A 70,419-nucleotide genomic window follows, 5' to 3' on the forward strand; every position below is an offset into this window, starting at 1 on the left:
TATATTCACGAATCAGTGTCGCTGATTTTCACAAGTTTTCTACAAAATTAAAGAAAACTGGACTAGTCTAACCAGAATATAATAGTGAGAGAGTTATATTTTTTACTAAACGTCTTCGAAAATGTAAATGTACCTTTTATAGTTTAAGAAAGCAAGAAAAATTGGTAAATATTGGTGTAAATAATCTTAATAGCAATGATGTAAATACGGTAGACTCTATAAATATTGAAAGTGAAAGTATATTTACAAGTGCATCAAAAAAAAAAGGGATGCAAATAATGGTACCAAGTGGAAACTCAAAATGTGTCAATGGCTACAGGGTTATTAATGTCGAATTTCTTGCTTCCGTTTTTGATAAACTTGGGAGTACAAAATGTTTGCGACCATCACAATTGTCGTTAAGTGAGAATAAAAAGTCTTAAAAAAGGATATGTATCAAATTTATTATTATCTCGTTTTTGTGGTTTTAAATTAGGCTTTGACACATCAAAAAATGTAGTAGAGGATGATATCAATAAAAGATTAGTGTATGCCATAATTACACTTAGTCAAGGCCAAGCTGGTCCACATCGGTTTACCACTCTTATGAACATCCCGAATGGATTATGCAATAAAAGTTACAATGTTATTGTTCAGAAATCGTAACACAAGCTGTTGTTAATGAAACTATGAATGAAGCTGTACAAGAACTCAAGGAAAGCAAATCTCCTAATGAGATAGTAGATACTGGAGTTTTGATGTTGATGGAACATGGCAAAAAAGGGGATATAGTTCACACAATGGGGTGACAGCAACATTGTTGATCGATTGCAAAATTATTTTGGTATTTGCATTAGTCAAAATTGTGGCAACCTTGAAGGTATGAGATCTGCAGCCTCACCAAGTTTATTTTATGTAGCATTTTCAAGCAAAAATAGTTAGCATTACTCGCATTGTCCCACAGGTAAAGACAGTTGGTGTAAATACAATCAAATAAAGCAAATCGAACCAATAAGTAAAACCAGAACTAGGTCTTCATATCGAAATTGTACTTAAATAAAAGCCCATTTCTGAAAAATTAACATCAGATGCTTACTTGAATCATTTACTTCATGGAAAAATATAGAACTAAAATTAAATGGTTTTAAAAATTCAATGTAATGATATGGTCCAGAACACCTATGTCAAAGTATGTTTTGCTTACGCAACTGAAATTTGGACTCTATGATGCTATTGGAGCCTTTAATATTGGATTAAAATCTAGTACCCTTATATTTGAAAGACTTAATATGATAAAAGAATAGCATACCATTTCTGGATGCAATTACTTGAACCAGAGTAGAGTTCGCATGTTGGAGTATAAAAATCAAGACATAAAGAAACAAAGGAAGCTTTTGAGAAGCCACAAACATAAAAAATTTGACAAATTTAAAAATCAAATCATAAAGAAACAAAGGAAGCTTTTGAGAAGCCACAAACATAAAATTTTGACAAATTTAAATAGAAAAAAGGAAATATGTATGGGGCTGGTGTTCATAATTAAAAAATACTATCTATATGCTCTTTTTATATAACATTTTTTGTATTTTTGTTATTTTTAAATGTTTTTCATCACAATTTCAACTTATTTGTAATTTTTCTCAAAACACATGTTTTTAATCTCCCGCCAAAAGTATCTTGAGAACCACTTGATCGATTTAAATGAAATTTTTTGGAAGTATTCCTCTCAAAATTAACTTTCACTCAAGTTGTATGCAATGAACAGACAACTTTTAAAAAGCGTTTTTTAAACTAAAGAAATTAAAGAAAACGTTTATCGTTTTTGTGCCTAAAAGGTTTGCCAAAATTAAACAGGCCTACCACCTGACAGAAAAGTTGTTTGCAAAAACTGTCTGCTTATTGCATAGATCTATCTTTCTACTATAAGTTGGAAAATAATCAGCTAAAAGCATCGTTTTTATTAACTGCAATTTTAGCCATGGTGAGGAAACTAATTTGACATTTTTCCCTAGTTACCATGTTGCTATGGCAAAATGGTAACTAGGGAAAAAATGGTAACTATTTTTTTAATGATAAATTTTCTTGACATTTTGTGTACTTTTATTTGGAACATGTAATAACTTTGTTATTGCTTTACTTTAAAAATTAATTTTTTGAGGGGTTTTCCGCCTTAAGGTGGCACACAATCAAAAAAAAGTAAGTTTTTTTTAAAAAAAATCAATTTTAGGATTTTTTGGTATTTGGATTCTATAATCATTCCTCCAACATATAATAAAAAAATTATTCTCAAAAATAATATAAAAGTTAATCTAATAGCATTTTAGTAGATAACAGTTTAAAAAAGTTTCCCTAACAACGCCTCAGCAACCACCAAACATTTGAGTTTTTATCAATTCAAATGGGAAAATACCATCACAAACTTGATTTTAATGTGTTATATGCAGACTCTTGTTAGTTTTCCGTTTTAAAAGTCATACTTCAAAACTAAATTTAAAAACAGGAAGTTACTAAAATAGTAAGCTAAGGATCAAAAGTTCATTCATTCAAAAGTTAAATTTGCGTGATAATTATTAAGACTGAAATTTTTTTACTTTTGTTCATTTATTATCAAAAGCAGTTTACTCTTAATTGCTAAAAAAATAACCTAACTTAACTCTGAATGGATATTTCAAAATCGTTATATATTTCGAAAAAGCAAATTTTTTTACGTTTTATCGTTATAAAATTTGCAACAAGTTTTTAAAAATAAGTTTCGTAACAACATTCGTTCTTTCAAAACTAATATTCAGTTAGTAACCGAAGGACAGTTGATTCATTACGTAAAAAAAATAATTTCTTTTTAATTCATTTTATTGACCTAAAGAATAAATGAGTTAGCTAAAATAAATTGGAAATTATTTATATACTACTGCATTTAAACCTGAAATTGTTTTTTTCTATTTTTAATAAAAAGGCAAAAGAAAAATTAAAAAATAAAATATTTTTTTTCCGCCCATACCGCTCCAGCGGTACTAAAACAGGTCTGGGTTCGTCCCTAATATGTGTGCGTGCGTGTGCGTGTGTGCGTGTGCGTGTGTGTGTGTGTGTGTGTGTGTGTGTGTGTGTGTGTGTGTGTGTGTGTGTGTGTGTGTGTGTGTGTGTGTGTGTGTGTGTGTGTGTGTGTGTGTGTGTGTGTGTGTGTGTGTGTGTGTGTGTGTGTCTGTGTGTGTGTATTTTGTTTATAATTATTTTTTTTTATGTATGTAAAAATCTTTTTTAAATATACTGAAAAAGTTAAAGTACCACTCTCAATTATAAGTAACAAAGATGCAAGTATAGTTACAATGAAATGATCATGACCTAAAACAAAGTAAGTTTAGGTTAAAAACATTAAACATATAAATCTTTTAAATGAATGTATAAAGCTATATCTAGATTATTTCTACTCCAGCTAGCAATTGCTCTGCATTATTTATACAACTTCTAGTAGAAATAACTTTGTATACATAAAATTGAGCAATGATTTTTAGCTTACCCGGAAGACCTTATTCAGTAGTAACAATCATCGATTATAAAAAAATTAGGAAAGATACAGTACGTTAGGTAAAAAATATAAAAATATTCACTTCACCTTGTAAAGAATTATAAATATTGACAAACCTAAATCTTGACTAAAGAACTAAAGAGATCTAAGATGCACGCACAAAGTGGTTCAGAGTCTTTAAGTTCTGAACTTCAATAATCAGGTTGTTTTTTTTAAATTTAGCTAATGTATGCAAACTTTTTGATAATTTTTCAAAATTGGTGTTTTCCAATATACTTAAATAAATACTTCAATGTAAGTCTATATAAAAGATTGAAGTGTGCAATCATTTGTATTTGTTTTTTACTATCAATTTTAGAACGGAAAATGCAACATATCACAATTGTTTGCCCAATAAAAAACCAAGTCCGTGCAAAAAGTTGCCAAATGTAAGTTCATTTGTTTTTATTTAATATTTTATGCTAAATAAAACTAGATAAAAATTTTCAAAAAGTTAAAAATGTGTACGTATATTTAACAAATTAATAAATAATAGATGAAACATCTCTTCAACAAGTTAAAAAGCCTTTCAGAGAAGCATAACTGCACTTTATTGCTATCATAAACTGCCATTAAGTTTTAAGCCTATTAGTGGAACACGTATGTTAATAAATGTTGTCTTTTCATTTTTCAAAAGATGTTATGGTATTTAATTAAATTTTCAGCTTTCAGTAAAAAACAGTTTTTCAATAATATTTTACTTTCCTAATTTTTTTTTTAATAACAGGTTTTCAATATACAATATTTATGTAACTACCATACCTTAAATCTATAATTAAAATAGTCTTTATTTGCAGTTGATATCATGGAGGAAAAGACTAAGTTTGAAGATTCATTATTTTTCTATGATAAGATAAATGATATAAAAAGGTTTGATTAAAGTGAAATAATTATAAATAATAAAGTAAAGTTTTATATGTTGTTACATTTTTGTTTACATTTATGCATAAGGTTTTCCTAAATAAAGTAAAATGTGATCAAACTAAATATATTCTGTAATTTTTTAAGATCTTTTTTTAGCTTCTGCTAATAATGTTTAGGATAATACTATGTAAAAATGTGTTATAGCATTGTTTAAGAATGCTGAAACTTATGGAAATAAATAATTAAAAAAATTATTCTGCTGAGTAACTATAGGTAATTTTAAAATAAATGTAGCATGTATGTCGTTTATTTTGTTCTTTTTATATACTGTGTAAAATTTTGCATTACTTATTTCTTATTGTTATTATTTACATTTTGATGCATTTTTTTACATACTAGTGAAATGCATGAAAGACTTCTATGGTATTTTTCTTTTTAGGAACATTAGTGTCATATACAGCAAAATTCGATTTGGTCGATAAGTTGATTGGCGATCGTTTGAAGAGAGCTCTTAATAGGATAGCATAAAAATTACTTTATTATGTTTTTGTATGCTTAAATTGTAAATAAACACAAAATGTTTAAACTTTTAGTTATTTATCCGGATCGAGGCTTTGTAGGGACAACGTTAAAAACGATAAAACTTTTTATTAAGACTTAATAAAAACCAATAAAAACGTTTTTATAAAAGCGTCTGTTCACCGCTTCATATGGACGTTCAAAAAACCAATAAAAAACGTTTTTGTAGAACCCTTAAAAACGTTCACAAAACGTTCTTAAAAAATCGTCCGGTAACCGTTTCATACGAACGTTTAAAAAACCAATAAAAAACGTTTTTACGGGACCATTAAAAAACGTTCGCAAAACGTTCTTGTGTCCGCTGGGCGGCTCTGAACAGATAAGGGACATTGATAAGGAAGGAGGTGTGAACTTCCTAATTAAATTGCTCTTCTACGGTGCACCTTAACAACTAAAAAAAAAGTCCTCGTAAGTGAATTGTTTTGAGGACTTTTTAATTAGAAATTATTAACTTAATCTTCTGTAGACATAAGACGGCGTTTTTTTGTGCTTTTATTAACAATTATGATTTTTTTTTTTTTTTTTTAATTTTTATTTTAGGTGCTCCAAGAAGTCCTAACGGTCTTGTCACAGAGCACCGCGGAAGTGCATTTAACCAGGAAGTTACGTCTCCTTCCTTACCGTGATTTGTCCAGAGCTCGTTTCGAACCTGGATCTCCTGCTTATAAAGCAAGCGCTCTAACCACTGCGCCAGGGCCGCAAATTTTAAATAAAGTGGATCTTTGCATCATTGCACAGTGGTGCCAAAATACCAAAAGATCAATGTCGGCATTGCACGGTGAAAATTTGTCATAATGGTGAAAGACATGTTCATTAGAGGAAATATCTAATTAAAAAACATTAATATTAATTTAGGCGTTATTTTAAGCGGTTATTTACACGTTATTTTGACTTGTGTTCACGGCAATCTATACTGAAGGCCTTGCCATTGCGCAAACAGCGTATTTGACTGGGGGCCTATTTTAAACTTTACTTAACTATAATCGCCATTTTCGTTATATTGAAGTATGGGTAAAAAGTATTGTATTTATGGCTGTACTACAAATTATTTATCTGCTAAAAAGGAATCGGATAATTTGAAGATCTCAGTATATCGATTTCCTAAAAATGAAGAAGAAAAACAAATGTGGATTAAGTAATTCCAAATGCAAATCTAAATGTAACTAATGAGACTGTAGTTTGTGAGTTGCATTGGCCGATAAATTTTGAAAAACAACGAGTCAGAGGAAAATATCGTCCTAAATTTCCACCATCTGTTTAACCAGGCTTACCTTCTTGTCAAATTCCCACTCAATCTCCTTCATTACGTTCAACAAATTATGCTTCTTCGTATTCTCGAAATTTCGTTCAAGATGAACTATCAACCTTTTTAGAAAAAGAGTAACTTTTGCTGAAATGAAAAAAATTATTTTAAGTAATGAAAGAGATTTAGGTATTCCATCGGTATGTTTTATGATTAATAACACTATTCATTTGCAATCACAAGCTTATTCAAATGGGGTTTGTAATAAAATATTACATCCGCCTAAAATATCACATCCCCCATAGAAAAACCGAAATCGAGAATGCGTTTTCAAGTTATTGCACTTAGAAGTGTATCTAGTACGTCCGAAATAATTATGTACAAAAACAATAAAATTAAAAACGCAACGATCAAGATTCATAAAACGGTTTGTAAATAATATACTATAAATGAAGTCAGCATTAAATGGTAAAATATTTTAAATTCATAATTATGAAATTTTGATCTTAATATATTGCTTGACAATGATTATATAGATTACACATGAGGGATATGATATTTTAGGTACCAAATACTAATACTTTTCATTATTATAAATGTTACATAGGGGGGATGTAATATTCTAGAAGCCTGGATAAGGGGGATGTGATATTTTACGTAGGAATTTCAGCTTCTTATTGTGATATATATATATATATATATATATATATATATATATATATATATATATATATATATATATATATATATATATATATATATATATATATATATAATACATGGGCTATGTGATATTTTAGATACTAAATATTAATACTTAGCAGTGTTTTAAATGTTACATAGGGGGATGTAATATTCTAAATACCTCTATAAAGGGGATGTGATATTTTACGTAGGAATTTCAGTTTCTTATTGTGATATATATACAGATTACACATGGGGGATGTGATATTTTAGATGGTATCTAAAACTTTGCAGTATTTTAAATATTACATAGGGGGATGAAATATTCTAGAAGCCTTGATAAGTGGAATGTGATATTTTACGAAGGAATTATAGCTTCTTATTGTGATATATATATATATATATATATATATATATAATTTAATTAATAACTATCATTAATTATTTGCATTATTTTTTAGCTAAAAGTTTGTGAATACCTCATGCCGTCATTGTATTAAATCAGTATTAATTGGCAACTCGTCCAGTGAGAGCAACCCAGCTGGTGACAATACTTCGATTCGATTCTTCACAGCATCAATAAATGGAATGACATTCAATTTATTGTTTTATATTTAAATTAAAACTTTTTTAATTTAAATAAAGACAAATTATTAATACTGTTTGTTTTGTACAAAAATTCAATTTTAAAGTACATTCATTAATCATACTTTTTTTTTACTTTTTACTAGTAGTTTTAGATAAATATAAACAACTTCGTCACTGAGACATTCGTTTAAAGTGTCTTGTAATGAATAATCATATATCTTGCAGCCACCTTAATCTGGATATATACCCATAATTGCTTTTACAGGGTTTACAATACGGAGATATTGTATTATTGACCTATTAATAAAATGTAATAATAATTAATTATTCAAGCATACATTCATCAAATAAAATAACGACAGTATTACATTTACAGAAGATAACATAATGTTATAAATTTTTAGACCTTCTTTTTTTTCACCGGGTAGGGATAATGTTTAAAATTGATTTTATTTAAGTAAGTTTACATAGAAATCTTCAGCTTACTAGTGCGCCACTAGTAAACTGAATATATACCTTTCACCTTCACCTTTTCATCTTCAACCATGCAGCTTTTTTTTGTATATAATATCTTAGAAAATTGCACATAAATTAAAATAAAAAGCCAACATGAAGGTATTTGAAGAAAATTTTAAATTCACTTCATGAGTTAGGCTACATATACAATATACGATAAATGTGCTGCACACTTTTGACTTTTGTTATACTAAATTATGTCTTTCGTACGGAAAAAAACACAACATTTAATATCATTTATTTTGTAGAGAAATTTATTGTTTTCTTTTAGTTTTGTCTTTTAAAATGAGCGTTCTGTCTCCTTTCTGTATGCCTATCTTTGTAACGCTTTTATTTCTATTTTCTAATACTTATGTTTTTTTCCTCTAAAAATGTCTATTTCCACATACAAGGGTTGCTGACGGCTTCGCCGAAAGATCGTGACTTATGTTGTGGTCTGGAGAGGCTTTTTGTTGACTAATCTGTAGGATTAGCCCTGAAAAACATTGAAAATATTTAAATATTATTTAAATATTTTCAATGTTTTTTCAAGATGTTTTGAGACCAGTATTATGCGTAATAAAATTTGAATAGCTCTGAGTTTCTGACACGTCAGACGAAGGTGCATTCGAAACAAAAATTTGTGCGCTCAACTTTTAACCTTAAATAATAATTTTTTACTAATAGAATTTCACTTCACTTTGCTTAAACTCATTCCTTTCCTGAACTGCTCAAGTCAAACTTTTTGACAAATATTATAAAACCGGCAATTTATGTTCGGAATTTTGTTACCACGGCTACGCGTTTGTACTCGACTCGTTGAATTAAAATTAAAAAGTCTTTTATATGCCAATCGATATAGTCAATTTTATTAACTAACTTAATCATTTTAATTAAACCACCACGCTTTCATCCTTATTTAAAACTTGTCAAATTCCTCGCTATCAAGCTGTCATTACAAGCACGATATTCAATTGTTGTTAAAAACCTCGTCGTACAATGTGGAACACGGTTTAAAGCATTTGTATCATTAAGTAAATAAAGAAACCAAATTTGGTTTCTTTATTTACTTAATGATACAAATGATGAAAAAGTGTGTACGAATATAAATTTTTCATTATTGCTCAATTGTTTCGTTGTCGAAATGATTAAAATATTTGCTAAAACATTTCGATATTGCAGTGGGCTTAAAACAACAATAATCAACATGCTGTTTTGATTTCAAATTAGTTAACAGTAAATAATCGCAATTCCCAAATTTTTTATGTTCGTCTTTTCCATAATATTTTACAGTACTATAAATATACTACAATGTACATACAGTATTGGTACAGCATTCTTTATCATTACATATTGGTATTTGATGTTTCTTAATAAAAAAATTCACAATGATTTTACATTTATCATTATAAATATATATAAATCGATTTCTAAACTGGACTTGAGAAGATTCAAAATTGATTCAAGAATCAGAGGCACCTTCTCTCATACCACCCACAAAAAAAAAGTTAATCGAATCATACTTTAAAATTGTTACTTTATTGGGATAATAAAGCTTCTTTTATTTAATAAAAGATTCCAAATATTTTTTAGCCCTCTCTCCTTAAATTTAAAAATATACGAAAAAAGAAACAACAATGACAATCAGTAACTATTTCTTTTCCTTAAATGTTTACGCACTAACACATAAAAATACAAGCATAAAAATGTGTTCGTTGTGTTCTTTTTGAATCTTTAGAACTCATTAACTCGTTCAAAGCCTTATGCATTTTAAAAAGGCTTTTCAAAGTCTTGGTTGAACAATTGTGCATTTTTTAATTGTTAGCCCAATCGCATCTAAATTAAATAGAAGATTAAATTAAACATTAAAAAGCTAAAAAAAATAATGAAAATAAAGAATACAAAAAATTGTAAATTTATTATAAGCTTTGTAAATAAACATAAATTGTATACATATATATCTCATATATTTTTATTTCCGAAAAAACTGAAAGAAATATAAAAAAGCTACCACTATTTCAGTATATTTTAGTTGACTAATTATCACAATAAGAAGCTTAAATTCCTACGTAAAATATCACATCCCCCTTATCCAGGCTTCAAAAATATTACATCCCACTATGTAACATTTATACAATGCAAAGTATTAGTATTTGATATCTAAAATATCACATCCATCATGTGTAATCTATATATATCTATCACAATAAGCAGCTATAATTCCTTCGTAAAATATCACATTCCTCTTATCCAGGCTTCTAGAATATTTCACCCCACTATGTAATATTTAAAATACTGCAAAGTATTAGTATTTGGTATCTAAAAATTCACATCCCTTATGTGTAATCTATATATTTTTATACAATAAGAAGCTGAAATTCCTACGTAAAATATCACATCCCCCTTATCCAAGCGTCTAATAAATTACACCCTCCTATGTAACATTTAAAATACTGCAAAGTATTAGTATTTGGTACCTAAAATATCACATCCCCTATGTGTAATCTGTATATATATCACAATAAGAAGCTGAAATTCCTACGTATAATATCACATCCCCCTTATCCAGGCTTCTAGAATATTACATCACCTCTATGTAACATTTATAATAATGAAAAGTATTAGTATTTGGTATCTAAAATATCACATCCCTCATGTATAATTTATATACATATCACTATAAGATGCTGAAATTCCAACGTAAAATATCAAATCCCCCTTATCAAGGCTTCTAAAATATTACATCCACCTATGTAACATTTAAAATACTGCAAAGTATCAGTATCTGGTATCTAAAATATCACATCCCCCATGTGTAATCTGTATATATATCACAATAAGAAGCTGAAATTCCTACATAAAATATCACATCCCTTTTATTCAGGCTTCTAAAATATTACATCCCCCTATGTAACATTTAAAATACTGCAAAGTATTAGTATCTGGTATCTAAAATATCACATCCCCCATGTGTAATCTGTATATATATCACAATAAGAAACTGAAATTCCTACGTAAAATATCACATCCCCCTTATAGAGGTATTTAGAATATTACATCCCCCTATGTAACATTTAAAACACTGCTAAGTATTAATATTTAGTATCTAAAATATCACATAGCCCATGTATTATCTATATATATATATATATATATATATATATATATATATATATATATATATATATATATATATATATATATATATATATATATATATATATATATATATATATATATATATATATATATATATATATATATATGTATATATATATATATATATATATATATATATATATATATATATATATATATATCACAATAAGAAGCTGAAATTCCTACGTAAAATATCACATCCCCCTTATCCAGGCTTCTAGAATATTACATCCCCCCTATGTAACATTTATAATAATGAAAAGTATTAGTATTTGGTATCTAAAATATCATATCCCTCATGTATAATTTATATAATCATTGTCAAGCAATATATTAAGATCAAAATTTCATAATTATGAATTTAAAATATTTTACCATTTAATGCTGACTTCATTTATAGTATATTATTTACAAACCGTTTTATGAATCTTGATCGTTGCGTTTTTAATTTTATTGTTTTTGTACATAATTATTTCGGACGTACTAGATACACTTCTAAGTGCAATAACTTGAAAACGCATTCTCGATTTCGGTTTTTCTATGGGGGATGTGATATATTAGGCGGATGTGATATTTTATCACAGTTCGCCCCCCCTCCCCTTTCTTTTTAATCGACGGTCTCCATTACTATCCTATTTTTTGAAATTTTTTTGTATTAAACGAAATATGTAGAAGTTCAGTCAAGCCACTATAAAAATTCGGACTACCCTAACCAGTTTACTTGCTAACACTTGACCAGTTTACTTGCTGCATCATTTTGAAAGATAGCATGCCGAAAAAATGATCCGCCTCGCCGTTTATACCAATTAGACAATCCTATCCTTCCCGCCCCGCCGGTCGGACCAATAAGCACATTTAAAAGAAGCTTGCAAGATCACAAGCAAATCATGATGAGTACAAAGCGAGCATAATAAACACAAGCATATCATGATATTGGGACAGAGTATCAAATCCCACAGTTTCCACATTTTATTTTCTTCATTTGATTTTTGAAACGAATTAAAAGCTTATTCTGATCAACTTAATTTGTGAAGTCAGTATATTTATATATAATAATTTATTTTGTGAAGTCAATATAAATTTATAATTTGTTTATAAATTTATATTTCTTAAATGCAAACAATCGACAAACAGCGTCTAACTAAAACTTTATATTTTTTAAATATAGCCCAAATATGCTAACACTATTAATAACAGTATGATGAAAAAATGGATTCTAATATGAATAGAAGTTTGGTATGCAAAATATTTGTTATAATATTTATATATATTTAGTTGAAATATAAAAGGTAATAGTTTTTAATAGTGAAACATAAAAGTTATAGTCTTTAAAACAATTAGTTTTTAATTAGGAAAATACTTCGGTCAAATGTTTGACAAAAGATTGTGATTTTTATGGACTTTCAGAAAACAATTGTTATTGCTCAATTTGCTTCAAAAGTTTATCAAAAGGTATAATTTAAGTTATGCAATTACTTTTATTGTAATGCTTAATAATAACTCATAATAGATATTGTGGAGTAAATGTGGAATAAACACTAATTTAGTTATGAAATATTCATTTTTTAAAGTTCAAAACTTTTGCACAGTAGTTAAAAGTTAACTTTAATCCTTCTTTACATAACTTGTTTCTCTGCTCACAATCTTGCTTGTCAAGGTTTGTATTTTAGAGTCAGAGGTAGCCACTCCACTGGATTATTTTTTGTCTATATTTTTATATACAAGTAACATGATTGTATAGAGCTAAAAAAGCTTGATTTAGAAGTTAAGTGAATCAGAAGTTATTGCATTTTTGTGCTGGAAAAACTGTTGATTTTTTGACAAAATGAAAAATTTGCTGTAAAATGTCACCAAAATTTAAAAAAAAAACATTAGAAATCTAGCACAAAAATCAAAACAAGTAATATGCAAAAGGAAAAAAGCATTATATCATAATTTTTATATATAAATTCTAAGATCCAAATCTTTAAGGAAACATGAATAAATAGTTGTTTTAAATTAAGGAAATGCTATAATTGCCAATTCCACATGGACTGTTTTAAAAAAACTCTGTTTTTTCCATATAATATATTCTATATAAATTAACCTTGAAGTTTTAAAATGCTGAGAACTAAAGAACATATAGGTTTTTGCTTCAATTTTTGACCACCCATAGTATTAATGAAAAAAATACAAACCTCAAAATTTCAGCTTGATTGACTTAACTGTTTAAAAGTTAGATTGATTTAATATTGACAAAAATCAGAAAAATTTAAGTGCCTAGAGTTTATAGTAGATTTTTTTGATTTTTGGCAGAGCATAACTTTGTAAATAAAAAAGGTGATCACTTGAAATTTTTTATGTTGGCAGTTTTTAACCCAAATAATCCAAATTTGTAGGTGTTTTTGATTGACGATGAGGAATTGATGAGTTATTGTACCTTAAAGTTGATATAAAACGCAATAGTAGGAAAAATTTAGGAAACTTTTATGTGCTGTAGTTTAATATCTATAGGCAGGCAGTAGGGTGTCCCAAAAAACATTTTTGAAAAATATATGCAGAGACCCCCTTAATGTGTTCTATCTAATACAAAAACATTAGATTTAAAATTTTTTTGAATAAAAAATATTTCTAGGGGTCCCTCAAGACCCTCGAATACTTATTGGGTCCCTAATATTTTCAAAAAAAAAAATTTTTTTAAAATATGTCAACCTGGTACTCAAGTGAAGCGAAATTATATAATAATTTCAAAAATAATATAGGTTTCAAATATAGAATTGTTATTTTTGGTTTTTTTACATGAAAAGTTATGTTCTTCAACAAAAAACAAAAAAATGCATTTTTTATGTATTTTTATGACAATTTTGATAAATAAGTAAAAATTTCTCTAAATTAAATATTATTTTTGAAATTTTTATATAATTTTGCTTCATTTGAGTACCAGGTTGACATATTTTTAAAAAACTTTTTTTTTGAAAATATTAGGCACCCAATAATTATTCGAGGGTCTTGAGGGACCCCTTAAAATATTTTTTATTCAAAAAAATTTTAAATCTAGTGTTTTTGTATTAGATAGAACACATTAAGGGGGTCTCAGCATATATTTTTCAAAAATGTTGTTTTTTGGGACACCCTAGCAGGCAGTACCAATTTTTTTCTACTTTTGTGTACTTAGAGCAACCACTTGTGGAAAAAATTAAGACTGTGTTAAAAGTAAGTTTAACACTTGCAGCAGCCCATTAGAATATCACTTTTTTTGAAAAATATAATAAATTACATACACTTTGCAGGCATAGAAAATAGTGTAGGCAGTTGAAATAAGTTATGAAACTTTTTACTAGCGAGGTTCTATATATGGACAATCACTAAAGAAGATTTAAAAACCTATATTCATATATACCTATCTTATGACATAATTTTAGGATTTTGAGTGCAATGCTTTTTAAGTTTAAAAGGGTACCTAATAGCGCAAGTTATATTATATTTCACAAAAATAAAAATGCTAAAAGAAAAAGTGTATATACACCTGAAATACAAGTACACTAATTTCTTTATCTCTGATTTACATAACTCAATACTGTCATAATCATTATTAGCAAGTTTGTAGTCTCGAGCATTTCTACCCTTAATGGATGGAGCACTTATTTGACCTATTACTTTGTCAAATGGAATCCAACACTGACTTGATCATGCATCATCAGTCCATTTTAAATTTAATTTGTTTCTGTGCATGGATTTTACATTACCATCTGTTTTCATTACAGATCTCAAGTACAAGCCCTATGTACCATTCATCATCATAAAAGCATGCAATATATTTACCAGTTTAAAAGTTTGAAGAATCTTTTTTTGCCAAGTTAATATTATTCATCAAATGGATATCATAGACAGTATTGCTAGAGATTCTCTGTTAAAATAATTTCTCTCCACCTTGTACAAAACTGTAATCTTGTGCAAAACTGCTTTTTGTGCCTGTGACTGTGCTCATCTCTTCATATTTCTTTAGGTTAAAATAAGTTTCATGGTTATTGATATCACTTGAGATATCAATAACCATGAGAATATTTTAACACCTTTAATGTTTTTTCAGCCCATCTAAACAGTTCATTTGGGGTCATTCCATATGAAATCATTCAGACCATGAAACCCTTATGTCTCAGAACTTGTTCATTTTTACCTCACTTGCAATCCATATTAAAAAAGTAATAACTGCAAACATTTTAGTTAAAAATATACATGAGTTCCAGAGATATCGTCAGTTAAAATAATGCTGACTCAGTATTTTAGTGATTATCTGAAGCGACTACAAAGCAACTTTGGCATATAGAATCTTCATAATGGCTTGGGGAAATTTCCTTAAATTTGGTACCCCAATAGATTTTTACTTAAGGAATCCAAAAATAGCACCCTCAAAACATGGTTGTCTCACGAAATGCCTTGAAATGGGGCTTTTTGTTTCTGTTGTTAAAGAAATTTCTTTAATGTTATATGCTAATGAGAATATTTTTGCAACTCTGTCAATAGTGTTCTCAAACTTTTATTTTGCTGCAGGCAATTTGCTGTGTTTTGAAGGCTAGTTTTACTGGTGAAATTCCAAGTAATTCTATAGTATTATCTAACTTAATTTTTTTTTTCACTTTTTAATTCCTATTTCTCTTGTGAATTTAAATCTTCATCAGTTTCTACTGTGTTTTTGTAACATTTACTGCAGAATTTCCAACCTGGGGTTACATAAACATTATTTTCTTGCAAAAATTTAGCTAAGTCTTGGGAAATCTTTATATTACCTAAGAAACAATTTAGTTTTAAGTTTCTAAAATTGTGAAAAAAAGTGAAAATATAAATTTTTATAAATTTTATGAATTCTTTTTTTTTTTAACTTCCATATCAATTCTGTTGTAATTAATGTTAGATTTTATACCTTTTATAGCAATTTTTTAACTTTCCTTGTGTGTTCCAAAAGAATTGCAACATTTGTAATTTTTCTCTTAAAATACTTTCCATAGACTTGCTCATGATAATAACATAATTCTTATTGAATAATATTTTTTCTTTAAATTTGTGGGTGGAAATTGGTCAGAGGCCCCCTGGTCCTCCCTTAGCCCATGACTATAAATGTCCTAAACTAGTCAATAAATAACACTAGTTGATGTTTTATTCAAATAAATGTTTTAAAAAACATTTTAATTGCTTTTGTTACAAAAATTTTCTAAACGAGATATTTCCTGTTATGAGGGTGCTATTTTTAGATTCCTCAAGTAAAAATCTATTGGGGTACCAAATTTAAGGAAATTTCCCTAAGCCATTATGAATATTCTATATGTCAAAGTTGCTTTGTAGTGGCTTCAGATAATCACTAAAATGCTGAGTCAGCATTATATCAACTGATAATAACTCATGTATATTTTTAACTAAAATGTTTGCAGTTATTATTTTTTTAATATGGACTGCAAGTGAGGTAAAAAAGAACAAATTCTGAGACATAAGGCCTCAAAATTTGTTCTGAGAATGTTTTTTTTTGGACGATTTTATATGGAATTACCCTTTGGTGTGAGAATCTGGTTTTCATTTGTTGCTCGTAGACTCGCTTTTGCTGCTTCTTTTTTTATAGTTCCTTCTCTTTTTATAGTTCCTTCTATTCCATCACATGGAGTTTTGCCATGAGAGTAGCAAAAAGGTGATGTTCAGCATTTACATTGTGATCTTCTAGGTGGTACATTAAGTTTAACACTTATAATTTTTGTTCTCTGACCCAGCACCATCACTGTATTACTTTATTGATTGATTTGGTAGTTTGATTTTGATATTGATTGGTAGTTTGATTTTGATCATAGGGAGTAACTGTGAGAAAACAATAAATTGTTGTTTGGTCATGGGGAAGATGGTCAGAAATTGTACAATAGCATTCACATTTGAGTTGATTTTTTTCATCTTTGTAATATACAGCAAATGGATGTAAAGTAGCTTCTTCTTTGATAAAGTGGTGGTGAAAAAGTTTATACAAAGTTTTACTTAGAGTTTCAATAAACTCAATAATGCTTGTTTGGACTGTGACAAGTGCAGTTCGGTCAGTTGACAAACATTGTTTGTATGTGATCTGATCGTCAAAATCAAAATCATTATTTTCAAATAATGATTTTGAGTTTGACGTTCTTTTGATTTTGACAAAAAATTTACTTTTTCCAAGTAAGTCTTCAAATTTCCCTTTTTGGGAGCTTAAACTATCTATATTACCAACACATACTTTCATCAAATCTTTGTAATATATTAAATGGCCCTTAGGTAACGCAGTGCACATCAACTTAGCATTTTAATGATAAAAACATACGTAAACTGAGTGACTTCCACTACTGTCAACTGTGATGCACCACTTTGACCTTAGTTTACAGAACTTGCTAAATCCAACTTTGTGTTGAGGGTATAACTTCTTAAACTCAAGATAAAGTTCCTTTAATCGAACTAATATTAAATGTTTTTGTCTATGAATTTTTACATTATTTATATGCACAGAAACAAAGTTTTTTTTTTCCTGAACATTGTCTTGTGAACTCTTCAGATTCATAAATTTCAATGACTTTTTGTTTAACAATATCTTCTAGAGGCTGTCCTATTTAAGCTTCAGGTTTAGCAAGCATTCCTTTTTCATTTTTCAACTATCTAGCTTTCTTAACAAGAAAGCTAGATAGTTCTAAAACTGAAAATGTCCTGAAACTGAAAATGTTTTGCAATTGACCAACTATCAGGAGTTAGTTTTAGTAGTTGAACTTTTTCTCCAAACTTATTTTCATTTTATTTTTTATTGCATCTAACAGTTTGTCTAAATCATTACAGTTTATACATTTTTGCTTTTTTCCTGATATCTTTTGGGTCTATATCCAATGCTGATGCTACTAGGTTTGTCCTATTTGTTGCAATTTTTTTAGCTTTTTTCTTTCCATATCCTAATTTGTTGCGCGTACTTACATTTTTGTGTGGAGATATTTCCAACAAAGACACTTATTAAGAACAGTTATTAAATACTGTCTTATCGAGGTCTGAACAATTAAAATCTTCTTTAGCAGGTTCATTTTGACTAACTTCTTTTTTTTTTAAGATTTTAATATCAGTATCTTTTAGTCTTATTTTTCCTACCATTATGACATTTTATAAATCTTCATTTAAAACTCTTCCTACACAACATTTCTCTAACATTTTTTACTAATCTAAATTAAATATGAGGATTAAACATGTAACATAAATTAAAAAAACTTTTTTATATTTTTCCAGTAATAAAATCAGTAAAAATGAAATCTCAAGTACAAATGTGATTAAAACTGTCTAAAATGCAACCAATATAGTATTTCTTCATATAACTATTTTTGCATACACAAAACTTTTTAGGTTTTCTTGCAATAATAAAAACTAAAATAATAAAATCCAGAAAATACTGTGCAGATTTAGATTTTCATACAAACTCTTGAAGCAATTAAAGTATTTTACACTGAAATTATAACCATGTGAAAATTATGTTATTATAATTATATGCATAAAATTAAACAAATACATATTATAAAATCATATCAAATAAATTAAGACACTGATAATGCTATTTTAGGGAAAACTGATTATATTTATTAAGGGAAAAATTAAAAATATACACCTAAGTCATAGGGCTATAATCATGTCATAAGATATTATAGGTTTTTAAATTTTTTTTGGTGATTGTCTATATATAGAACCTTGCCAGTAAAAAGTTTTATAATTTATTTTAATTGTCTACACTACTTTCCATGCCAACAAAGTGAATGTAACTTATCGTATTTTTTTTTAAAAAATGAAATTTTAACAGGCTGCTGCAAGTGCTAAAATAACTTTTAACACATTTTAATTTTTTCCACAAGTTGTTACTCTAAGTACACAAAAGTAACAAAAAATTGGCACAGCTTGTCTGTTGGCATTGAACTGTAGCACATAAAAGTTTCCAAAACTTTTTCTAATATTGTGTTATTTAGTTTAAAATCAGTCACCTGCAAAAATAGATAATTTGGGTGAAAATCTATTACTGTGAAAAATTTCATGTGATCATCTATTTTATTTAAAAAGTTATGATCTGTTAAAAATCAAAAAAATCTACTGTAAGCTCCAGATACTCAAATTTTTTCTGATTTTGGTCAATATTGATTCAATTATAACTTTTGAACAGTTTGTATAATCAAGCCGAAATTTTCAGGTTTGTGTTTTTTTTTTTCATAACAGCTTGGGTGGTCATAATTGAAGCAAATTTGAAGTGGTACCCTGGAGCACTTTTGAATAACTAAGTGATTCCATATGGAATAACCTGTAGGAATGTTAAAAAAAGTCCTCATTCCATTTTATTCCTCTCCCCTTTTTCAATATATACGGAAAGTTCCATACAAATTAGATGTGTTTTGGTGCTTATGAAATCTTACTTTCAAAAACTACTAATAAAAAAATGTGTCAGTAGCATTTTTTTTTTTATCAATAGTGGTTTCAAGGCAAGAGTAATATATAAGTGAAGCCATATAAAACTTTCTACATTCTACATATGGTTGGAAAGAGGTTGAGTTAAATTAATTGATGGAAAAAATCTCAAGGCTTAATTATATATTTTATAATTAAGCCTTGAGATTTTTCAATAATTTAAAAAAGAGATGTAAGCGACTGAAGTTCATGAAAGTTACGTGTTTTTTTTGTCAAACCTCAAATTTTTTCGCTGCGCTCTGGAATTGTTATCAGAGGTGAGAGGCAACAATAGATTTTTTTTTTAGATTTTATTTGATAATTGCTCCCATGCGGCAGCAGGCTATAAAGCAGTTTATGTATGTACTGAAGCCAATAAATATTCCTTTATATTTAAAAAGTCTCTAATGATAAGAAAAAAATGTAATTAATTCAGGTCGTTTAATTGTACCTTTATATATATATATATATATATATATATATATATATATATATATATATATATATATATATATATATATATATATATATATATATATATATATATATATATATAATATAAAGTAAAAAGAAAATAGGGAATCTAAGTCAAGTGTTAAATACAGTCGTCTAACTAAAGGATATGACAGTAAATGGTTTTTTTTTGACGGTCAAAATTTTTCTTTTTTTTTGTTTAAATCTTAATAATAGTTCTTCTTTAGTAAACTTTATCAATACAAAAATAAGTTAATGCTTGAAGGGTAACGTATTCGCATTATTTTGATAATAGCAATTTTGAATAAAATCAATGTTTTTTTTAATTTATTTAAAAATCATTCATTTTATTGCAATGACTTTGCAAATGATGGGTAAAGCTATGAGAAACATAATAGAAAAGATTGAATGAAAAAAAAAAAAAAGTTCAGTTGGAATGTTCTTAATTACATACAATAATTTAGAGTAATAATGAAATAAGAACTTTAATCACTGAAGTTATAGAAAAAAAACTACCGCACATTTTAAATCTCTTGCTCATCAAAATCATTTCAAAATCCATTAATGTTAATTAGTTAATAATTATGTTTTGCAGATGAAAGAAAAAATGTTATTAGTTAAATACATAATTTGTTATATTCTATTATATTATTAATAAAATAATATATATATAATAGATATTTTTTAAAACAAATAATTTTTAAAACAAAGTTTAAACGCCAGGCAGTATTGATAAATAAAAGGCTTAAAGAAAAAAGTTTCCAACCCCCTAGCAATTAAAGTAGCGTATCATAAACAAGAAAAATATTTTTAACGCTTTTTCAAAATTTAAATGATTTTATGAAATTTTATTATATGCAATCAATTAAAATTCTAAGATACTTGATTGAGTTTTCGGTTTTATTAGATTTGAATATGACCAGTTCAGTTTTGCTATAGTTGAGAAAAAGCTTATTTGAGCAAAGCCACTGAACTAGATTGGCCAGATCATGATTAATGTAATTTTTTTTAAAGATTTGTTGATAATAAGCAAGTTAGTATCATCAGCAAAGTGGTAAGGAGTTGCAAACTTAATTAAGTTATTATTGTCATCAATGTAAAGAAGAAAAAGTAGTGGTCCTAATACTGAGCCTTGAGTGACACCTTTGAAACAATTTATTTGAGTAGATTTTGAGTCATTGGCTGAGACAAACTGAGATCTGTTGTGAAGATAAGAAGAACAATTTAAGAGGTATTTCTCTGATTCCATAATATTCTAATTTCTTGAGTAGAATAGAATGATCTACTGTATAAAAAGCTTTTTGTAGATCTACAAAGACACCACATGCAAAGTTTTTATCATCAAGAGCTTTTATGATTGAATCAATAATTTTAATAAGTGAGTAAGTTGTGGAATGATTAGCATGAAAGCCATACTGGTGTTTGTAAAGGCATTTAAATTTATTCAAAAATGCTTAGAGCCTCTTATGCATAGTTTTTTCAAAGAGTTTGCTTAGGTTAGAAAGAAGAGAGACAGGTTGGTAGTTAGAAATAATATTTTTATCATTATTATATATTTTTATTTAATAAGTTATTGTGGATTGATATTATTTTTATTATATCATTTAGTGATCTATTTTTACTAAACAGCCTCAACTCATTTATAGCACATACAATTATTAGCAATATTAGGTTTGATATCAACATAAACAGAATAAATAACTAAATTGACTTATATGTAAGCGAAAGAATTAGAAAAAAAGAAAGACTAAACATTTAAATTTTTTAACATCTTTGTATTTACAATAGTTTATTATTGAAAACACTTCTATTCACTAGCAATGGTAAAAGACATCTAGTCTGTAGAAAAAAAAGTCAAGAAATATAATATTTATCTGTTCTTTATTATTTTATCATTGTTATTAATTAATATTATAAATCTATACAATTTATTTACTAATTCTTAATAATCTCGCGAGCCCCCTGATTATCTTAAAAATTTATTTAAAAACATGAACAGTCTGTTTAATCCTACAACTAAATGCAAATACCTTGATACCAATGAACTAAATCAATCTATTAATCCTTGTACAGAAATTTGTTTCCATCTTAATATTTCTTCTCTCTCATTTCACGCCAATGATCACTCCAGTTTTATTAGTACCATTCTTGAGATATGATTTTTTAAAGCCAAGTTCACTTCTTGTGCAATCTCTTTGGCTGAGTATTTAGAGTATTTAGATACTATTATCATCGGTCATACTTGTTATTCTTGGTTGTCCAGAATAGTTTTTGTTAGTAGTACCAGTTTTTTCAAATTTCTGAATTGTTCTGAGTACACATGAACAAGATACAGACTTAAGAGTTCAAGCTATTTCAGAACTGTAAAAACCACCAAGATGTAGTCCTACAGTACGCTGTTTTTTTTCAGAGCTAATTGATTTATTTCCCATCTTATTGGTCAAATTATGGACAAAATTTAAGCGAAAAATACCAAGTTTATTTCAAATGAGTTAGAGCATACTTTGTATATCTTAGAAACTTTTGTTCAGTTATTATGTAAAAAAAGATATTTAAATTTACTTTTTAGTAAAAATTTGACGTCAAAAAGTAAAAAGCGACAGTTAAAAGACAATAAGAGTGCAAGTGTGCTAAACTAATGAGTGGCTTTTTTACACGGCCTTAATTAGCGGTCTCTGTTTAAGTTAAAAATAGATGGTTAAAATAGCGTAATTTTTTTTTTTTTTCTTCTTTCTTTTTTAATATAAAGTTTGTTTTAATTAACTGTAAATAAAAAAAATAGAAAAGGCATACAAAGTTTACTGCTTAAAAATTCAATTAAAAAAAGATGATAATGTGTATATATAATCTAAAGTATAAAAAATCACGAATATATACAAAAAAAAGATGAATTATTAATCCATAAAAGTTCTTATTTTAAAATTTCTAAAAACTTATTTAGTTAAAAGTACCACAATCTGTGATGTGCAATGTGACACAAAATATGTTGCTAGTTCTAACAGCGATTTTATTTCCTATGTACAAAAACAACATTTAACTCCTATGCCAATCACTATTGAAAGAATGGTATCAGAAGCTCGTCAACTTGGTTTTACAGATAATCATCGATATGGACATATTAAGGATCTGAGTCCACGTCAAAAACTCCTCACCTATATGTTTCAGTCTTTTGATGCAAGTCGTTCTCCATTCAAAACCACTTGGTATGAAATTTAATTATTAAAAGTATATAAAACAAAAGCTCAATTCATTTCTTTATTATTGTTATTTTGAATTTATTTTGTTTCATAAATACTTAAGGTTTTTTTTTTTTGTTGAATTTTGCTTAAGCTATTGATGTGTTATTACTATCTTCAGTTTCTAGTTAATTAAGAATTGTATTTTATATATTATATATTAGCTGTCTGCCTGTCATGTTTGGTGATTCTGTTCCATACTGACATATTCTATATCTATTTTTTATATGGTCTATATACTTTAATAATTTTATGTAAGTGGTAAAAATATTGATTTTAAATTCTTGACCATGGTTTTGAGTTAATTATTAACGTTTAATACCTAAAAACTTCTTATCTTAAACTGTTAGCAATATGCAGGGGAAGGTTGGGTGCGGGAGAATGCGTTTTACATTTTAGCTTGTTTTTGCGTACTTGGAACTTCTTAGAACTTCTCTTAAACTTCTCTAAAATGAAATAAGAAAATAAAACAGTACAAAAGTAAATTTTGTTTAAAATCTTAACTTAAATAACAATATCTAACAACAATCTTAGTACTTTATAATGAACTTTATAATGTTAAAGTTATATGTAATAATTTATAATAAATTATATTTTTAGTTCTATTTTAAAAATAGAACTAAAAACATTGAAAGCACCTTATACCTAATCAATCGCTTACACATACTAAACAAATTTAGGAAACTAATTACAAATAAACTTCCTTTTCTTGATAAAAATTCTAGAATATAAATTGCAGAATATAAAGTATAATATTTTGAGTTCAAAAAATTAATTTTTAAATAATAAGCTATTGTGTGTATTAGATGCAAGTTTAATATAGTAGTATTCACCCCTTGGAATTAGGAAAAATGAGGTCGGCAATAATTTGCCGACCTCAATCTTTTAGAGGTCAGCATCAGGTCGGCAAATAAAAAATTGAAACAAAATTCTTGCTATAAAACATATAAATGAGGTCACTTTAAGGTCAGCAGTTAGGTCGGCATTGCCGACCCTAATTCCAAAGGTTGTGTATTAAACATGCATCTGCTAAATACACACAAAATCTAAGCAGATATTCAAGCAAGGTAACAAAATATAATAACTAACAATATTCATTTATAAAAATAAAACTTCACTGTATTTTTAAACACTTTGAGTATATATATAAGTAACTTTACAACAGTAACCAACAACAACCTTGGTTTATAAAAAATAAAACAGAACTGAGTTTTTAACAGTTTAACATAAGCAAAATAAAATATAAAAATTATATATATATATATATATATATATATATATATATATATATATATATATATGTATATATATATATGTATATATATATGTGTGTATATATATATATATATATATATATATATATATATATGTGTGTATATATATATATATATATATATATATATATATATATATATATATATATATATATATATATATATATATATGTGTGTATATATATATGTATATATATATATGTGTGTATATATATATATATATATGTATATATATATATATATATATATATATATATATATATATATATATATATATATATATAGAAAGCAGAATTCTTTATTTTACTTAATTAAACCTTGGATAAAGACTGCTGTTGTTTACAATAAATTCATAGAACAACTACAGTCAAAAGTATAAAACAAACAGTCAAAAAATTAAACAATATAATCAAGTTACACAAAATACACACACACACACCTAATATTGCTTTTTTGTATGTTCTGTTGCAAATATTTGGAAATATCTTGTTTTTGACACAAAAAATTTATAGACCAATTTTATGTGGTGTATCAAGCAAAATGTAAAATCTTGCGTGTGCATACTGGCAGGCAAAACAATTTCAAAAAAACATTTTGAATTTTGTTAACCTTTACTTTTACTTTATAAACACAGCATTTCAAATGTTATGATCATTTTTTATCATTAGATAAAAAATGAATATTTTAATTGTGGTTCAATATATAAATCTAGAAAATTTTTATGAAAGAATTTTGCAGAAATGCATTGCAAAGTTGCCTGACATTGCTTGGAGAGACCTGATAAGTTTACTCAGACACTTCTAGTGACTTGACAAAATACTCAGGCATACAAGTCTTTGGAAGCATATAAAACATTTTTGTGTGATCATGTGCAAGATTGTTGGTATGCTCCCAGCTTCAACAAATTTATGTTTTATAAAAACTAAGGTTATATATTATATACATATATTTGGTTTCTAAACTGATTTTTATGGTCTTAATAATATTAGGACATTCGCACCAAGTAATCAAGTCACAATATATAGAGTAAGAAGTAAATAAACACTTTATTTCATCCAACTTTTTTATAAAAACTATTTTCAAAAAGTTTGAGAACTATATTTTATAGTAAAACAAAGTTGATGAATATTTTATTATATAGAAATCTTTATTTTGAAAAAATAAATATTTCCACATAGTAAAATAAGCAATTTTCAGTATTTTACTGGCGATAGATGTTATCTTTATTTAGTTTCTTCCAAGCAAGCGAGTTGGTTTAAAAAGTTACATGTGTGAAGTATGGGTTTGTCTTCACATAGGTCGATAGATTAAAAAAGCCAGCTGCACCTGTCCACTTGGACAAGGTTCACTTTGTTTAGATATTGCTGCTCTATTTTTAAACTTTAGGCTGCTGTGTACCATGGTTTAAATAGAGAGGATACGTCTACAAGTCAGCTTTGTTCATGGAATCCCTCAAAGCGCAGTGTTGATGCAACACCATTAAATGCTATGAATGTTAGCACAAATAAAAAAGGGGAGAGTTACCCTCATTCAGTAATCTTTTTTTTTTTTTAAAGTTTGAGATTATCACCATGATCAAAGTAAATGAAAACTATTCGTATATTGAGCCATCATATTGCATATCAGTCAGCAACTTTAACTCCTTACATCAATCCAATCTTGTTATACTGTATTGTTTTAAAGCTGTTATTTTTATTAGCTTAGATTGTTATAGTAATCATAAATCAAGTAATCCTGAGCCAGGTTCAGAAGAGACATATTGTTAGCCAGAACCTATAACTTGTTTGTTTGATCCTACCTGCAATAATCTAACTTTTAAAACATTCCAAACAACTATATAAAGAATTTAGTCAAACATTTTTTGAAAAACAGTAACATCAATTTGCTAAAGCAACATATCAGCAAAATCAATGATCAGCTTGGCAGGTTCATTGGGCGGGAAGAATTATAGCTTCAATTTGTGTTTGTATTTCACACAAATAAACATTTTTTCAGTGAATCTTTTATACAAGAAGTCATACAATATAAAAAAGATTTTAATTGAAAATTTACACAATATGGTAAAAAAAATGGAATACTGTGCCAACAATTCACGTTTTGTGAAGTTCAGTTAAAAAAGCATAACATTTGTTTATTGACTCTGATTTTCATGTTATGGCTGATATGCGTTTTTTAGAAGCTTCTCCTAATGGAATATTAACCTGTTCTTGTCATGAAAATTGTCATGTATTTTAGAGAGAAAGTGTCCATTTTAATATTAAAGCGGTTTTATTAACAAGTAAAGTGATAAAAAAAATGTTCTTGGTAGTGATGGTTTGAAATCAGATAATCTTTAGTTTTTCCAGATGCTCGTTTGCAAAGGTACATTTATATAAATAAGAAAAAGCTATTTATTACAGTATCAAACAGTATGTACCTTTTGATTCCTCATTCCTCTGGACTCTATGATGTTAGCACAACCCAAAGGTTCTTTGGGCTTTCATATAAATAAAATAAAACTGCCACAATATAAATATAAATATATATATATATATATATATATATATATATATATATATATATATATATATATATATATATATATATATATATATATATATATATATATATTAGGGTGTTTCAAAAAACAATATTTTTTTAAAATGTCTGCCCATACCCTCTAAATGTGTTCTATGTAATAAATTAATACTAAATTTAAAAAAATTTTTGAGTAAAAAAAAAATTTAGGGGTTGCTCAAGACCCTTTAACATCAGACGGGTCCCTAATATTTTGAAAAAAAAAGTTCTTTAAGCATATCATGTTGGGTCTCAAAAGAAGGGAAATTTTATAAAAATTTTTAAACTAATAAAAAAATTTATGGTAACATGAATTAAAAAAATTTATATAAAAAACTATGAAATTATGTTTTTTTTAATTTTTGTTAAAAAACGATACTTTTTAAGCTATAAAATTTAGACCAGTAATCTTAATATAAAAATTTTGCTTCTTTTGAGACCCAATATAATAATCTTTAAAGAACTTTTTTTTCAAAATATTAGGGAGCCGTCTGATGTTTAAAGGTCTTGAGCAACCCCTAAAATTTTTTTAATTTAGTATAAGTTTATTTCATAAAACACATTTAGGGGTTATTAGAAGACATTTTCAGAAAATGTTTTGTAGAACACCCTAATATATGTATAGTTTATATAATAATAATCTGAAGCAAAACTTTATTTATCAATAAAATAAATATCTAGGCAGCATGATATGGTTCATTTGGTTTTTTTTTATTCAATTTAAATTTGTATGCAATAACAAGATTTCCTACAATATTTATATTACTTTATAATACCTTTATTTAAATTAACAAGGGCTGATATCACAATCATTATATCACAGGCTTGGCCAGGAAGGCGTGCAATTTCACGTCATAATATGACCACGCAAATACTATTTGATTTTACTTCACTTGACCACAGCTGTTAATAAGTTTTAAGAAATTTGTATGCGTTTTAAAAACACGCTATAAAAATCTTAACTCAACTATTAAGAAACTTTAAAAAAACTTCGTTAAAGAAGCAAATAAATTTTTTCAAAAAAAATAGCGAAAAACAAAATAAAAATAACTTAACTAAAACTAAAATAGCAAAAATAAAATTAAAACTTAACTAAAATAAATAATAAACTATAATGATAAGATTATCTAAATTACATTTGGAATAAATAACTTGGAATCGTTTATCTTTACTAATGTTTTTATAATTTCATATTATGCGAAACCCTTTTTAAATAAAGTAACAACTTACAACTGACAATGGTTTAATAAACGCGTACATTTTAAAGTTTACAAAAAGATTCTTAACAATTCTTCACACAAAAAGTAAAAAAAGTAAAAATAATTAAATGGTTTATTTAAAAAATTGTTATAATTTTTTTTATTTAAAAACATTTATAATAAAAATAAATACTTAAATAAATATAAAAAAACATATACTGTTCATTGTTTTTATAAAAAATCATTAGTAGTGATTTGTTACTTTATTCAAATGCATTTCAATAATATAAAAACGTAAAGATCAAAGTTATTTAATTCAAACAGCTTTCAAAAAAGTTTGTCTTTTTTTTTTCTTCTCAGCAAAAACTTTAATAATTCTAATATAAAGTTCATTAAAGAGACCTTCGCTGTTTAAAGTTGTCGCTTATAAAAATTTTTTTTTTTTAATTTTTACTTTTGTTTTACTTATAAAAAAAAATCTTATATAATTAAATAATATAAATAAAAAATTATACAACTTTCAATGATACTTTAATTAAAATCATTAGCTACTTTATTTAAAAGCGTTTTGCTAATAAAAAAACATTAGTAAAGATAACGTGTTGAAATTATTTATTTTCACAGTAATTAAAAACTAATTATTTCAGCGCATTTGTTTAAAACCGTGGTTAAATCATCAAAACAAAATATTATTTGCGTGGTCATATAAAGACTTGAAATCGCACACCTTCCTGGCCCAGCCTGACATCATTTAAAAGATCTATTTGTTTAATTAACACAGTGGTTTGTAAAATTCCTAATTGTTTTGACATTTGTGTTGTTCCAACTTCTTGCGTCTAAATTGTTATTTTCCTTTTAAAAATGTTGTAATGTTCTTTTTCTACAAGCTCATCTTTAAATTTAAATTGATTTGTCAGCTTTTTGTCTGCAACATGACCTCCTCAACCACCAGACAAGAAAGTAATTACACCTGTTCGACTGATCCCTAAAAAATATTTAATTACATTATTGTCCATGTAATTTGACTATGATTGAGCATGAGTTATTAGATTTGATGGTCTCTCGAAAAAAATCTCATAGCAGTCCTTAAATGCAAAATAAAATAAAATTCTTATAGGAGTCAATATGCACACAGTCACTAAAGTTCTTCTTAAAACACTCTGGCAGGTTACTTATTATTAGACATTTATTAGGCCATTTTATTAATTGTTGTAATCTAATTGCTAAGTTTGGTAACCAATTTCTCTAAGTTCTGGATATTATGCTTTCACAGACACTAAAACAAGTGCAATATCTTTATTTAGCAGCCCAAGTTGCAACTTCATAAGTAAATACTCCCATATAATATTAGTATGAATATATTTAATTATGTTATGATATATAGGGGTGGATCCAGGATCTTTTGATCTTCGAGATAAGTTAATGACATGGAGCAAACTCCAAACATTTATATGTTTATACTTATGTCAAATAAAGATATATATCTTATATCACCCCCTCTTGATGATATATATGTAGGGTTGCCAGATGTCCAGCTTTTACCAAAGAGAATACACAATAAAAAGTTATTTTTGCAGGTTTGGCGCTGTATTCTCCATAAAAGCCGGATGTCTGGCAACCCTATATATATGTATATCATCAAGATATAAGTATTGATGTATAAGTTGAACATCTGTTTCAGTAGAGATCAATAGCCATTTATGTACATTTAGAATAGACCAGTTGTGAACAACAAACAAATAACATGATGCTAAACAGCGACTTTGTCAAGCAACAGTGATTTTACAATTGGTTAAGAAAAGCTATTGCTAGATGTATATATAGGGCAATGATTCTAGATATATATATATAGAGATATATGTATTCTAGATATATATATATATATATAGATATATGTATATATAGATATATATATATATCTATATATATATAGATATATATATATATCTAGATATATAGATATATATATATATATATATATATATATATATATATATATATATATATATATATCTATATATATATATATATATATATATATATATATATATATATATATATATATATATATATATATATATATATATATATATATGTATATATATATATATATATATGTATATATATATATATATATATATATATATATATATATATATGTATATATGTATATATAGATATATATATATATCTAGATATATATATATATAGATATATATATATATATATATATATAGATTCTAGATATATATATATATATATATATATATATAGATATATGTATATATAGGGCAATGATTGCTAGATGTATATATAGGGCAATGCTCAGGGCAACCTTAACACTTCTCCACTATAAAAGGCAAAAAAGTTTATGAATCTTTCTATGAAGCTGAACGCTATCTCTTATCTAACAAATTTCTGGCAAATTTAATTATACTAACATCAAATGGGACAATGTGACCCGTTCAACTCAAAGCCTTGAAAATGAGTCAAATTATAGTAGTACTGTGATTGAACATGTGATTTCCAGACATGTTACAAAAATACAAAAGATTTGTCTACAATCAATCTAATATTTACAGAAATGCAAAAAAAATAATGTCTGATATATCTCCAGGAACAACACAAGGCAACATTACACAAGGACACTGTTATATAATATACAACTTAAAATCGTCAAACTTTTTTTTTTTCTAACCACCACAGCTACTCTAAGGTAATTAATTAATACTCTAAAGGTGATTAAGAAAGTCTAAGCTCATTTAAAAGTAGCATGAGTTGGGCACAAATACTCAAAACCTATGATTGTATTCAATTAAGTTACATTTTTATAAGAAAAATCAAGTCAACTAAATATTTCAATCAAAACATTAAATCAAAACATTTAAACTAAAGCAAATAATAATAGCACCAAAATTGTTTGACTTGTTAAAAAAAAATTGACTCATTGTACATGGTAAAAAGTTTGACTCATTGTGCTTGGTACAAATTTTGTATAGTAGCTAAGATTTCAAACACAACAGCAAACAGCATAAATGATAAAAAAATGTAGTACCAAAAATATACAAAATAATTTAAGCATACTAAGTATAAGAAAATGTGATTTGAATTGTAATTAATTGTTAAGATTAAAAATGAACTTTAAAACTTTTATTCAAATGCTAAATCAAAATAAAAATTAAACTTGAACATAAATTTGTTGCAAGAAAAATTCGGCAACTTAAACAACAACAAAAAGACAATAGCAAACATATTTAATGAATACTTTCAATCGGTCTTTACAAATGATGTTAGTAATGAACTTCCTGAATTTGAGAGCAGTCAAATTCAGGAAGTTCATTAATAAGTCAAGCAAATGATAACATATTCTTTTTTTGTGAAGTTTCAATATTGTCCAAACTAGAGAAGTTAAACATTTAAAAATTAATCAAAATTGATGATGAACATAAATTCTAAAAAACTGTCCTATTTTGTATTCCAATAAATATAATCTTCTTAAAAAGCTTTAAGTTTAAAAGCAATAATCAACATATTGCAAGTAGTTATAGGCCAATTTCGCTCACATTTGTCATAAATGAAATAATGGAAAGTATAATATGACTCCAGATGAACCATCTAATAACTAGTAACCTTATCATCTCCCAACGGCATGGTTTGATGCTAAAAAAGTTTTGTGTAATAAATTTGCTAGAGTGTCAAGACTTTGTTAGTACAGCTTTACAAAATAAAAATCCATTCAACCTATTGCTCATTGATCTTTCAACACTTATAAATATTCAATATGTATAAATATTTATATTAATCCATAAAGTTGTTCATACTGTTTTAACAATGTATTTGCTGCATGGATAAAATTATTCTTAAGTAACATTTCTAGGCTCAAACTCAATACCCTATAAAGCCTTTGTTTGACTCCTTCTCAAGCACCAATTGGGATTCTATCAAAGAAATATGATATATCAGCTCTTGAGAAACCTTTCACATCTAAGTTATAGGTCACAAATAAAAAACTGTAACATTACAACACTAAAAACTTGCACATTAAATGAAGATCTAATTGTGTGCTTCAAAATTAATTATTACTAGTTAAATTGTGTACATCCATGTAGTAATAATAAAACCTTAAGGGATTAATCTCTATACAGAAGAAATCCTATTTAATTTGAAAAGAAACTAATAAAAGAATTCTGTTTATTATTAGAATACTTTATTCTTAACAGAATATCTCTAAATCATTTAATATGTTCAAAAAATGTTCAGACAAATACATTGGAGGTGAGTTTGATCCCTACCATGTCCTTATAGCACCGGACTTAACTTGTTTTTCCGCGCAGCAGTTTTTTTGTCAAGGTTCCTGTTTTGGAGTAAAAGACTAAAGAAAGGGTTATAATCACAATTTAGTAGCCTCCTCGTCTGTAGTGGCCTTTTTGACCTTGGGGAGGTGAATTAACATTATAAAAATTGAAAAAATAAAATTTCCTGCTGATATAGAGTAAGCTCTTTTCACACTTTCGTTTATCATTACAAAAATTATAATTTTTGTTATAAATTATTTTATTACTATTATTATTTTTTTAAATCAGCAATAAAAAGTTATTATCTCAAGTTTCTTATATATTCTTATCTTTACTAGTTATCATTCTGACAATGTTACATAACAAAATCATACAAAAATTATATTTGATAAAATATCTTTCCTAAGTTAGAATGGCAACTTTAATTCTAAATTTAAAAAAGTTTATTTAATGATTATTCTGCAGTATTAGTTGTGTTATTGTTATTCTGCAGTGTTACATTGTTATCCATTCTGATCAAGTTATTATTTAATTTTTGTGATTAATTTGTAAATTTTATTTACAATAAAAATTCATGAACATAGTATTGTATATTCTAGCATGATATTTGGACAGAGTGGTGTTGGAAAGTCCTCGTTTATTAATCATTTGATTGGGCGTGATTTATTGAAAACCAATTGCGTTACATCAGAAACAAAGTATTTTTTTTTTTTTTTGTATAAAACTTAATTTTAAATTTATGAAGAAAAAACTTAATTTTAGATGTATGAAAAAAAACTTAATTTAAATATATAAAAACTTTTTATGATGAGTTAATAAATAAAAACAAATCGTAAATAATAAAAAAATAACTTTAGTTAGTTTTACTAAAGTAATAAATTTAAAATGTCTCTAACACAGATGACAATTGCATGATATTTATCCCGGAGGTTTTTGTATTTATAGTCATAATAAAATTTGAACCCATTAAGAATACCCCTCATGATATAATTGGAAGGTGGGAAAAATTTATTTGAATTAATTGAAAAGGAGATTTTAAATCTTGTTTTCTAGGAGCTTTTTACCAAAATAGTTAAATGCAAATATATATATATATATTTCAACTTGTTTCTCCGCGCAGCGGCCTTGTTCGTCAAGGTTCGTGTTTCGAAGTTATAGAGTTGAAAGAGGGTTATAACCACTATTAAGTAGCCTCCTCATCTGTAATGGCCTTCTCGGCCTTGAGGAGGTGAATGACAAATATATATATATATATATGTAAATATATATATATATATATATATATATATATATATATATATATATTTATATATATATATATATATATATATATATATATATATATATATATATATATATATATATATATATATATATATATATATATTAGAGTGGTTCGAAAAACAGCTTTTTTCAAAAATGTCTGCTGCCACCCCTTAAATGTGTTTTATATAATAAATTAATACTACATTTAATATTTTTTTGATTAAAAATATTTTTTAAGGGTTGCTCAAGACCCTTAAACATCAGACAGATCCCTAATATTTTGAAAAAAAAGTTCTTTAAAAGTATATCAAGTTGGGTCTCAAAAGAAGTGAAATTTTATAAAACATCCAAAAACAATAATTATTTTATAAAAAGATTACAAGTTTAAATTTTATGGCTTAAAAACTATCATTTTTTACCAAAAATTAAAAAAGTACATATTTTCATAGTTTTTTTAAATAAATATTATTAAGTGTTTTTATAAATTTTTTTATTATTTTTAAAATTTTTAAAAAATTTCACTTCTTTTGAGACCCAACATGGTATGGTTTTAAAGAACTTTTTTTTTCAAAATATTAGGGACCCGTTTGTTGTTATTCAAAACTTTTTTGAATGTAGTATCAATTTATTATATAGAACACATTTAAGGGGTGGCAGCAGATATTTTCGAAAAAAGTTGTTTTTAGAACCATCCTTATATATATACATTTTTTTTTTATTTTTTTTTTTGTTATTCACCTCCTCAAGGCCAAGAAGCCCACTACAGATGAGAAGGCTACTTAATAGTAGTTATAACCCTCTCTCAACTCTATAACTCCGAAACACGAACCTCGATGAACAAGGCCGCTGCGCGGAGAAACAAGTTGAGCGCGGTACTACCAGGGGCGTGGTGGGGATCGAACTCAGAACCTCTCGCTTTTGAACCACTATGAGCGCTTTACCTATACACCACTACCGCTATATATACCACTATAGTCTTAAGAGGGTTTAAACATGAGTTTATGATGAATTGAAATGACACTCAAGTTTTTTTCCGAATCAAGCATGTTACTAATTTCTGTTCTTTGCAAATCAAATGATAATTGCCATCAATAGAGATGCAAAGATAAAACAGCTTAACTTAAATTAGTATTACAAAAAGCAAGAAGGTCCTAATAAAATTATTATAATTTTTTATATTATGCAAGAAATTCTAAAAATAAAAAACTACTTTAAATATTTTACTGAAAAAAATTTGAAAATTGTCATGGTAACCTCAAAACTGTATTAATAAAAAGTCAATACCCAATTAAACTTATTGGTGTATAAACAATTAGTTGAAAATTTTGTACACATAAACTTAAATAAAATGTATCTCTCATTTACAAATATTTATAGTTGCTGTATATAGTTCTTAAGTAAGCAATTTTTCTTATTAAAAACCCTTCTTCCAAGAAATAATTCAAACCTTGTTTACAAATTCAATTGTACTAACTGTAAATTGATACATATAACAAACAGTCCAAAATTTTTCACAATGCATTGATGAACATTTCAAGGAAGATAAAAAATTTTTTTTAATTTAGTTCAATTTTTTTATTGTTTAATATGATTGGCTCCTTCTAATCGGTTGTTTTGTTTGGTTTAATTTTAGTGACACAATTAGATATAAGACTTTGATTTAACTATTTTAAACCTTTTGTACTTTTGCATTCAGTTTGGATTCTGACACATTTTAATATTGCAATTTGATGGTATTTTAAACCTTTTGTAATAGATTTTTATAATAGATTTTAGTAATGGAATAATTATATAACCTACATGAAAACATTTTTAAAATGATTTTCGTAATTTTACTGATCATGCTATGCAGTTAGAAACATGTTTAAAAATTTTAAAAGTGTTATTAATTTCATACAAAATATTTACTAAGACATTAAATATACAATGTGTGTGTGTGTTCAAAAACAGCTTGTCTATGGTTTTTAAACTGACAAAATTTAGGTTAGATTTTAACAAAAGGCATAAATTAAATTGAGGAAACTAATTAAGTTTAATGATTTTTTAAAAAACTACAAAAACGCAAATTAAAAGACTAGAATATTTTTATTTTTATACTGTAAAACATGCATGGAGTGTTGCTACATCAATTATCTTATAGCCTGCTGCTACAAGGAAGAGCTACTACATTGACTTTCTTATGCTGATACAAGGAAGTGTCGCTACATTGACTGAGGGTTTGGTTAGGGCAGGCAATCTATCAAATATTAAAAAAACAATTTTTTTTTGCTCTTTGAAATAATTTTTTTTTAAAAAAAACAACTTAAAACTGACCTAGCAATGGTAAAATTAAAAATAAACTATGCAAGAGGTGTGTGTGTGTATATATATATATATATATATATATATATATATATATATATATATATATATATATATATATATATATATATATATATATATATATACATATATATTTATATTTATATATATATATATATACATATATATTTATATATATATATATATATATATATATACATATATATATATATATATATATACATATATATATATATATATATATATATATATATATATATATATATATATATATATATATATATATATATATATACATATATATTTATATATATATATATATATATATATATATATACATATATATATATATATATATATATATATATATACATATATATATATATATATACATATATATATATATATATATATATATATATATATATATATATATATATATATATATAATATATATATATATATAAAGAAATATTATAGGGTTTAACCCCCCGTACAGTAAAAGCGTTTCTACCAATGTCGAACATCTTCCTAAACTTAATTGACAAACACTTTCCAACATTCCACCCTTAAGTAAACCATTCAAAAATTGAGTTACAACCGCACCAAAAATATCGAAAGTATAATAAAAAGCCACAACAAGAAAATTAGTTCAGAAAGACCAAAAGAATACCCACCCTGCAATTGCATATAAAAAGAAAACTGCCCTATAACAAGAAAATGTAGAGCCTCTAATGTTATTTATAAATGTATAGTTACCCCCCCCCCCCTAACACCCCAGAAAAAGTATATATTGGCCTAGCAGAAAAATTAACAATAATTAAACAAATCCCCACCTACAGCAACGTAACAAAAAAATGCTTGCTTTGCCTTCATGAAAAACTTTGCATATTATCATACAAAAGTACCAAAAAATTATTAAATAAAAAAAACAGAAATTATATCCAAGTGCCGTCACGAAAACAAGTTCTTGCTTGACAACCACAAGCCTAAAGATTAAAAAACAAAAACAAAAACGCTCGCAAATAATTATAGTTCAAACTTACCGTGTTGATGTAGCGCATACGTTGATTAATTGTGTCATTTATGAGGCGCGACTGTTATATCTGCATTAGGTGGAGGGTTTTAATCCTAGTAATGGATAAATCTTTTTAAAGTTTTATTTGCTTTGTAGACATAAAAAAAATATCAAGGTTTCAAAATTTTTGATAATTAAGTTTTGAAGTAATTAGACTTGGATTAAACAACTTTAAAACTTTGATTTTTTCTAAATTCATTTCAGTGAAACACTTTTAATATAAAATAAAAACATATATTTATGATTTTTTTTTTCTGGTTTATTTTTATTTATTTTACGATTTATTAAAATTTTTACTTTTTCAGTTTTGTAATTTTTTTCAGCTTTTATTTCTCTTTTATGTTTATAGTTTGTTTATTTTTAATTTTAGTTTAAATTTACTCAGTGCATTTTTTAAATGAGCTAATTTAAAACATACAAAGGAGCCATAGCCAAGTTGTCAAAACAAAATAACATATGCGTGGTCATATCAAACCTTATAGGTTTCTTAAAAAGGGTTGATATATATAGGCGAGTGTGTGTGTATATATATATATATATATATATATATATATATATATATATATATATATATATATAATATATATATGCGGTAGTGGTGTATATATATATATATATATATGCGGTAGTGGTGTATTGGTAAAGCGCTCGCTTCATAAGCGAGAGGTTCCGAGTTCGATCCCCACCACGTCCCTGGTAGTACCGCGCTCAACTTGTTTCTCCGCGCAGCGGCCTTGTTCGTCAAGGTTCGTGTTTCGGAGCTATAGAGTTGAGAGAGGGTTATTAACCACTAATAAGTAGCCTCGTCCTCTGTAGTGGCCTTCTCGGCCTTGAGGAGGTGAATATATAAAAAAAAAAATTTAAAAAAAATATATATATATATATATGTATATATATATATTTATATATAAATATATATATATATATACACACACACACATATATATATTTAAAAAAGGATTGCTGTCCAATGCCAAACCTTTAGTCGATGTAGCAGCACTCCTTTGCGGCAGCAGGCTATAAGCTAGTTGATGTATGTACTAAAGCCCCCCCCCCCCAGTGTCCTGTTTTAGTATGACATCATATGGTCTATTTATATATGTATATATACATAATATATATACAGGGCTTGTGATGAAGAAAATCGTCAAGCGTGTTATATCGCGCTCGTAAAATTAGAATATGTTTTCATCAAGCGTGATTATGTGTGCTCAAGATAACGTCGGTGAGCGCGATCATGAAAATTGCTGAACGCGATGCTCATTAAAAGCTTTTTTCTTTTTTTATATCTTTTTTTATTTGTTACATAATTCTTTCGTCAAAAAATGTTTGAATTAGTATCACTCATGAAACTACTTCAACGAAGTAGATTTTTATACTTCCAAACTTCTTGTATATTGTCAGATCGCAATTTTATTTTTAACTATTTATGTTATAAAAAAATAATATCAAACAAAAACGCAACTTCTTATTGATTTAGTATTGAAGTATAATTTAGTGACTTAGTTTTGTTTCGTTGTTTTGATATATTTATTTTAAAATATTACGCTGTAAACTTAATTAGCAGGTCTGTAGAACAGCTCCACTTATGCGGTTTTTGAAATTGTATAAAAACTAATATTATAAGACATTGTTAATCAAATTTACTAAAACAATGAAAACAAAGTAATAATTGATAATATAAAATCCAAAATTGAAATATAAACATTTGAGCAGAAAATAAGCAACAGTATTATTTTTATAAATACCCTATAAATTACTAATATGCAATGAATATTAAAATAGTTGCATTCTTTAACAAATTGGCTGGAGAAAGAGCACACTATTGCCCAATATTCATGATAACCATATGTAGTTGACCCAGAGAAACAGCATGTTTGGCATGAAAGTCCATGATGTCAGGTTCATAAAAAAATAAATTTTGAAATCCAAATGATTTTATAATCTCTTGTGACTTGAAGTTAGCTAATATTCTCTGCGGACTCCATCTCACTCATCACATCCCTGCACTTGGTGTGATTCTCCATCAAGTAATCAGACTAAACCAGGAAGATTTTGTTTATTTAGGTCTCTCAAAATTCCTAACTTACTCTCTAAGCTGCTGAGAGTGTCTTGAAGACATCAAAACATAATAAAGCACCTGGTTTTAGATCTCATTCCACCCATGCAATTGCACTTTTTGATAGGAGTTTTTAACTATATTTTTGAGATTTTAAAAGTAGTATGACTGCACACAGATGAGTGGCTTATGGCCTTATACATAAAACCGCATTCTTACAATGGAGGTAGGGGTGCTGGAAATGATTGCCCAAATCTTCTGAAGAACATTAATAGTTTGCAGAATCTCATGGAGAAAAAAACAACAGCTTACATTTTGCTTAGAGTTTTTTTTTCTTGAATTTGATACTATTTATTTTTACTATCTTGCTTTCTAGAATAATCATGCTTAAGTTTAATTATTTTAATTTTTAAATGCTGTAAAAATGCATAATAAAAAAAGCCCTCATTTACTTTGCTGGTGTTAAAGAAATAAAAAAAAAATTAATTTCTTCAGTTGATAATATGCACCAGTAGTTTACTTCAATTATATTTTGCAGTATTTTTTCCAGTAATATTTTTTATTGATTTGTTCCATTAATTTGTTCCAGTAATACGCACAATAATCTTCCGCTCAGGTGATCTAATACAACATGCTACTCGCCCTACTGCTAAGCACCAGCTGCATTAGCTTTTCTAGCAATGAGAAGTTAACTGTTCATTTCTAATCATAATCGTTTCTTTTATCTTTTCTACCAGAATATTTCAGAACAAATGTTTTTTATTATTGCTAGGAATCAAAGATATATATTATTGTCTTAAGCTCTATTTATCTTATTTTCAGCTCTTGTTTTTTATCTCAAATGTTAGACTCTAGAGACCTTAAAGTCTTTAATTATGTTGTAGATAGGTCTGACTTTATTACTTCTATCAAGCATAAGGCAGAGCTATATCTTTTTGAATCTATTGAACACATTATTACTCTACTCCCAAATAAACAGATTACTCCATTGTTAGTCATTCAAATCACTCCTTGGAATGCTAAGGTTATTTCTCTCTCTCTACGACTTGTGGTTCATACAACATTCTTGTTTTTTTCACTTAATTTTCTTTCACTTAATCTTATTACTATTGTTAACTTTGACCCAATCAGTCTTATTACTTTTATTAACTTTCACCTAATCAATCTTATTACTATTGTTAACTTTCACCCAATCAATCTTACTACTATTGTTAACTAAATTTACAATATGTTTTTACATTTTACATCCAATCAATCTTCTTATTATTATTAACTTTTACTCAATCAATCTTCTTACTATTTATAACATTAACCAAATCATTTTTCTTACTATTAATAATAATCAGTCTTTAAATCTTTATAATAAAATTCTAATATCTCGAGTCTAATAATTTACACTGTGATATCAATGATTTTGATCCTTCCAATCTACATTCCACTTATACTTAAGGTAACAGAAAAGTTATATATTTTAAAATTCTAAAATGCTGGATTTTTCCGTAAGTTTGGTTAACAAAAAATATCTTTTTTATTGCTGGGAACAGGCAACCAAATTGGAACTTGATCTTCCTCCTATGACAGCTTGGGGCCTTGAGTGGCTATTGGATTTTAATTCAAACAAAACTAATTTGTTTATTACTAATAATTATCACAACAACTTGTAGTTACAAATATCTCAGTTTGTAGTCACAAATATCTCAGTTTGTAGTCACAAATATTTTGCTCAGTCTTAGCAATAAAAAGTTATTGCAAAATGCTTTAATTAATGCAAGTGTTCCACATTAAAACTACAAGTGTATTCTAATGATTAAACTAAAGACATTGTAGAGTATTCTGTTGGATCTAATATCCCCCCCCCCCCCAAAAAAAAAAAAAAAGTTCTCCAGCATAATGTAGCAAAAGAAAAAAAACAATAAACCAACGTCTCTAAAGCCTGAATTAGGCAGAAAACCAAAAATTATATTTGCTAGGAACATTGATTGTCTGAAGGGTCTCTTAAACAACTGGTCATGAACTCCAACATAAAATGTTGCTAAGAAATTCAAGTGTAAGTAGCTAATTTCCCCATTGAATCTCTCAGCACTAAGTATGTGTAAACATAATTGGTGAAAGATTAATGTATAAATAAAAGTTAAAGCAGTGTAATAGCAAGATTAAAGCAGTTTAATAGCAAAATTAAAGCAGTTTAATAGCGAGATTATTTTAGTCTTAAAAGTAAAAAATATTCTGTATTAATTTTTTTATTTATTAAGCTTTTTTTATTTGGCACCAAGTTTTTGTCACCAAAAGTTATTGTTGATATTCTTATATTAATGTATAAAAACAATATTAATGAGATTTCTACTTTTTGTTTTCTCAAACTATTTTTCACTACTCCCATGGAAACGATATTTTACTTTTGCTGTGTGAAAATTACCACAAATATTTAATTAAAAAAACAAAAAAAATTGATAGCAACTATGCAGATAACTAACAGCTATCTTAGAAAGCTCACATAAAACACATTTTTTTTTGTAAATATAATTAATTTCTTTCACATAAAAAATATTTCCTTCTTTCCGATTCCATTTTCTACTTCTGCAAATCTTGTCCTTATATGGAATACTGTTTTCATATTTGGTCTTCTAACGATGACTTTTCTTACTAAATGTAAAAACATATTGTAAATTTAGTTGAATATGCTCTAGCTGCTGAGCCTGAGCCTCTCTATAATTGTCATAGGGTTGGTTCTCTTTCCTTTTTCTACAAATACTATTATGCTTCAAACAGATACACTATGACAGATACAGTGAAAGGATGCAACTTGGCTTATTCAGTGAAGTTGCATACTTTTACTGTATCTGTCCCTTCATGGTCTAAAATCTTTTATTTATCTAGTTTTTTATCATGCTTTGAAATTCTCTTTTTCGTTTTGTTTTACTGAATCATACAACTAAGGAAATTGAAAAAAACTCTTTTGTCAAAAAAAACTCTTTTGTCAAACGTGTTTTTGTGCTTTAAAAATACTCATTGTTTCCTTCTTTTTTTTCTTCCTTTTTTCTTTTCTTTCTTCTTTTGTAGCTCACATCTTGAATAGTTGTTGTTTGCAGCCTTGCAAGCAACAACTAAGAAGTAAGTTAATTAAAAAAAAAAAAAGATTAGTTAGGTAATAGACCAATGTATAGCAAGACATTAATAAACACTCACTATTCATATTTGCTTAGTCATTTAGAATGTGAATTTATTCGATTCAAATTTAAATAAGAAAACACTGCAAGAGGTGCTAGCAATGTTTAATGACAATTATATTAAATATGGAAAGAAGTTCATCATTAAACTATTTGAACAAGGGAGCTTCATGCAAAAAAAAAAAAAAATGAATGTTACAAAGATTCAAATAATGTGGTAGATCAGTTTTCAAGTCAGGGAGTGATGGTATGTAAAAAATAACAGTTAAAAATGGATCATTTTGTAAATTTGCAAAGTATAATGTTGCTCCATTTATAATGTCAAGTATATTTAAAAAATATGGGCTACTTCTTACAGTTGTGTGAGAGCTCTATTATACACACAAAATGAAATATCAGTAGAGTGCAGTTCAATATTTAATCTTAAAAATTTTATGAATTAAATTAATTTTAATTAATGTTGTATCATATTTTCACCTGAAATAACCTCATTCATGTTGTACAATAAATATGTAATAATCAAATTAAATAAACACAACTGCGTATAAGCATTTTTTTAAATATAAATATTTGTTTTATTTTAATATATTAATTAAGATTTTGATGATCTATTGTGATAAGCGTCATTTGGTATAATAAATAAAAATCCTTACAAAAAAAAATTGTTTTAATAAAAACAAACCTTTAAAAAGTATTAAACATTAAAAAGTGCATAATATAATATAAAAAATGTTTGTCATATGCTGACATCAACTAATTTAAAAATGACCCTCTAAGTCTCACTAATGTATACAGAATTGCATGAGCATTTTAGTTTGTAGATGCCTGAGTTTGTATTTGGATGAAGTTTTCTCTTAATGTTGCAGAATATATTATTTAAATTTATAGCTGATTTGAAAATATTTTTTATTTTTTGTTTCTTACTTTTTTTTCTAAGTTTTGAAACTAACATAATTGGTATCTGTGATAGCTTTATAAATGATTGATTGTCAAATGGTTAATAACTGGTATTTTTAAAAATTTTTTTATATATTCTCTGGCAATTTTAGTTAGATTGTTCTAGTTGTACCCGTTTTTAACAAATGTTTCCGTTTGACTATCATTTTCTCGTTAGAAGTATTTTTGAGAGCATATTTATTTTTGCAAGGCATAAAAAATTAAGAAAAAATTTAAAAACAAAGCATAAAATTTTTAATTAGTTAAGCTCCTAATTTAAACATATTTTATGTTTTATATGTCAAGATTGTTTAAATTAGAAGCTTAACTAAGTAAAAATTTTATGCTTTGTTTTTTAATTTTTTTTTCCTAATTTTTTATGTCTTTTAAAAATAAATATGCTCTCAAAAGTACTTCTAACAAGAAATTGATTGTGTGTGTGTATATATATATATATATATATATATATATATATATATATATATATATATATATATATATATATATATATATATATATATATATATATATATATATACATACAACCCTCGGAATTAGGGTCGGCATTCGGCAATGCCTACCCAACTGCCTCCCTGAAAGTGTTTGAGGTCGGCAAACAATTGCCGACCTCATTTCTATGTTTTTTGGTCAGACCTTTGCACAAAATTTATGCCGACCTCTAAAAGATTGAGATCGACAAGTCTTGCATAATATACTTGTACATGGTATAATTTTACTATTGTCAGGTCTATATGAGGTTGTTTTTTTTTTTTTTAATTATTTTTAAGACTGGAAAAAGTTTAAAAACTTTTTTCTTTTCTTCAAAAAGTTTTTTTTTAATTATTTGATAGGCTATCTGCCTTAACCTAATCCTCAGATGATGTAGCGGCACTTCCTTGCAGCAGCAGGCTATAAGATAGGTAATGTAGTAACACTCTGTGCATGTTTTACAGTGAAAAAATAAAATAAAAACAATCAAAATGTTTTAATTAAAAAAAAAAAGACCAATTAAAAAGTTTTAAAAACATTCTAGTCTTTTAGTTTGCGTTTTTGTGTTGTTTTTTAAAATAATATTAAATTTGATTAGTTTCCTTAATTAAATTAATGCGCTTTGTTGTAATCTGTACCTAATTTTGTAATGCTAAATGTCATAGCATAGTTAAGAACTATTTTTTGCTTCAAACAGTATATTTAACTCTTTTACATAGCTGAATATATATATATATATATATATATATATATATATATATATATATATATATATATATATATATATATATATATATATATATATATTGTACAACAGCGTGTTTCTCCATCAGTAGGTTTATCAGGAAGCTTCCTGATAAATCTACTGATGGAGAAACACGCTGTTGAAGGCAACTTTTTATATATCAAAAATTAAGATAAGTGTTTTAACTAATTTATATATATATATACACACACACACACACACACACACACACACACACACACACACACACAGAGGGGTGTACTCTCATGGTCGTCAGGTGGCACTGGACAACTCGTTTTCTCCAAGGGCAACTGAAATTTAAAAAAATTGCCTGTCAGTAGCCCAGCAGGATGACCAGTTTGTTAGTTACAAAAGTGTATTTTTTAAATAACACTATATTTTGATCTATAATAATGTTATTCTTTCTGATTATTTAAAAGAAAACTTTAAAAAGTATTTAAAGCAGTATGCACTTCGTTTAGCAATGAGCACACTACGGGGCATTATATAATTATACCAAACTTAATAACAAGAAGACAGCATGCGACATCTGTACACGTTTTTCTAACAACATCTGTCCAATAACATCTGAAAATTCAATGACCACTAACAACAACTTTAGGATGTAACTACACCTGTAACGTCTACTACATCTGTAACATCAAATACATCTGTAACATCAAATACATCTGTAACATCAACTACATTTGTAACATCAACTACATCTATAACAACATCTTTAGGATGTAACTACATCTGGTAATTTTTTTTCAACTCCAATAATATCTGGAAAAATTTTCTCCAGATGTAGTTACATCTGAAAAAAATCTTTTATGTAACTGCATCTAGTTAAAATGATACATTATTAGTTAATTCACTTAAAAATAACTTTATCATAAAAATCTACAAATGTGCGCAGATTACACTTAAACAGATGTAGTTGCACAGATGTTATTACACTTTGATAATTTAAAAGATGTAACTACACATGTAGAATCCACAGATGTAGTTGCACAAATGTTATTACACATTGAAAATTTAGAAGATGTAATTGTATCTGTAAAATCCACAGATGTAGCTGCCCAGATGTTATTACACTTTGATAATTTAAAAGATGTAACTACATCTGTAGAATCTACAGATGTAGTCGCACAGATGTTATTACACTTTGACAATTTAAAAGATGTAACAACATCTGTATTATTTATTTAATTTTTGCGCAGATGTTATTGGACACCAATGAGGTTTCAGATGTTGTTGGACCAATGTTATTATACTTCATTGTATTTACAGATGTTGTTGGACAGATGTTATTAGACATAGCAAAAACTGATGTTGTTACCCTTTCAAATGCTATTGAATCATTTTTTAAAGTCGCATTTTAAATTGCATGATATTTGTCGCATTATTAATAACACTGATAAATCTCTTTTGTTTGAATCATTAGTAACACTGAAAACATCTTGAATTATTAATAACACTGCAGTAGTTGAATCATTAACATCTCTTTTGTTTTTCATTAGTAAAATTAATTTTTTAAACTTTGTCATTAACAAAATAAAAAACACTAGCTATCATGACCTGTATGATATGAGTCGTGGTAGTTGTTCCACATCCGACTATTCCTAAACTTGTTTGTAGTTTAGTCTCTGTTCTTCAATTTATTATAGTAAACGGCAAAAAATAAATCTAATTAAAGTTCTGGTAGTAGGTAAAATGCAAACTTGCGAACCATCGATCTATTGGTTTGTTAAATTATAATTAATTTAAAAGAGATATATTATTATATTTAATATAAATTAAAAAATTGATGAGCAAACATTTTTTAAATATCATAACTGTTGTGGTCATTAAAATGTCTTGGTTTGCAAAATTTTTGAAATATACCAACTACCTTAAGTTCTTGCCTTTTGGTTAACAGTTAATTTACTATACTTTAGAACTTATTTAGTATTTTTACTTATTATATTAGTATCATTGGCATATGAGACAGTTGCATAACAATTCTTCAGGTTTCTGCGTAACAATTCTATCATAATTGCGTAAAGACAATTTTGTAACAATTTTATCATAGCCTAAGTTTCTTTGGGAAACTTAGGCTGTGATAATAATATTTTAAACCTCATTAAGATTTATTTTAAAAAGTAAGTTTTTCATAATTAACATTGTTAAATCTTTTGTTTGTTATTGTACTCCTTAACCAAGATTTTATCTTTTGTGCGGTAGAAAAAGATCGTTCAGCAGTACCGGAAGTCACAAGATTGACAATGAGAAGCTCACAAAGAACAATGCAATTCATAATTATTATTATTATTTTTTTTTTACTTTCCGAAAGAGACTGAATCTCTTTAAGTATGTCTTTAAATTAAGATGGTTTCGAGTTAGAGAAAATTGTTTTCCATATTTCTAACTCCAAAACTAAAAAATCAAGGTCATTAATGATGACATATGTATGGTGACAATTGTCTCCATACATTTTAATCAATAACTTAAATTCTTTTATAAAATAGTCTTTTAAAATATCTTTTATAGAAACATTTGAAACATTTAGAATACATTACTATAGAGTGTCTTCATTAAGTATATAAATAGACTGTAAAAATTCTTTCAGTATTATAAACAATAGAAATACTTATTTTAAAAAAATGATATTAAGAAAATAATAAGTTACTTTAACATTTTCAAATATAAAAGTCAATTAAATTCAAAATATTACCTCAAAAGTAACAGTTATATTAAACCATCAACAGCTCAAAATAAATATAAAAAATCAAAAAAGTTTTATGTACAATTAAATTTATGTATAAAAAACATTTAAAAACGGGCCACAAAGGTTAAGTTAGCTTTATCTGATTGATATTTTTTATAAAAAGACTTTCTGTAAAATAACTCTTAACAAATTCATTCAATTAAGCTGTTAAACCGTCTAGATCGTACAAAAGGTGATAAAAGTATAAATGGTTTCCATTCACATAAAATATATATATATAAAAAACAAAGCAAAAATGGCCATTCAAAACAATAATTCAAAACAAAAAAAACTTTTTCTTGAGATAAAAGAAAAATTACAAAAAAATGTTATACTCAACATAAAAAAGTATTAAAAATACTTATAAAAATAATTGAAAATTTCATTATTATATAGCTTTTAGTAAATGGTTTGAAGATTATCAAACTTTGTTTTAGCTTTTTAAATACAATCAACATGCAGAACATTATTTAAATTCTGCTATGTAGGAACTTTCAAAAATCAGTCATAGGAGAAGGAATTCAACCTAAAAATAGAACAGAATTATTAGTTGAATACACTTATTACACATTAACTTGTTATGTACTCTATTTATTTATTTGAAAACTAAAAAATGTGTCTAAACATATAACAAATAAGAGACTCACTTTGTGGTTGTTTTTCTTTTGTGAAAGTTTCAAGATTTATTGTTGTAAGTTTGGATTAAAAACTCTTTTTAAAAAAGTAAGGCTAAAAATAAATGATCACAATAAGATAAACCTTTGTTTTTATTAGAAAACTGAATCCTTAGTTTTTAGTTAATGATTATATATAGTCAATTTCAGTAATGAAACTACCCAATAATCATTTTAAACTAAAGGCCCTGACGACCCCATCAAATTATCTAATACATAGATTTAAAATCTTATAACTGATCCAAATGTTATTAACAGATTATAATAGAGATCTATCCTAGCTTGATATCTTTCATTTCTACAGCAATTTATATCAACTCACTCAGGCTCATCTCTTTCATTCAACGAAAATTTATCTCAGCTAGCCCAAACTCATCTTTTTCATTTTGGCGTTGGTTCAATTTATTATGCCTTGTTTCTTTTATTTTGCCATAGTCTAATAATTTTACATAAATAGTTATCAGACATAACTAAGCATCAAAGGAGTGCGTAAAAATGATGTCTAATATAATAAAAGTTCCGCTTTTATTTTAAGATTTAACTTTATCTTTTCTTTCTTAACTTATCTAAAATAAAATATTATTTTAAAGCATCTAATTTAAATATGACTAATAGTAGAGGTAGAATATAATAATCTAAATATATTCTACCTCTACTATTAGACATATTTAAATTTGATGTTTTAAAAGAATATAGTAATGGGTAAAGATAACATATTTTTATCAAAAACTGATTTTCCAATTTTTTTTTCAATTTCAAATTTCAATCAAGAAATTATCTGAAAAAAAGAATTTTTAAAGTCTTTTAAAATTCTTTTATTCAAATAACTTGTTCTTTACAAGATTCTTTTGTTCAAATAGATTTCTATTTAAATAAAATTCCTATGAACAACTTGTGTATTTTTAGAAAAAGTTTAATCTTGATATCGCTTTAAATAAAATGAAAATATTAAAAAAATGTGTTGCATCTTTCATATTCTATTCAACACGTTTTGCTAAAATAGTTTTTAGTTGAAAACTTATATTATGTGTTAACAATATATAAGATATAAAAAGAAACATTTTGCTAATAAAATTTGCTATAAAAACTATACTCATTGTTTACTTTTTAAAGCTATAAATTAATTTTTCTATTATATTTAACATTTAAAAACTTTAATGTTTTGATAGGCATTGCATGAATTGCTATTTATCAACAAATTTGATTCTGGTCATAGTAAGTCTATTCCACACCTACCATTTTAATATTTTTGCTTTATTTCAATAATTATCTTTTAACACTGTTTAATGAGCAGCCATGTCACAGTGGTAGCGCACTCGCCTCAGAAAAAAAGCATTCATGGTTCACACACCCCACCCCTGGGCAAGTTTTATGACATCGGTTCGGAAAGAGGTATGAACTTCTGATTAAATGCTCATCCACATTAAGTGCTCTGTGATAAGATCGTAAGGACTTCTTGGGGCATCTAACTAAAATTAAAAAAAATAAGTAAATAAACAAAATACTCATTAAACATTATAAAACAGAATATAAATGCTTTATAAAAATTCATATAAATCAAAATTAAGCAAATATTGACGAAATAAAATTATCAAGTAAAAGATATTTAAAGATATTTTAAATATTATTAAAGATATTTATTTATGGTTAAAGATATTTTTATTAACACAGTTATTAAGAAGAAAAAACATATTAGTTTTTAATAGTTTTTTACTGTATGTCTATATTGAACTAATTTCTTTTTAAACTATTAGCTTATGATCAACTTAGCTAATTTAAAATAAAGTTTACTAAGTTAAAACCATATTTTAACTGCTAAAATAAATACGATAGCTGGTAGAGCACCAAAGTAGGACTAAAGAAATAAAATAACATTTGCTATCTGATGCATATTATACCCTATTGAGTTCTCGCTTAGCCTGATTTCTTTCATTTTGATTACAATTTATCTCAGCTCGCCTAACCGGGTTTCTTTCATTTTAAGGCAGTCTAATAATTTCACTTCTTAAATTATCAGACATAATTAAGCATCAAAAAATGAAGATCATAATATAATATTCTAACTATATTCTACTCTACTATTTGTAATATTTAAATTAGATGTTTCAAAATAATTGAGCATTGTGTAAAGATAACATATTTCTATTAAGAACTTAAACTAAAGTTATAAATAAATTGATAAAATTTTTTTAACTGAGTAATGTTATATATTTAAGGTAGTTCTTATTAATTATTGATAAAATATTATAAGTTTAATGAAAGTTACCAAAACTTATGTTATAACATTTTGTATTCTTACCTTTTTAAAAAAACAATAAATTTAAATTAAACATATTTAATAAAGGAAATAGAAACTTATAAATTTTTAAAGGGGGAGGAGCTGTTGATAAATAGGAAGTCTCTTTTTTAACAAAATTTATTTATCATCAAAAGCATAAGTTGTTAAAAAAGAAGTATATATCTTTTAAACAAACTTTTTTAAATTAACAAAACGCATATTGTTAACGAAAAAGGATCAGAGTATATACAAAATTTACTTAAAAAGCAACAGTATATATATATTTAATGAAGTATATATCTTTTCAATAAAATTTACTTAAAATTGTAAATGTTTAAAAAATTATAGATAATGATAAACTATATATCTTTTAAACACATTCTTTCAACAATATTTTTTTAACACATTTTATGATTACACTAAGCCAAGTCACAACAATTTGAAATCATGCTAACAATGTAATAACCACTTACAAACTATAAACACATAACATTATAACACATCACAAACATAGAAACACTTCATATATAAAAGATATTTACACACTTACAAATTATAAACCCATATAACCTTAACACATAAACACATAATAACTAACACATAAATATAACTAAATACATAAATTAAGAAAAATATATAAATTAGAAGCATTTATAAAATAAAAAACCTTATTTGTTTAATGACATACCTGGTAATAAATGTTTAACAACTTTAAAAAAACTAACGATCAAATGACCTGGTTTTTTATATTATATATTATATATATATTTTAAAAGCAAACAGATTTTCTTTACTTTCTTTAAAATAAGGTATTAAACGATCTTGTTTTTTAACATACAACATTGAGTTGACCATGTGAGATGCAAGGTTGTGGAGATAAACACTAAATTCATCAAGCGTTTGACCTTTTGAAAAGAGCATCGTTTTCTAGAGTCATCATCGTCTTCTAATTTTTAAAATAAAAAATAACAGATTAATATACTTTAAATGCAATTGACAAAGGACTTAAATTATGTTAGTACTAAAATGCATGAATTAATAAATTACCTGACTTTTAAAGTTACTATACTCATTTAAAAATAACACAAGGTTTATCCTTTACTACAGAAATCATCAAATTAAAAAGTTTTCCATCATATTACTAAATAAGCTGATTAAGCAAAATTTTTGATCTTATAACTGATTAAGCAGATATTACTAAATTATAAAGATTTAAATATATACTTAGGCTTTTAATATTTACTTTACCTTTTAATATTTCTCTTTAAATTTTTGACGCATAGCCAAAAATATAAAGAGGCTATGTATGAATATTGTATGTATGAATAAAAAATATTAAAAGGCCGAGTATGGTAAAAACTCTGTGTCGAAGGAGTTTGTACCATACTTGGCTTCTAATATTTCAGCAGAGCTTTAAAAATATTTAAATTCAAAAGTGCTTTACATTGAATGAAAATCTTCGCGCGAAAGAGCAAATGATCGCGCTTCAATTCAAAAGATAAATTTAGTGTGGCGTATTTTATGACAAAAAAATTACTTTTAAGAATTGCAAAAAAAATATGCTAAATTAGATAAAAAAAAGTAAATAAACAAACAAAAAACACAAATAATAAAAAACTCATCACGAAGGTGTGAAAAGCAGTTGCGATTTACTATCACGATATGCCTAATTTAAGCTCTGGATTTACTATAGTATTTACAGGGCCTCTAAGAGCCCCAATGGCACCCGGGTCAAAAATGGATAATGGCGCCCTTATTTCAAAACAAGAGATTACAAAATTTAAAGTTTTTTTAACGCAGCAAGCAGTTCTGCTTTACTATTAATTCTCTGGATTGAGAAACGGCTCATTAATCAATACTGACATATGAATCAAAACATTTTTTTTAAAACTAATAAACAAAAAATCAATCAGCAATATCTTCGAGAAATGTTAATAAGGCACTTTAAAAGAATTTTTTTAGCTTTTCTTGGCAGCCCAAACATCAATGCAATGGATCTAGCTCACCTTTTTAGCCAAATCTTCAGTCATGATAATCATTTTTCTAAGTTTCTTACATGGCTGAGCTGCTCACTGGTCAGATCCACGTTTTTCATAGCATGTTTAACAGCTGCTAATATTTTTCTCGGCCTTTTGGCAAGTGTTTTGATCAAGTGGGTACGAGAGCCCTATCTTGTCATAAAAAGTCTATGCAGTGAAACTCTTGTTGCTCAAGTGAGAATCTTCCATCAGGCACAACTTACACTAAAAAATACGTACCAAGATTTGACATTCTCAAAGAACACTTTGATCTCAATGATTCAACTGCGTGCACACCTGCCAAAGTCAGACTATGAATGCTACAAAAAAAAAAACAGACCTTCCGAATAATTACTAGGCTTAATAAGGTTTGAGCTATCTAATATCATCTGACATAATGAATTCATTATTGTGTCCCTGACCACAACAGTTTCGAATATCCTAGCCTTGAAATCATATCAGAGATAAGCTTAGCTGTATCGACTCTTCTCAAAAGCTGTTTCTTCATCTCAAAAGCTTCAATACACAAGATTTGTTCTTTGATTTGCCAGCAATTAGTTTATCTTTCATAGAGGAAAAAACAAATAACAAAGGTTATCTGTTCAGTGTGAGAAATGGGGGTACCATTAAATGTGATTATGAAGTAAATATCCTGGATTTTTTCAAAAGCTGCACTTCTAGTGACACTACCATATTCTCTAATGAACTTGTTTTGAAACAATTGATAGAAGTAAAGACACTCATTCTGGAGCCCTCTTGTTGATGGCATCTTACATTTTCCGAGTGGGATTCAATGACGGGGTTGTGGCAATCAATAAACTTTATACGAGCCAGAAAGTTTCCATTTTCTTTCCCATTCATGTGTGTTTTATTTGCAAACATAGTTGTATGATGCAATTATAACTAAATTATACTATAATTATATAAATAAAACTGATATTGAGAGAACTTTATAATGAGTTACCTAGAAAAGCTAAATTCCTAGAAGCCAAGAAAAGAGTCACATCCAAAATTCCACAAATAAATGTCCTCCATTTGGCTGTCTCAAAACTTATTCACTTCTGGAGTTCTTAATATATATCAGTGGAGCTGGTAAGACATGTCTAATCCATGTAGAACTTGTGATGCAATGGGCTGGATTGGTAATGCTTCACACGATCTATGAGTTTCTTCTATTGATTCCTCGCTAATCCATTTCAATGAAAAATGGACAATCACTCGCTTTTGAATACTGATTTCGTGCTGGGGGCCCCTTTAAATAATTACATCTCAATCTTTTTGACTCAAACTTCAAAAAGGTGTTAGCATTGATAATTAAAAGTCAGCTTTAACATTCTCTGCGAATAATAACAAGCAGTCGAAACTGATAGCACACTGAGAACTCTATTGAAGTTTTCAGTGCTAATAATGTTGATTGCTTTAATGACTCAATCTTAACTGATCAGCTACCACTATAATTACCATAGCACATTATCTTCAGTGCAATCAAGCATGAGCCAGCATAGCTAACTGTTCATGGGCTTACAGAATACGCCCAGTTCCATCTTTCAACAACAACTAAATCCTTTTTTTTTTGTAAAAAATAGTGTGTAATTAGTTATAATAATAGAATTTAAAGTTTAAACTACTTTTTTCATGTGCATTTTTACTCCGAATACTAAATTTTCAATCTTAAATACAAAAACTAAACAGTTTTCATTTTTGTCAATTATTAAAATGTTTTCTATTTATTGTAAAAAAAAAACTAACCAATCGTCTTGTGCCTCTTCAAGCTTGGTGCCTGGGTTAATTTGCGTCCTTAGCCCCTCCCTCTCAAAGGCCCTGACTCTCTATATATATATATGTAAATTATGTTAGTGTATTTTACAAATAGAGTGCTCAATGTTCTTAAAGAACAGAGCAATAATTAATTAGTAAAAAACACTTATCTAACTTTTATCTTCGACTTGAAGTTTCACCATTGCTGGATCATCAGGAAGCCTGATGATCCAGCAATGGTGAAACTTCAAGTCGAAGATAAAAGTTAGATAAGTGTTTTTTACTAATTAATTATATATATATATATATATATATATATATATATATATATATATATATATATATATATATAAGTATTTTAATAAACAAGACAAAATTTTTTTATTAGTAAAACCATTTTATTAATTCTAAACAAAACAATACATGTTTTGACTATCAATAGTCATCTTCAGTTGAATTTTTAAATTTGTTTAAATACCTATATAGGTGATTTTTTCAATACCAATACAAAATGTAATTATCTGTGTACAAACTATTAATTTAATTACAAAAATACAACAAAAACTATTACAAGAATAACAAGTCATACTAAAAAACAAATAGGAAAGAATAGGTTAATAAAAAAATACATAGAAAGTAATAACTAAACAGAAAGTGTCAATTGGACATGGTTGACCTGTTTGTTCATACCAGATTTTAACCATTCTATAAACATGCTTTCTTTAAATATAATTTGAACTTATTAGATGCTGAATCTAAAACAGAAAAACACTTTTCATTTAATTGCATAAAACAATTTTCATTACCATGGAGATGTTTATAGATATGTGATTTTTTGTCTCTCTTATAATGTTCAGTTATCCGTGTCTTGAGATGGCGAGTAGTTTCGCCTATATAACAGGAGTTACATCCTGCACATACGAATTTGTAGACCACGAACGATTTGAACTCTAGAGGAATAGGATCTTTAGAGGAGAAAAATTTTGAAACTTTTAGTGAGACAAAAACTAGTTTAAAATTTACAGAACAGCAATATCTTTTAACAATTGAATTTAATCTTTTTTTAGTTAAATCAGATATTTTTCCTAAAAACGGTAGTTTAAAGTTAGACAAAGGTTCTTTGATTTTTGGTTGTGATGGATATATATATATATATATATATATATATATATATATATATATATATATATATATATATATATATATATATATATATATGTTTTAATGTTTGTTCTTTTTTAAATTATAAAAAAATGTAACTATTATTTTGAAATATATAGTTTAAATATAATAGTTATAATCTTTTTTTTTTAGATCTTTTTAAATCTTTTTTTTTAGAGATATAAAAGAGATTGTTTTAACTATGAAAGAGCCTTCACTTAATGTTTCTAATTTACAACTGACATTTGTTGACACTCCTGGATATTTTGATGATAAAGGTGCCAAGCAAGATAAAATAAATTATAAGGCTTTAAAAGTCTATAAACGAAATTGTCTTAATGATTGTTATCCCAATCTTATATTTATTGTAATTCAAGGTTGTGATAATCGGTTTTTAAATGGTCCATTAAAAACGTTTCTTCAAAAGCTCAAAAAGCTTGACATAGTTTGTTCATCATATCCTAATGTTATTTGCCTTTTTACTTATGCAACAGTTTTTTTGAATGATTGTAAAGAAAATATTGAGAAAAAAAAAGAAATGTTAATTAAATTATGTGAAGAAATGCTAAATGTAATAGTAACTGTTGCTTACATTGAAAATGATTATAAAAATTTAAAAACCCAAGGAGACTGGACTGTACTGCCAGATGGTACTCTTCAGCCTATAAATGTATTTGATTGTGCAAAAAAGTTAATGAAAGGTAACCAACCAGAAGAAAAAAAGTATATCGATCCTCTTGGTATAAAAACCTTAGCTAGTTTTTTTAAAGCATCTTCAAGTGGTTATACAATTAAAATTAAAGTGAGTTATGTTAGTAATGGTATTAGCAATGATTTAATGGTAAGTACATTTTTGATTTTTTATATATATATATACAAATAGTCAAATAGTTTTTGAACTATCCCAATTTACTAAATTATTGCAAAATAGTTTAAATGATTAACTAACTCAAAAGAATGCAGAAATATTATTATGTAGTAATTTTATCAAATGTTTACTTAGTTTCCAGTTTTTCAAAATGTAAAAATATTTGTTTTTTTTCTTGTTGTTCAACACAATCATGTTTTGTTTAAAGCTATATGAATAAAAAAGATGTTTGTTTTTTGTTTTTTTTTGTTTTTTTTTCTAGAATACATATTTACAATTTTTTTTTGAGATGACAGCAAATAATAAATTAAAATCTTTTTGTTATTATGTAAAATAAAAATTAATTTTTTTCACAGTTTGATTAATATACGCTTGTGTTATTAAAATTTTTTATCAACACATGTGTTATTCAAACAACTTTAATATAGGCTTTGTACATAAAATTCCTTATAAACAATAATGTTTATAAGGAATTTTATTTCTAGTAAAATAAATTTAAAAAATGGAATAATTTTTCACTTTTAAAACTTCTGAGTTTTTTGAAATGTAAATTTGGTTTTGTATTATTATATTAATAACATTTATTTTGATAAATAAATTTTACAAAATGACATTATTTTGATTATTATTACTAGTATTTTCATTTTAACAAACTTTTTTTTGTCAAATTTAAATTGAACTCAATTGCAATAATATACTTTTTTTTATATAGCTTTATTCGGTTTGTATTCGTTTTTATTTATCGAAAAAGAAAAATTCCAAATAATAAATAAGTTAAAACATGTTATTAAATTTTTTGTAATTACGATTTAATTTACCATTTTTTAACCATAATTAACCAGGATATCATTAACTTTTGCAATGTTTCTTGCTTGATAAGAAATTCAAGTAACAGCAATTTAAAATAGTTTATGTTAAATGTATAAAATTTTGTAAGTTTTTTCAAGTTAAAATATTTTATATTTAAATATTACAAATAAAAAAATTATTGTAAATAAGTTTAGGAAATCAATGTCCTTTTATTAATTAGATTGTCTTAAGTTTTTCACTTAACTTTTAAACACACACTTTTTTTAAAAAAGTGTGAGTTTTTGAGAATAAAATAATTTTCTAAATAAAAAAGATTATTTCTTAGTCACAACCATATTCAGCTAATCCAGAAATTTCGGGTGAAATATGCGTTGGAAAAGGTTATGATGTTATTTACGACAAAATAAAAGAATTCAGTATCTTTGAATTTAAAGAATCAGAAGAACATGAACAAAGTGTTAACAAAGCTTTTGTTATCTCTAGTTATGAAAACGAATCTTCTTTTTTTTTTGGAGCAGATTCAAAGTTTAATATCGCCCAACGACTAAATGCACTTGGTTTAGGTGATAAAGTAGAAGCTAAGTTTCTTTTAAGCAAGAAAGTTGATTTAAATGATTCGTCTACTCAATCAAAGTTATCATATCTTCGTGAAATTAGAACTCACAAATTGTGCATACCTGATACCACCAAACTCAAATTGAGCAAATTTTTTAAAGAAGCCGTTGTTACTACTGATTTTCCAACCTGTTTTGTAGCAAGTGATCCTAATGTTACAGAATTTTTTAGGAAATTTTTTGAGAAATGGGGGCATTACGTTGTGACATCAGCATACTTAGGAGGATCCATTGAGTTTAAAAAAACTCTTAGAAACCAAATTAAACAAGATTTGGTTGAAGCTCAACTAAAATGCAGCTTGTACTTACTGGAACACGGCTTTCAAAAAAGTGTAGACTGTGGTAAAATTTTAGATGTTAATCTATCTTTAACAGATGTAGAACTTAGTTGGATTGGCGGCGTGTCAACACAGCAACTTTCAAATTTGAAGAGCATTGAAACAATTGACTCCTCTAACGCATTTAAAAATTGGAAAGCTTCTTTACCTTCAAAACCTTCTGTTTTAAAAACAAAAATGAAACTTCAATCTATTGCAGATTTTGTTTCTTCTATAGACAAACGAAAAGGTGAAACTTGTCAAACTGCTTTTGAGCATTTGCTTGGTATGTCAAAAACAAGGAGGTCTTTTATTAGAAGTATAAATAATATTGCTAATGTACCGGATACCCGTAATTCTGCTGCAATTGATGCAGAACCTGACAATAACACTTGTTTCTCAGGAAATGGAAAAATAATTGTAATGAAAAGTTATCCTGAAATCAAATTAATCAAGGATATAAATGTTGGCGATAAAGTTTTATCGTTTGAAACCAAAACTAAGAAATTTATATACTCCACGGTGTACATGCTTGCACATAAAAATGAGACAAAGAAAACGAATTTTCTCAAAATAAGCTGCAAAAGCGGAAATTCTGTCACTCTTTCACCTAAACATCTTGTTTATACTGATAGTTATAAAGTAAAACATGCAGATCAAATAAAAATTGGTGACGGAATATGGACAACATGCGCCAATGATTTAAAGACTATGAATTTATGCAAAGTAGATACAATTGAAATAACAGAATCAGGTCAAAATTTTAACCTTTTTTTTATATTTTATTTTTTTTTTTTAAGTTTATACTTTATTAAATTTTGGATACGGATAAGTAAATAATAAATGTAAATAATTTAAAAAAATAATAATTAAAAAAAAAAAATTTCAAGTTTCAAGAACAAAAAAAGTTAATAAACTTCAAAATCAAACAAAAATGAATTTTTTTTTTAAAGAAAATGAATTTTTTTGTATAAATTGCGGTTATAATAAATCTTAAAGTTCCTAAAAATTCAGCTATATTTTTTACATTTTTATATTTTTATCCTGTTTTCTAAGGCATCGGCCTGTTTCTAATTGTCTGTATTTTTTATTATATTTTGAGTTAATTTTTAAAATATAGCTTCGTTTTTCAAATTTAGGAGGTTGGCATCTACTCATATTCTGTATTCAATTGTACCTCTTAAATAATAAAAAATAATAAAAATCTACCTGCTATTAAAACATTGTTGTGTACTACTTTTTATTTCTCTTCATTTATACAAACATTCAATTTTTTTCCAAAAATTAAAATGAATTTTTCTGGAAAGAAAAATGGTTTTTCCGGACGCCTAATATTTTTTAATTACATTTTTTGATACATTTCTGAAATTTACTAAAATTTTTATGTTTTTTATCAGAGAAATATATTGTAAAATTCTTACGTATTTTACATGATTAAAATAGAAGAGGAAAAATAGATTTTAATAATATCAATGTATGCTGTAAGTTGCATAGTTTTTATGTATTTTATATTTGCACAGTATTGGTAGAAAAAAATTATACAAAATTTCAATATTATTTTTTTGCACCCCATCTTAGATTTTCGAAAATCCAAAATTTACAAATGGTGTATTATGTTATATATTGAGTTTTGTTGACATAAAATTTTAATGCCTTTATTTATAATTTTTTAAATAGTTTTTCAATAAAATTATTTAATTTTTTTGATTAAAAAAATTATGATTTTTAGGACTAACACAGTACTGTTTGTTTGTTTTTTTGCAGAAATTTTTACTGTTTTTGACCAATGACTCTGTAAGAACCCTAAAATACGAGTTATAATATAAATAGGCATGTTAAGCAGGGTTGTGAAAAGAGGTGGTTGCACCGGCTAAAATCAACTTTAAACTAAATTTAAAAGGATAAGGATAGGGTTGTAACTGGTATATAAAATAATTTACCATCTATTTTATTTACTGATAAATTATCATTCACATCAAGTTGCGGTGATATTCAGGATCCTTATGATTGCGATAAAATATACAAAAATTAATAACTTTTTTAATAAGTTGAGGTTCAGGTCAAATCAAAGATGATTGATAAACCAACCGTTATCTCGGTTGATGAACCAACCAAGAACATTGTTTTTTCGAAGATTCTTTTTTTAAAACAACCATAATTAAAATGTTTAATATTTTCTGATTATCATTTATGATTTTTCTAAATTTTTAGTTGGCTTTTACGCTCCTTTAACTATGAGTGGAAACATAATTGTAGATGGTATTCTATCCAGCTGCTATGCTAACGTGATGGACGTCTCTTTACCCGGTTTTGGTAGAGTTTCTGGCCAATTTATTGCGCATTTTGGTACGGCTCCTTTGAGAATAGCATGTTTGGTTTTTCGAAAAAAATTTCAAATCAACAAAGAAATGCCAAAATATATAGTCACTCTTAATCGATTTGGAACAAAAGCTGGCTTAGTTTACAGACCGTAATAATATAGTTTATAAAGTTTTGTTTGTAAGATTAGTATTTTTCTATGATAATGTAAAAGTTATAAAATAGTATGTAAATGTAAATAATAAAATTTCTATGATTATGTAAAAATTATAAAGTAGATAATGAACACTTTTAATGTTTGTGATATGAATATAAAAGATTGTGTTTAAAATTAAATTTTATACAAATTTATTTTCTAATTTTTATTATGTTTAGATATTTTAAAATGGTTTTTTTATTATTCACAATTCCCTACATATAAATATGTTTGTGTGTGTGTGTGTGTATATATATATATATATATATATATATATATATATATATATATATATATATATATATATATATATATATATATATATATATATATATATATATATATCACCCGTCACCTTTTTATAAATCTCTATATATAACAATGATAAAACGGGATAGTATTTTTAATTTACCGAATCCATCTCGAGTGCTCCACTTCGAGCACTCTCTCTCTCTCTCTCTATATATATATATATATATGTGTGTGTGTGTGTGTGTGTGTATATATATATATATATATATATATATATATATATATATATATATATATATATATATATATATATATACACACTAGGGTGGGTTATTTTTTTAATTTTTCTGATTTTTGCAACGTTACTAGTGGGAAAAGTTGCTGCACCATGTAATATGACTACCTGAAAAATATTAGCATTTTTGAATTTAGTTTAAAGGGAGCAAATTTTGCTTATACTACATTATGATATGAGATCCACTGTTATTCGCCTACATATCACCTGAAAATAAGTAAAAACACCATGTAAACAATAAAAGCTACATTTGTATACTAAAAAAAGAATGTGAAAATGCAAAATCCTTATATGAAGTCCTTTTTACTGTCGAATTTTGGATATTTAAGTTTCGAGTTGGAAGCGGAAACAAGCATTCCGTGACGTTTTTCTTAGGTTGTGACGATCTTGGATACTGTAGATACTTCTTTGACCAGACGTTCAACATTTTGAGAATGGCATGGAATATCAGAAACCTGAAGAGAGTGCAATTGTAACATTGATTAAGAGGTCTTCATTGTTCACTTCAGATAAAATCATCGGAGAAGGAGAGATATCAACATTTGACCCATCGATCATTTCTAAATATGAGGAAGCATGAAAATTGAAAGAAATTTTTTTTGGAGAAAAAACACGCACCCCATCAATATTATCTTCTCTTCTACATGCAATAATTTTCTTTGCTGCATCGACCGCTTTTTTCTTGTCTTCATCTTTGATGGCTGACAACAAAACACTTTCAGGATGAGCGAAATAACAGTTTCTTTGCAATACTTTCTGGCCGATTGCTATTGTATCGGAATGATTAAGAGTACGGATACATTTCATAATCATGAAAAAATTTCGTGCTCCTTCAACGTATTTCTAATTTTTCTTGATTAAAAACCAACAGAAACAGTAAACTTTGATAATGTATTCAACCATTTTGATCAGACTTATCGTGGGTTTTATGGTCGACATATACAACCGAAGCAGGCGATTGGTAAATGTGAGCCACCTAGCATGATTGAGATTTCCGGGAGGAATATTTGTGAAATACTTCTACGTTTCTACATCCAAATTTTGGAATCTTCGGATAACAGCATTGCATGCTTTTAGTAAGTATTTCTAATCTTTACTGAGATCATGAATGACGTCATTAGACATTTTAATAATTACTCCATTTACTTTGGCAAAGTCAACTATCGGTAGAAAATGAACATTAAAAGATAGTTGTTCACCAAGAATGCCTTTGAATACAGTAGGACCAGATGTACTGCCATCAAGTTCAATGAAAATTGCTCTGAGAAGCAGCTCATTCAAATGAAGCAAACAAATACACCATTGAAGAGGTTTGCCAATACGAGTTTAAAGTAAACGAATAATACCATTTTTTCCAGCCCGTGTTTACATTGGTTCCATCACAAACAACACTTTGTAAAGTCACGAAAATTTCTGTCATTTAAAATTGAAATAATTTCTTTTGCAACATCAACTGCTTTACCACTCTGTGGACAAATGTGATCAAAGTAGACGCTGTTAGAATATGAGCAGATAATGTAATGATCTTCTTTGATGGAAGTGGCCCTGCTAACTTTAATATGGTCTTGTTCCACTAACCTTAGGGTTTCGTCTATACGGCCATCAAAACTGGTTCCTGTGGCTAGTTTTGCATGTTCTTCGACATCTTTTTGTCGTCATAGGCTCATTCCATAATTCATAGGTTCGTTCCATAATTTAACAGAGTTCTTTTTACTGAAATACATTGCGATATTTAAAATCATGTCCACTATGTGAGCTGTTTTCTGAATCAGTAGCTTCGTCATATTCCTGATTATCATCACAACAATTGCTTTCTTTATCGCTCTCGCAGGAAAGAGTTATTGTCGATGATAAAGCTTGGCATGTTTCTGCATTTTTTTTTCCAAAGTTAATTTCCCGTTCTTTACGAATTTTTTGCTTTTGGAGTCGTTCTGTTTCCTCTTGGTCAATCTGGCCAATGTACATTTTACAACTACTCTTTTGATCAAGCCAAAACTCCCACTCCTTAAAAAGAACTTTGATGGAACAATGGCAGTTTGATCGGTTCCTTTCAACCACGATTAAGACATTTGCAAGGACAAATGTCAAATACTTTATTGAACGAACAAAGTTGGCACTGAAGCTTAGAGGAATTTCTTTTTTCATCAACATACTTCCTCAATCGTTTTGTATCAGTAACTAATTTATCCAAGCTTTTCAGAATGCTGTTGGCATATAATATCGTTGGCGACCCCGCCCTCGACCATGTTTTTAACAAATCATCAGCTACTATCTTACGTCTCTGATTGGTGGTTCTTCAGAGTCTAGGGATTGTGAGAAAGTTTTTGCGTGTCTGATGAATAGATAATGCTAAAAAGACTTCTGCTTTTGTAGGCAATTGAATTTCTGTAAATTTACAGGATTGGCCAAATACTGAGTGTTCTGAGTCACTTCTGGTTTTGATAAAGTTTTTCTTCAAGTTCATTATGCAAACTAAAGAATAAGTATAAAAAATCATTTGTTATCCCCATTTACAAAAAATAAATTTAAGTCGTTAACGTAAATATCAAGTGCCAACAAATCAATACACAAACATTCAAACAATTCTAAAATGTGTTAAACTTTAACATTAACAATCAAAACATATTTAAAGTAAGCATATTTCAATATTATTTTTGCAAAATGCATTCAAAACACTCACAATATCGTGAGTGCTGCATTATCGCGATTGAAAACATCATCTGATAGTTATTGATTCCACCACGTTCATTACATAAAATCTTTTAAAATATATACAAACAAAAACTCCCATGACAATTCCTTACATGGTCATTAAAATAACCCTTAAAAGTAATCATAAAAAAATGAGTGATTTTTAACACGCTTCTTTACGTGACATCTAACACGTACGATTATAATTCACTAATCTTAAACAATAGAACAGCGAGTGATAAAGTAAAAATGAAATTAGAGATAGAGTTAATGTCAAATATGGGTAAAGTTAATTAAATAAAATTTGAAATATTCTATTTGAATAAATAGTGAATTCGAACTAGGTAGAAAAGCGTTATTTAAAAAGTTTACACAAAAGTTGCCGCCCTAAGATGTTGAAGGAAACTCGGATTTTCATTGTTACCTTATTATTTTCATATTATAGCAACTTTTTGTAGTAGTGACAATAAATTAAAAAAATATGACCCACCCTAATGAACAGTTTCCAAAATGATCCAAACTTATTATTTTTATTCTTAGGTCCAATTATAATGTTTTGAAATAATGTTTCGACGATTGGGGCCCTGGATGAAAAATATACCAATAAATTACAAGTAGTAGTAGACTTATTAGTACTTATTAAAAATATAACTTTGTTAAACAGAACCTAAAACTGACTTAATTGAGCATTGTTTGTCTATTTTAAGGTGGCACACAACTGAAAACAAGTTTTTTTGTAAATAATCAAAATTTTGATTTTTTTTTTTTTAATGACAATTATTTTATATTAAAATAAAATAAAAAACAGATAATTTTTTTTTTTAATTAATTTTATTATCCATAATGGCCAAAAATGGGTTGTAAAACATGTGTTTTTAGTAAATCTTCAAAACCTAATAACTTAATTTTGCCTCAACTACTGAAACTAAAATTTTGAACATAGCTTCCTAATCATATTTCACCCTGTTTGACCGTGGGAATTTTTATAATTTAAATTATTTCATGAAATATTGCATTTCTAACAAAATCACCTAATATATATATGAAATATCAATAAATTCAGCACTATAAACATCAATATTTCACTTTCTATAACTTTTTATGAAAATTCTGAGGGTTAAATGAAGTATTATATTATGATAAACAAATCCTGAAAATTGTATTATGTAATTCTGTTTTGTTAATGAGAAAATGTGTTTCAAAGTTTAAAAAAATACATATTGAGAAAAAAGCAAAAATAAGAAAAAAATATATAACAACATAAAAATTATCAAAATCCACCAGAGATGTAACTATCAGTTGTTTCTTTTATTTGCTGATCGTCTATGAAACCTTTTTTAACTGCTCTTATTTTTTTTCTCTGCATTTTACTTTTATCCGTTGACTTTGACTTCATATGTCGAATTCTGGTTTTGTCAACTTTACTTGACGAAGCTAATGTAACAATTCCACTCAAGCCAAAGTATTTTAAAACTTCTAATACACCATTAGCACCATCATTATAATGCAGCACTGCTGAGTATGTTCCCATTTCAATTGTAGACTTACTAACAAATGTGTGCTTTGGTACGCGAGACCATATAATAGAATTTAATGCTTCATTGGCATTTTGCGTCGTTCCATGCAAACATTTAATTAGAAGATCATCAGCCTGAAGATCCTTGATGATTGGTAAAATAAGATTCTTAATCCAGATAGGTATACATGATTTTGATTTGTAATTTGTATTATTTAGAGCCCAATATTTGCACCAACTTGCCAATCCTCTTGGGCAAAACTGATGTTGCATTTGCTGGTTTTCAAAGTTGGTAAAATGAAATAAAATAGCATAAACTGCCTTTTTCATAGCATACAAGTTGTTGACATTTTGACGAATGGCCATGCCATAATAGTTTTGCATAGAATTTATACATTTTTCTGTTAGGTTACCTCTACCTGATAAAGGTGTTTTAGTGCCTTTGTGTGCTTTGACTAAATTTCTAAGTCGTGTACCCAATCTTTTTTGCACATGACCTACACATTCAAGTTTTATTGGAGTGATGTCAAAATCCTGGTAAGGGTTTGAGTTTTTGACATCTTTGAATGAAGAAGTGTCTCCATCACCTAGAAACTCTTTATAAATTAGATTATTTTTTTTAACCGAGCGATTAAAAATTGTTACTGCTCCTGCAGACTCCATACTTCCAGACGAAGATTTGTGATTTATTTCACATTGATGATCAATTATCCAACACTGATATTCTGGAGTTCCTTTTTTACTGTTCCACATTTTACAGCCCATGCAGTACTTAGACAAAACTTCAATATCAATGCATTTATCCCCAGAAATCGCAGTAACTACACCGTGCAATGAATTGTGACCGCGTTTCTGCCATGTACCATCAATTGAAACTCTTACACATGGTATATCCTGAGCAATGTCAACTTTTTTAGAGTCCTTAGTCGCTAATAACATACTTTTCTCTGAAGCACTTTTATAAGCTACCATAATAGTTTTGTTTAATTTTTGAAATCCATTTTCAGATATACATTTTAAGTTCATGCAAGATGAAAATGTTTTTATAGCTCCATAACCACAGCCTACTTCTCGAAAAGCTATTATTGCACGAATATTAACATCATATGGTGAGTTAGCTGTTACTGCACACGGCTGTTTCACGCAATGTAAAATTGGGACTTACGTCACGAGTCTAGCAAAAACAATTTCCGCATAAAAAGTTTTATAAAAATTTTGGCAAATAAAATATAAAAATTCAATAACTTTAAAGTAATGGGTTTTTTTTTCTATAAACGCTTTAATCTTCAAATTAAAAAAATTTACAAGAACTATCTTTCTTGGTTAAATAAATATTTACTTTAAACAAAATAAAAATAAACATTGTTAAAATATTTTAAATGATTTTGGATGACTTTTCTGTTTTTAGCGATTTTTACGGAAAACCTGTCTTGGGCCAACCGAGATTGACTAACATAGCTACATGGCTGATGGTTGAAATTTGGAACACTTATCAATGAATGTCTATTCTATCAGATTCCAACGTCATCCGTGTGATTTTATTACTATAGCTTAATTTTTAATGCATTTATACTTTTAAACTTATTTCTTTTAAATGTAAAATATTAATTTTTTGATGGATGACGTTAGTTATTAAAATTTCGATCTTTTATGCAGATGAAAATATAAAAACTATTTTACGTACCTCTTGCTATGTTAGTCAATATGCTTTTAAACTTGGCATGTTTTACAACAAATTGTTTTAATTTTACGCTTAAACTTGTGTTAACATTTCTAAGCGATGACGTAACTTTATTGCGTTAATTCCCAAGCTATTTACTAACGAATTTTATTGAAACAACTGTTTCGGCGAGACAAATTTTGAAAGTATAAATGTAAACAAAGTTACGCGAAACTTTCTCTTTGGCAATCCAATTTGCCAAAGAGAAAGTTCCAAAGAGAAATTTGAAGCCTCTGCAGCTACATAAGCATTACAGTTTGTTTCCGTCTGATCGTAAAGAAATTGTTTGTTTATGAATGAATAACTAACAAGAACAAACATAAGTTGTTTAATGATGCATCATTTGTTAAACATTACTCTTGAAGAAGCATGAAGTACATTTAACATTAGAAGTCAGCAAGATTATGAAAAGTATTTTTGTTACGGAATGGAAATAACACTATCAATTGCATGTACAAAGATGATTTACTACTTATATAACATATACCATTATATTAACTTAAAAAAATATATTTATGACAACCACAAAAACGAGTTATTTTAATTGCCTTTATTGCTATGTCTATTTATAAAAAAAAGTTGTTTGTTATTTTTCTACAGAAAAGAGTGTAAAGACATTATACAACCGAAATCGAAAACAAATAAAAACGTTTTTTTTTAATCTTTAAAAAAAAAAAAATTTGCGTATTTTTTCCCCCAGCTAATTTTGTGTCTGTATCAGTTCACATTTAGTGTAAATAAAGTTTATGTGTTTTAAAATTGGTCTAACTATGTTTATATTACATATAAGTCAACAGAAATACAATTTTTCCGATTATTTTTGCTAAAAAGTACCATAAAAACTTCGAAATTTAGCCAAGTTCGTCATTTAGCGCATTTATTCAAAAATCAAAGCAGTCTTTGATTATTTTATTAAATGTTAAAATATAAAACATTTAATTTGTGTTCATATTCTTTTTACAGAACGAAATTATCTTAAATATTTCAAAAGTTATGCAAGTTTTAGTAACACCCCTTAAGTAATTATTTTGAAAAAATAACAAGAAGCCGTATTTCCACTTTGAAACAGCCGTGTGCATCAAATTTAGCATTTATTGATTTGTTTGATGAATTAAATCTTTTAACATAATCACAGTGTTCACATTTTAATTGAAACAAATGTGCAAATCCTTTTCTACTGGAATCAACATCTGTTAAAAGTAATGGCTGAAAGCAGTTGTTGCATGCAGTTTTAGCTATAAGTTCTTTAAGAATTGAAAAATTAATAAAAACAAAATAGTTATCTTTTCCAGAATCAAATGTATTCGAGTAGTTGGGTTTGATTTTCCTTTCACTAGAACAGCTACTTGCTGCTTGAGTTGTGGACGATGTCATCGTCGATGATAAGATGTAAGAAGAAGATGATTTTTTATTTCCAACAACACCATTCCATTTTCGTTTTATCCTTCTTGATAAATTTTGTTTAGTTTTATTTCCTTGTTTATTCATTTAAAAACAACTTTATTCCAACTAAATTGAAATCAATTTTTAAATTATTTGGTATAAAATGAGAGAAAAGTTACAGTATAAAAGACTAACATTAACAGATTAAAAACACTCTTGTTCGTAAATAAAATTTTGAATTATGACTTTTAAAACTGAAAACTAACAAGAGTCTGCGTATAACAAATTAAAACCAAGTTTGTGATGGTGTTTTACTGTTTTGAATTCAGAAAAACTCCTATGACTGATGGTTGCTAAGGCGTTGTTAGGGAATTTATTTTCAAGTGTCATCTACTAAAATGATATTAAATCAACTTTTATATCATTTTTGAGACTAATTTTTTTTTTATATGTTCAAGGAATGGTTATAGAATCAAAATACCCAAAAATCTAAAAATTGATTTTTTTCAAAAAACTTGCTTTTTTTCAGTTGTGTGCCACCTTAAATTTAATTTGTTTCTACTCATAAACTTCACATTAACATTTTTTCTTTACAAATCTCAAGCACAAGTGCTTATATTATCATAAGAGCATGCATATTTACTGGGTTGTAAGCTTTATAGACCTTTTTTTATTAAGTTAACATCATTTAGCTTATGAATATCATAATCAGTATAACAAGAGAATTGCCAGAAAATTTTTTTTTACTTATTTGGTTAAAAACAGTGATAGCTACTTGTGCTGTAGACTGTTCACACCCCTTCGAATTGTTTATGTATGTTAGAAAGTGTTTTGATATGTGGTTTTTGATAATATTGATAAATATTAATAAAAAACAACAACTAAAAAATAAACTTTTTTTTTGTTTACAAAATCCGATAAATTGAACCGCACTGCAATTTTTTAAATGTTTTATTTTATATTATTTTTATGTATTTGATAAATTTATATAGTTGACAAACGAATATTAAGTTATACATTATACAGATTATAAGATTTAGAACCCTTATTCTTTACATCTGTATTTTATTCTAAATTTTTGTCAACATTGAAATATATTTCATATTTTAGTTAACGAGAACAAATTAGGGGATCAGAGGTATGTTAACGAGAACAAATTAGGGGATCAGAGGTATGTTAACGAGAACAAATTAGAGGTATGTATAGCTCTAATAAAAATGTCAAAAATGTGTTTTTTTCTTAACATGGTGTTCACGGTCAAATTTATAAATTCTGTGTCGAAATTTAGCTTCTTCTTCTCCCATTAAACCAAGTGTAACTGGTGAACAGTGCCAGAATAAGAGGGGTGGGTATAGAGGAAAGGGGGGATGTGACACCTCCCTCCTTCCCTCTCACAATGAATAAAACTAAAAAAAAAAAGGAAACACAATTTGTAAATCGTGTATGTAGTAGCACACTTTAAGATGATTATAAAAAAAAACATATGTATGTATGTATGATATAAATGATATAGAGGTACGTCTGGCTAAGTTAATCATTTAAAAATGATTATGTATAAAAAACATTTTTTATACTTAATTATTTTTAAAGGTTGTTTCTATATAACTGCAAAAGCCATGGCCCATATGGCTTTTGCAGCGCTGAGGGCCATATCATCAAATGAATAAACAATTAGCAAATTTAAAATGATCATAAATTGTTTCAAATCGAAATGCGCGTTAGTTAACTATAAAACGCGATGCTTCTTAATACTAATAAAGATATGTTAAACAAAATTGATTAAAAAGTAGTTATTGAAAATGAGTGTCAGTGAAACAACGGAAAACCAATCTCGAATCGATTCAAAATTTGTTTTCCGTTAGGGTGTTTCTTAAAACTAGAGAATCGACTCTCTGGTTTTAAGAAAAACCCTAGTTATTTCTTAATCAAGAGAAAAAAACATCGCTTTTTGACGTTATAAATAAAAAGTTTTAACTGAAAACTATTATTCCAAATTTTAATTGTAATTGGTTCTATAGTAATCAACGTTACTATACCAGAATGAATAAATTTAATGATAATTAAAAAAATTCGGCATTTAAGTCTATAGATAGTCGGCATTTTTTTTACTCA

At 26.8% G+C, this 70,419-nt stretch overlaps 1 protein-coding gene across 1 annotated transcript; it reads left to right on the top strand.

Annotated features, from left to right (window-relative positions):
• Positions 1 to 11,805: 11,805 nt before the first annotated feature.
• Positions 11,806 to 60,640, top strand: LOC105843976 (uncharacterized). The gene is made up of 8 exons (XM_065793972.1): positions 11,806 to 12,186; positions 12,322 to 12,389; positions 12,506 to 12,605; positions 23,008 to 23,269; positions 33,226 to 33,324; positions 55,504 to 56,167; positions 57,330 to 58,689; positions 60,147 to 60,640. Exons 2-8 carry the CDS (start codon positions 12,363 to 12,365, stop codon positions 60,407 to 60,409), a joined length of 2,775 nt encoding a protein of 924 aa, XP_065650044.1. The 5' UTR covers positions 11,806 to 12,186; positions 12,322 to 12,362; the 3' UTR covers positions 60,410 to 60,640.
• The last annotated feature ends 9,779 nt before the right edge of the window (positions 60,641 to 70,419 follow it).

The sequence above is a fragment of the Hydra vulgaris genome, chromosome 03 (genome assembly GCF_038396675.1).
Source record: "Hydra vulgaris chromosome 03, alternate assembly HydraT2T_AEP".
In the NCBI taxonomy this organism is placed as follows: domain Eukaryota; kingdom Metazoa; phylum Cnidaria; class Hydrozoa; order Anthoathecata; family Hydridae; genus Hydra; species Hydra vulgaris.

What these genes read in the sequence shown, in the direction of transcription:
- LOC105843976 (XM_065793972.1), top strand. Translation starts at nt 12,363, where the DNA reads ATGGATTCTAATATGAATAGAAGTTTG. An exon ending in GTATTAGCAATGATTTAATG is followed by an intron (nt 56,168 to 57,329) that starts GTAAGTACATTT and finishes ATTATTTCTTAG; the next exon opens with TCACAACCATATTCAGCTAA. An exon ending in AATTGAAATAACAGAATCAG is followed by an intron (nt 58,690 to 60,146) that starts GTCAAAATTTTA and finishes CTAAATTTTTAG; the next exon opens with TTGGCTTTTACGCTCCTTTA.